This window comes from Sus scrofa, chromosome 8 (assembly GCF_000003025.6).
Source record: "Sus scrofa isolate TJ Tabasco breed Duroc chromosome 8, Sscrofa11.1, whole genome shotgun sequence".
Lineage (NCBI taxonomy): Eukaryota > Metazoa > Chordata > Mammalia > Artiodactyla > Suidae > Sus > Sus scrofa.
Window position 1 is genome coordinate 76,093,487 of NC_010450.4, and position 60,948 is coordinate 76,154,434.

Below are 60,948 nucleotides of genomic sequence, written 5' to 3' on the forward strand. Positions count from 1 at the left end.
TAAAACAGTATCCAGATCGTTCATGCTGGTATCAGACTGAGGATAACTGAGCTCCAATGATGATCACTCAGGATAGAGCTGAGTGTGGCCAGTTTCATCCTTTGCTCCTTTGGTCCATCACAGAGCAAGACCATCTAAAACTAACCAACCAACCAGTAAAAACCCTGACTCAGGATGCTTCATTTGGGCATGGTGAAGGGACCATTTTTTTCAGGGACCATAGGAATCATTCTAACCCCATTGCCCACTTTAGGGTGGAGGAACCCAAGGCCCAGAGAGGGCCCCTAAATTGCCCCAACTGCCCAGCACTTTAGTGCAAGAGGAAGACTCGATGCAAGTTCTGGCCCCTGGCTGGCCCCTTGAGCCCCACTCTCTGTCCGGTTCTGTTTTTCAATTGCTCAACCCAGCCTCCCTAGAGTGTTTGTTGAAAGGGCTTGGCTGTGTTTGTCTTAGCACACGGGCGCCCGGGCTGAAGTCAGGCACTGGCGTTAACTGGCCTTTCCTGTGCAGAGTTCACGGTGAAAACCTGCTATAGGGAACTGAGAGGCTCACATGGTGCTTTATCTTTGTTGTTTACTGTTTTTTTTCTCTTTCCAGGACAACTGCCTCTAAGCTCAGATGAGCTCATCGGCTCACCTGGGCAGGTAAGAGGAGAACCTGGACAGGGCTCTGGGAGTGGATCCCGTTTGGAGGAAATGCTGTCACTGCGGTGCTGAGGGCGGCAGGAGCCGGCCTTTACAGAAAGATGGAGGCGCCTTCTTTCCCACAGCCCATTCAGCACCAGCCCTGCCCCTGGCGTGGCCTGGAGCCCCCACACAAGGGAGGGTACAATGTGTTGATGTCAACAGACATGCTGGAACCCACAGACCCACAAAACTGCTGACAGGCAAATTGAACAGGCTATTAAGGTGGGAGGTGGGTGGAGATTTTTGACAAACCTTTCCTGGGAGATGGGAATGAAGAATGTGTTGGAGTTCCCATTGTGGCGCAGTGGTTAATGAACCTGACTAGTATCCATGAGGTTGCGGGTTCGATCCCTGGCCTCACTCAGTGGGTTAAGGATCCGGCGTGGCCGTGAGCTGTGGTGTAGGCTGCAGATGTGGCTCAGATCTGGCATTGCTGTGGCTGTGGTGTAGGCCAGTAGCTGTAGCTCCGATTTGCCCCCTAGCCTGGGAACCCCCACATGCCACGAGTGCAGCCCTAAAAAGACAAAAGACAAAAACAAAAACCAAAAAACTGTTTCCGGAGCCCCTCCAAGGAACAGCTTTCAAGATGGTCTTACTTCACTGGTGCCCCCCAGTCCTGTGTGGCCCGGCTTTTTATGGTTAAAGCACAATATACATACACGGGGGAAACAGCATATATCATAATAATGAATGTTCAGGGAGCTCCCGCCGTGGTGCAGTGGGTTAAGAATTCAGCTGCAGTGCTGAGGTCATTGTGGAGGCACAGTTTCGATCCTCTGCCCAGCACAAGCTTAAAGGATCTAGCATTGCTGCAGCTGTGGCTTAGGTTCTAGATGCCACTCAGATTCCATTCCTGGCCTGGGAACTTCCATACCACGGGTACAGACTTAGAAAAAAGAAAAAAAAAAAAAAAGAATGAATGTTCACAAAGTCCACATACTCATTTAATCAACACCCTGATCAAATTATAGAACATTAGTAGACTGAAGAAGTCTCATGTGTTTCTTTCAGGTCCCTGCCTGCCCTTTAGGGGGTCATCACTGGCTGACTTCTGACCGCATCTCCCTTTTAACTCCGTCAGCATCAGAGTCAGAGTGTCGGCAGACAAGAAACCCTGTGCTAGTCAATTAGAGCCTGTTTTTTCTTTTCTTTTTAGGGCCACACCTGCCGCATGTGGAGGTTCCCAGGCTAAGGAGTTGAATTGGAGCTACAGCCGTTGGCCTACACCACAGCTCACAGCAATGCCAGATCCTTAACCCACTGAGCGAGGCCAGGGATTAAACCCACATCCTCATGGATACTAGTTGGGTTATTAATCTTCTGAGACACAACAGGAACTCCCATTAAAATCTCTTTAAAATACTAATGTGTAGGAGTTCTCATCATGGCTTAGTGGTTATGGAACCCGACTAGTATCCATGTGGGTGCGGGTTCAATCCCTGGCCTTGCTCAGAGGGCTAAGGATCTGGCCTTGCCATAAGCTGTGGTGCAGGTCGAAGACTTGGCTCAGATCCTGAGTTGCTGTGGCTGTGGTGTAGGCTGGCAGCCACAGCTCTGATTCAACCGCTAGCCTGAGAACTTTCCTATGCCACGGGTTCAGCCCTAAAAAGACAAAAGACAAAAAACCAAAAAATAGTAGTGTGTTTGCCACCATGTTATCTAGTGAGATAGGCAGGTGACAGGCTATGTTCCTATTCCAGGGGCTGCTGAAGGGCCCAGAGAGCTAAGGGACCCCCTCATCTTAGAGTTCTGCAGGCACTCAGCAGAAACTCAGCCACTAGGCCAGGGCTCCAGGCTGGCTCCCGGCTTGCCCTGAGCCATCTGACATCTGTGGGCACCATGTCATGGGCGGCAGCTCTTTACTGAGCCAACTGGGTCCTGGTGGGAGGACACAGGATGTAGGTGCCTGCAATGAGTAACCAGCGCTTTCCCCCAAGAGGCCTCAATGGTGACAACCCTCAGGGCCTTAAAGATGTATTGGGTTTCAGGAAAGAGCCAGGCGCTCTAGCCCCACGTGGGAACCATGGTCTGGTGTGCTCAAATCATGCTTTGCATTTTTCTTTTAGCAGTTTCTTTGGAGCCAGATGACAAGCCAGTGGCCTTTCATCTCGGGCTTGTATCACGTATGTGATGAAAGATGGTTGTAAGCCTGTGGGACTACCTACCATTTGTGTCACTCGAGTGCCCGTCAGAAAACAGAGCCCTGGCCAACTGTCACCAAGTAAACAGGAAACATTCCTGGAAAAGACTTCCCTAATAACCCTGGCTACCATTTTTGAGCACCTTCTATGCACGAGAATATATCTCCCATTTGAATGATGGCCCCCAAAGTGGGCATGATTTTTCTATTTGATGAAAGAGAAGCTGAGCCTCGGACTGTGACGTCCCCAAGGAAACCCAGGTAGCAGAGCTGGGGTTGGAGACAGCTCTGTCCATTTCTATGGCCCACGCCCCGACTCGTCCTCGGAAAGATCCGCCAAACAAGCAGCAGGTGGGCTCTTGGAGGAGATGGGTAGGGTGATGGGTACGAGGTGGGCAGATGGAGCAGAAGGCCTGGGCGATGGTGTGGCCCCAACATCCCTCGGACTCTCACCGAGAACCAGCCCATTGGAATCACAGGCTGTCAGCCCTGATGGGGTCTGGGCGGACGCAGCTCCCCCCCTTCCATGGGGAATGAGGAAACAGACATTTAGAGAGGACATGGGACTCACCAGGGCCACCTGGGCAGGGCCAGGACATCTCAGGAATTCCAGGCCTCTGCTCGTTCCCCAGAATCAAGTGACCTCCTTTGTCTGCCTCACCTTCCTCGAAGCCAGGGTGGAAGGTTTAAAGGGGCGCAGGACACCCCCCAAGGTGGGCAGGGCAGCAGGTGGTCCCATGGCAGAGTCAGGAAGAAGGAGGGTGCTGGGCCGCGGAGACTGAGCCCCTGTTCCTCCTGGGCTCTTGTTGGGCTTCGTTGACTTTGAGGGAGATTCCGGGCACAGTGCATCCCCCTGGCCTTTCCCTGAACCAACACTGAGCCCGCTGATGTCAAGGGTACCTGCCCTGCACAAACACTCTGGGCAGCTGTTTCCCCAGAGAAATGACAGCAGAGGGGAGGGAATCCCCTGAGGACTTTGGCCTTGACGATGAGATCATGGGTCTTGGAAGTAAATGCATTTTATAGATCCAATAAATTGGACACAACCCGCCTAGTGAGGCACTGGTAGGTGTCTTGGCACCCTGCCTTGCTTACTCGGGAAAGAAGGAGAAGTAGAAGCAAAGCTGGGTTCAGCAAAAACGAACCTGACTAGTCTCCATGAGGATTAGAGTCCAATCCCTTGCCTCCCTCAGTGGGTTAAGGGTCCAGCGTTGCTGTGAGCTGTGGTGTAGGCCACAGATGTGGCTCGGATCTGTCGTGGCTGCGGCTGTGGCTGTGGCTGTGGCTGGCAAGCGGTAGTTCCAATTTGACCCACAGCCTGGGAATCTCCATAGGCCGTGGGTGTGGCCCTAAAAAGACAAAAAAAAAAAAAAAAATACAGCTGGGTTCAATGACCTGCCTAAGCTCACTCAGCCAGATAGGGGCGGAGTCCAGGTGCTGACCAGGTGCACTGGGTCACCAGGCTGCCGTGGATCCTAGCGGCCCTGCTGACTGATGCCCATGTGTCTCTAGGTCTCCTCTTGAGCCAGGCCCCATCTCTGGGCCCCCGAGAAGCCAAGAGGTGTGGGCTCTGACCTACAAGTGATGATGGCAAACATTTACCTTTCTTAACATATTACATCACTGAACCCTCCCACCTGCTCTGAAGTGACATGGGGCTATGATTTCTAAGCAGAGATGTTAGTCAATTTGCCCACAGTCGCACAGCTAATAAAACGGCAGAGCAGGCACCCAAGCATGTCCATCTCCCCGGCCTTCTCAGAAACAGGCCGGCACCAGAGTTCCCGTCATGGCTCAGCCTGAACGAATCTGACTGGTAACCATGAAGATGTGGGTTCGATCCCTGGCCTCGCTCAGTGGGTTAAGGGTCCAGCATTGCCATGAGCTGTGGTGTAGGTCGCAGACCCGGCTTGGATCTGGCATTGCTGTGGCTCTGGCGTAGGCTGGCAGCTACAGCTCCGATTCAACCCCTAGCCTGGGAACCTCCATATGCTGCAGGTGCGGCACTGAAAAGACAGAAAAAGAAAAAGAAATAGGCCAGCACCCTGTGCAGATCAGGGACTCGGGGTCACAGAAGTTCCCTGGTGGCCTAGCAGTTAAGGATTTAGAGTTGCCCCTGCTGTGGTGTGAGTTCAATCCCTGGCCCTGGAACTTCCACATGCTGCAGGAGTGGCCAAAAAAAGGGGGTGGGGGGATGCAGAGTCATATTTGAAATGTCTGGTGGCTGCTTCTTTCTGCTCTCAGTGTCTGAAGGTGTGGCTTAGCAGTGCCCAGCTGCATCCCAACAGGCCTGGGGGTTTGGAGGTGGAGCCGAGGTTCACGTTGCTCTCAGGGTGAAGCACAGACCTCATGCCTGGGGTGCCCAGCACTGCCTTTACCTTTGTTCTTGTCTTCTCTGACCTCTCAGGGTCCTCTTCCTCCAGACGCCCTTTGCTCCCAGCCCCGGGCCTTCAGCCAAGAACCCCACGGCTCCACCTTTATCTGTGCTGGCCAAGCCCAGACAGAGGCTGAGACCTGCCAGTGAGGGAGGGGTCCTGGACAGTGGTCTTCGATCACGTGCTCCCCTAGCGCACAGTCCCTGAATCGTCCCCTCACCCGTCATTGCGGCAGCCCCCATGGGCATCCTGAGCTGGATCCCGGGTCCAGGAGGGCTCCACAGATGAAGATTATCCAGCTCAACACACATACACCCCTAGTTCAGGAGTCAAACACAACCACTGCTCTACAAGGCAGATGGGGATCAGTGTTGTAACCGCAAGTGCTCTCAGAGTTTGGGGGATGGGGGACAGGAAAAAGAGATTTCCAAAGCAAGGGAACAGAGGAGCAAAGAAGCGTTTGATCTGCCCTTGGAGATGGCTGGGCTTCTGAGGAGCCCCGGCCTGGGCCCCCCATTTTAGAATCCCTGCAAGGCTTGGGGCTTTCCAGCATCACAAGCTCTCCTTCAGCTCCCACTGAGAATCTGTCCTAAGGTGACTGTCCTTGCATTCCTGCCCCACCGACAAATCTAAGAGGATAGAGCAGGTGCTGCACATAACAACAGAGGGCCCTATGCCCAAGAGCCCCCCATGAGTGCTTCTTGGCACAATGACAAGGATGACTGTCATGAAGCCTCTTCTTGTGACATGTTAGGCTTCAGATGGGCCTCCACGAGGTGACCCCTGAGAGCAAAGAGTGGCCTTCAGGGGCTACTGGGTCAACTTAGCAACTAAGTCTGGGGCAGCAATGTCTCAGGCTTGAAGTGACTTGGGGTGGGGGTGGGTGCTCCCACCCAGGGAGGGGGGACATACAACTTTTGCCTGGACTCCTCTCACCCCTAAAGATTTATTTACATTTTGTTTTAGAACAACAATAAAATTAATCTCACCATGGAGTTCCTGTTGTGGCTCAGTGGGTTAAGAACCTGACATAGTGTCTGTGAGGATGTGGGTTGATCCCTGGCCTCACTCAGTGGGTTAAGGATCTGGCCTTGCTGCAAGCTGCAGCATAGGTCACAGCTGTGGCTCGGATCTGGCGTTGCTATGGTTGTGGCATAGGCCAGCAGGTGTGGCTGTGATTCGACCCCTAGCCTGGGAACTTCCTTACCCTAAAAAGAAACAAAAAAAGATTTAATCCCACCACCCAGTTCTTACTGTCCTTTCTTCGGTCTACACAGACTTGGCGGCCTCATTTTCAAGCATGGTGCCCAGACCCTCGGCTGTTCTGCCATTCCTTCCATCGAGCCCCAGCTCATCACACCCCCTGCAGAAAGCTGTCCCAGAGCTGCGCACAGCATCCGCATGGGGACTGACCAGCTGGACCTCATGCTGGGAGTCATCCTCCCACGAACGTGGCCACAGATGGTGCCTCGAGTAGCAGTGCTGGCTCACGCGCTCCCCTTCCACCTCACTCGGAAAGATTCCTCCACCAAAGAGTGGGAATAACAAAGCTCCTCCGCCTCTGGGTCGCAGGGACAGTGGGTGCATGGCAGGCAACCACCTGCAGAGCCCTAAGCTTCTCGTGAGAAGAGCGCTCGCCAGAGTCCAACCCATTATGAGCTGGCTGAGAAAAGCAGGGGCTGAGGAAGGGCTGAGGGCAGCGGGCTCCTTATCCAGGTGCTTATCTGGTGACTCTTATTTCTCTTACAGTGGCGTCCAACCCCTATGGGGGCGGGGAGGCTGTTCTGCCTTCTCTCAGCTGCTCAAGAAGCCAGCCCTGCAGGTAGCCCCCCACTTCCCTCTCCGCCCTGGGGATGAATCAGCTGATGGGAACCGGGGTGCCTTGGGAAAGAGGAAAACACGGCTGACCAGCGAGGCTGCCAGCTTCACTCAGCCCCAGCTGAATGGGGGCACTGTTCTTTCTGCTGGGGCAACTTCCAAGGCCTCCCCTTCATATCATTTTAATCCAGGTATAGCTCGGCTCCTCTACTGTCCTGCCCAGACTGGCAAAATGGTTTTCCCTGGAAGCGGCCAGACCGTCCAGACCTCAGCAACTTCCCGGATCTGATGAGGAGCTATTTACAGCGCAGAGTGGTGGAAGGGAAATTATTCCATGCTGACAGCTTTGGAAAAAACCAGAGCCCAGTCCTCCTTCCACGGAGGGCTTCTGCACCCTAAAACAGGACAGGGGTCGGGGACGGGTGGAGGTCCTTGGCTGAAGGCCTGGCGCCTGGCCCACGCTGAGTCAGCACCCTGGAGAGCTGCCCCACCCCTGCCTCACCGGTGAGGTCAGCGCAGATGCGCCCGCCTGGCCCCAGCTCAGCAGCGGGAGAAGGACCAGGCAAAGCTCCCACGAACAGAGTTGAAGTGACTCTGGTGAAGCCTGTGGAACACTCCAGAAGCCAAGAGGCCCAGGGAGCAGACAGAATCCCACTGTGAGCATTCAGATGGGTGCGGCATTGCTCAGCACTTACCAGCAACTTTCTTCGCTGAAGCTGAATTATAATCTTCCTGAAGTTCGGCCATCACAAGACTCAAGTTAAGGGTCACTTCGTATCTTCCCCTGGAGCCAATGTTCCCAAAGCTCCAGTGCTGCGCCACTGGCCACTGGGAACTCCAGACTGGAAGGAGTGGCCAAGCCTACCAGGGGAGTAGCTTCTGTTGCAAGATCTAATTAGACCACCTCGCCAGGCTCCTAGGGGCAGCTCTCCTCCCAACCCAGTGCTGAGCTCAGTCAGGCCCTCTGCGTTGCCTGCCCAGGGGAAAAAGCACCCCTCTGGCCCATCTGATGCTCGGAGAGCGGGCAGCCGGGAGAACATCACGTTAGCCCACATCAGAGCCTACCTGGCCTCTGGCCCCTCTTCAGCCCACTGGTTCTCAGCAGCAGGGTGAAAAATGAATCGCTGAAGCGTTGTTTAAGGCAAATCTTGGGACCCCCACCTGAAGGATTCTGACTTGGTGTAGGTCTGGGCTGGGACCAGGAATCCCCACCAGTCTGGCAGTTCCATCATATCCTGGACCACCCTGCCTGTGGGCAGTGGGTACCACTGATGCTCTGACACTGTCAGGGGTCAGGGAACCCCATGAAGAGCAGCATCTGCCACCAACAGCTGGCTCTCACTGGAGGAGCCCACTGCCCCTGTTGCTTACTGCCTTTGACTGGCCTCCCTTCCCCCTCCCCCCTTCCCACTGGTTATCAGGAGGCGAAGGGAGTATGTTTGAATCCAGACTCGAACACAGAGGACACACACCTTTGTGATGTGCTAGGAAGGACAGACAAAATGTAGTCTCCCCCAGAGAAATGGCCCACACTGGCTGGAGTTGGCCCAGAAGGTAGGAGCTCCTGTGTTCCCTCCAGGGTGGAGAGGCTCTCTCTCCTCTAGCGGTGGACAGTGAACGTGACAGCTGCCTCAGTGGTGGTGCCTCAACCTCTAGTTGATGCCACCAAGTAGGGGAGGAATGGGGTCCTCCAGCAGGTTCCTCATGCCCTGGCGTTTTCCTCTACAAGGGAGGTTCTCTCTCTCTCTTTTTTTTTCTTTTGTCTTTTTAGGGCCACACCTGAGGCATATGGAGGTTCCCAGGCTCGGGGTCCAATTGGAGCTGTAGCTACCAGCCTGCACCACAGCCACAGCAATGTGGGATCTGAGCCACATCTGCTACACCACAGCTCACGGCAACACCGGATCCTTAACCCACTGAGTGAGGCCAGGGATTGAACCCTCATCCTCATGGATACTAGTTGGGTTCATTAACCACTGAGCCACAACGGGAACTCCAGGGAGGTTCTCTTCTGTAGGAACATTGGTGTCACAGTCCATCTACAGATGGGTTCCAGTGCTTTCTAACGGGCTGTCCTGGAAACATACCTACAGTGTAGGACATGGCTGCCCTGGCAGTGTGCACTCTGAACTTCTCAAATCCAACCACGAGCTAACTTGGGGAGAAATATCTGCTTGTGAGGTAGGGGGGCCTCTATTCAGCCCTTGAATGTTTTTGACGAGGCTAAGGACAAAGCCCAGGCCCTGACCCAGAGGCCTGGCACAGATGTGCCTACGAGGACCTCAAGCAGCGCCCCCATTGACAGGCTGAGACGCCGTCATTCCACAGGCAGACAGTCGGGTGGGCCCTCACTCAAGGGCCTGTCAATAAAGAGACTGTGAGTGCTGCTTGGGGCCATGGCCCTCTCTTGCCATGGGGTCCACTTGTGCTACCAACCAAGCAGGAAGCCAAGCCTCACTGTAGGGCTCTGACCTAGGGAGACAGAAAAGCCACTTTCTCCAACCACAAGAATGTTATCTTTGCCTTCGATGAGGCCATCCAGGGAGCCACAGGGCATTTTACTGGGATGCATTTGCGGAGGGGAAACCCCCTCCCTGCCCCCAACCCCCATGGAGAGGGAAGAGGATGCTCTGGGTTAAGTTTTCAAGTCTGCCCCAGATTCACGCCACTCTAGGCACCCATGCTTTTAGGTGCTGAGCAGGGTGACTCTATAGGACCCAGGGGGACCCATTTTGTTTGTGCTCACAGCCCAAATCATTTTTGTGTCTTTTGTCTTTTCAGGGCCGCACCTATGGCATATGGAGATTCCCAGGCTAGGGGTCCAATCTGATCTGTAGCTGTCAGCCTACACCACAGCCACAGCCACACCAGATCCGAGCTGCATCTTCAACCTACACCACCGCTCACGGCAACGCCGGATCCTTAACACACTGAATGAGGCCAGGGATCTAACCCTCGTCCTCATGGATACTAGTTGAGTTCGTTAACCACTGAAAAATGACAGGAACTCCCCCAAATCATTTTTAGAAGTACTTAGTGAATGACCAGCTGCATTGTCTCTTATTCAAATTTGGTTTAGATGTTTAATGTGTATATGTGTTTGGGGATACACACTGGAAAAAAAATTCGTTTTTTATTTTTATTTTTTTGGCAGGACTGTAGCATGAAAGAAAAAGCTAATGAAGAATTAAGAGTAAAGTTTAAGGCGTTCCCTGATGGCCTAGTGGTTAAGGACTTGGCGTTCTCACTGCTGTGGATTGGGTTGGATCCCTGGGCAGGCAACTTCCGCCTGCCTGGGCGTGCCCCTCCCCCCCAAAAAAGAATAAAGTTTCAATAGAAAATTCTGTGCAATTGCAAGATGTCATTGCCAGGTGGGAGGTGATAGAGGAAGGACACTGCACCCTTAGTGACAGAAGTTGGTGAATTTGTGCACCTCGGAAGCCTGAGTTAATTGTTTTACCAAACAATTGCAGAGCCTCTCACCATAATACGGACAGATATGTGGACTCTTGAAGGAACAGCTGGGAAACTGTGGCTCCTTTAAAACCAATGTGAATCTTCAGGAGAAAGATTAGAATGCAGGTTCTTTGTGAAAACCTAAAATAAAAGGGTGCAAATAAAACTACCTGGAATATATAACCCCGAGCACCTCAGTGTCCCAAACTCTTACAGCCCAGGCAAAGCCAGGCCACCAATGTCCCTGGGGCAGCAACTCACGGTGGGGACGATGACATTATGTACTCTCTCATCCTTGGTGCCTGACCCCGGATCTTCCGCTAAGCCACCATCAGATCTATTGAGAGAGAAGCGAGAGGACTAAAGCTGGATAGGAAACCCCAAGGTACGAGGCTCATCTTACACACAATCTGCCTGTCTTTTCAACCCAACACCGTGTCTCAAATAAAAGTTCACCTCCCTCCCTCTCGCTCATTCCTGAGGCAGCCACAGAAGTGAGCTGCGATTTCCCAGCAGCATCCTGAGCCAAAACACGTGAGAACACACGGGAGCAGATCCAGACTTGCAGCCCCATAAAGATCACACAAAGCTTGGCCCACAACACAGAATAACGTGAATGTGTTCGAGGTGCTGAACATTCCAGGGATGGCCTGCATGTCAGGTGTACGCCCGCATCCCCACAGATCTGGCACTAGGCCCGCTCCCTAGGCCCTCAGTTAAATTGCAGGTTCTGTGCTACCAAGACCCACATTGATGGCCCTAATTTTAGCTCTTGAGCCTTTTATTTAATTTAATTTAATTTTATTTTATTTGCCACGCCTGCGGCATGCAGAAGGCAGAAGTCCCCAAGTCAGGGATTGAACCCGAGCCACAGCAGTTACATCATGAGATCCTTAACCACTAGGCCACTAGGCAACCCCTCTTGAGCCTTTTGAAGACAGGACTGCTCCATCCCAACCTCCTGTGCAGGAAATGACATACTCTTCCACCAAGGTCACACATCAATGGAAGCAAGCTGAGAATAAAACACGAATCCCATAAACAAGAACTTTACTAAACTACACGTTACATAAAAGAACATATAAATGGACCTTTAAATACATTCAGTTCATCTTAAATTTATATAGAAACTTATTTACACTTCTGCATTATATACTTAAATTATTTTTCCAAGCTTACTACCAATAAAAGGTAATAGAATGATTCACCTGCTCACACAGATGCATACAAGTTGTCCACAGGGCTAGCAAAACTCATGACACTCAGCTTATTAGATTTCAAAGCAACCACCCATTCCAAGGGTGCTTTCTTCTGAGCAGAGCTTTATGTGAGATCTCTGCTGGAGAGATATTGGGCGATAGTTCTGGAAGCTGATCCCGGGGCAGAGATGGGTCCTTGGGTGATAATGACTTGGACTCTCGGAGTAGAAGGACCTTTGAAGACCATCATGGAGGCCACGCCCTCACTTCTGCAAACTGGAAACGGGATTAAGGAGACGAGTGACCGGCCAAAGCCACACAGCATCAGTGATGGAACAGGGACTCAGACCCTGGTTTCTAGGGTTTCGCCAAGGAGTCCAGACCCTGGAACACCCACAAATCCACAAACTTGGGACCTCTTTCACAGGCCCTCTGTTTTGAACATCGCTGCCTGTTAGATACATGATTTTTTAAGGCTTTTTGAGATGGCAAAAGATGGCTCAGGATCCTCATAACTAACCATCTCTGCGGAGCCCTGGATCTCCAGGGTGATTTTTACAAGAGGTTTTGTGGTCAGGTGCCTTATTTCTTCAACCTTAGCATTTACCCTTTCAATGCGGCTGACTTAGGGAAGCTCAGAATTTCCAATTAATTTGGACGGAAGGCAAAATTCTGCAGGACGGAGACCAGGACATCGACCATATGGATTCAAGACAATTACACTGCATTTGCCGAACTCCATCTCCCACTGTCAGATCTAAGACAAAGTTGCACTACTAAGTAAATCAAAAGTGAAAAAACTGGGGGAAGTTTTTTAAATAATAAAAAAGTTTCAAGAACGTTCTCCATTTCCCAATTAGTCAGAGGGAAACAGTGAAATTGGCACTGGGTAGAAATAATACATTAACAGTTTTTCCCTTTCTTTTGAAAGAAGCCCAACTTTTTTTTTTTTTTTTGCAAAAATTTCCTGATAATATAAAATCATAAAGCAATTTCATTTTGGAAGGTCTGTTTTTAAAAATATGATCTGGTTCTTCTCAGGAATGAAAATCACTGTATCAAAGAACAGACATCAACATTAAAAAGAATCACTGAAAGAGGGGGAAAAAAAAAAAGCAAAGATACTGAATTTTTAGGCTCCAGGTCATATTACAAAGAAGACTGGGAGACTGAAGGTTTCTTCTTCCCTGTAACTCCAGTGAACACAAGTCATAGCAGCCTTCACTCAGCTTCACAACAGATACTCAAATAAGAAAACACAGAGGGGCAAGCTGTATTCTGCCCAACAGCCCCTGATGCCTATCCATCAAAATACAGCACTTCTACATTCTGGAAGCTCCAGCATTCTCCCAGGGGCTGCCACTCATCTGCAGGGGAGGCTGGCCCCATTGTCCACGGTGCCAGCCCTCACACAGGGAGCATCCAGTTTCCGGCCACCAGTCTCACTTTCCCTCCTGTTCACAGGCAAACCCTCACCAAACAGCAGGGTAAGGTGAGCAAGGCAGAAAATCTTCAAGAAGACCATGTCAGCCACAGCACACTGACTTGCAGAAGGCCAGTTGCCAGCAATGGACGGCGGGAGCAGGTGGAACCCTGAGGCCAGGGAACACTGGCTGATAAAAATATCTTCATCCTTTTACCCCTGGGAAGCGTTTCACTCCGCGAAAGGAACCAACGAAAAACAACATTCAATTTTTATATTAAAAAAGTCAGATATATAAAAACTGGCCAAAAGTTTTCTTTCACTCGTTACATAGGAAGGTCGCCTTCCTCTCTGAATCGTTTGTGGGTCTCTGCGGTCTGCCTGGAGGTCGGGGTCCACCTCCGCGGCCCATCACCGCGGGGAACCTCTGTCCAGCAGGAGTCAGTGCGGGTCTCCAGACCCCAGGGCTGCACCTTCGGTCATGGGGGATTTGCGGGGGCAGCACTGGCAGGTGGCCCCAGGGATGACTGACTGCATGTGACTTCCGCAAGAGTCCGTCCTCTCCATCGGAACCCCAGGCAGGAGGCGGGAGAGCAGGGCGGCCGCCAATCACTTCCGTAAGGGATGGAGCCCCTTCCCCAGGGCCGGCCGGCTGGCGTCCTTCAGCCGGACGGAGGCCCTTTCCCCGGCCCCGCGGCCTTTGGGCGAGGCCTCGCTGCCGGCCCTTGGGCCCTCGGGCAACTCGGGCCCCTTCCGGGGGCCGCGGGCGCTGCTGGCCCGCCTCAGGGCGCCTCCGTCCTTCGGGGCCGCCTCCTCCGGGCCGCCCTTCGCCCTGAGCTGCCGCTGCGATACGGTGCGGGTGAGGCCGGGGGGTCGGGCCACGGCGGGGGAGTCGGTCCTCAGGCACCGGGACGAGGAGGCGACCGTGTTGCGGGCAAAGCTGGGGACCGGGGCGGGGCCGCGGGGCGCGCTGGGGGCAGCCGGGGCCCGGGGTGCCTCCTCGGGGCTCTCGGGGCCCTGGGAGCTGGAGCGGCACATCTTGTCCTCGTCGGGCTTCGGCCGCGGGACGTTGCGGAGCGGCTTGGCGCTGGGCTTCCGGAAGGAGGTCCTGGCGGGCGCGGGGGACTCCCTCCCTGGCCGGGCCGCAGCGGGGGCCGGGCCGCCGGGGGCCTCGCGGGGGGCGCGCTTCCCCGAGACTGGTGCGCGGCCGGCCCGCGCGATGGGCACGACCTTGCGCAGGCTCTCGTTCTCTGAGCCCGTCAGCGTCCGCACTGGCCGGACCGCCCCCGCCACCCGCCGGGCCGCCCCGGTCCCCGCCGGCGCCTCTTTGACGGAGCTCCTCTTCGGGGACATCACCTCCTTCTCCCGGGCCGGCCTGTCCCTAGGAGGGTCCGCCTGGCAGCCCGGCTCGCTCTTCCTCGAGACCGAGACCGGACGGGGAGCGGGAACCTCTCCTGGCGAGCTGCAGGCCGGCAGAGAGGAGACCTGGCTGTCCCCAGCCCCCGAGGACACGGAGCCCTCCCTGTCGCCCCCATCGCCCGGGCACCCCCCTTCCGGTCTGGAGTCGGTTCCTTCGGAGCAGTCCAGGGTCAGCGAGCAGTCGGTGGTGTCCGAGAACAGCCCTGCATCTTTGCTCTCAGGGTCGCTGCTGCCCACTGATCCCGCAGCTGCACTGCCTGCCTCATCCCGGGCGGCCCCGCCACCCTCCAGGGCTGGGAGGGGAGCATCCCCTGCGCTTCTGTCCACGGGCGTCAGGCGGTCGTTTGGGGCGCGGGGGGCCTGCGGGCTCTCACCCACCACAGACATCAGCTCCATTGGGCTGAAGTCGTTCATGGTCAGCCGGGCCGGCTCCTCAGGGCCCTTGGGAGCCTGGAGGTCGAACTGGGCCAGCCCGGTCACCAGCTCATGCTCCTTAATCCCTAGGGCCAAGGGCGAGAGTGGAGGGGACCGCACAGGACCCAGGCCCAGGGGCTCACTGTTCCTCTTTCGCAGGATGCTGACCCCACTGCGCCTGACTCGGGGTAAGGCCGTCGCAGGTTCCTCCAGCCGGGGGGCCAGGAGCTGGCTCTGCCAAGTTGAGGGTGGGTCAGTGGCTTCCTCCTGGTCCTTTGAGGCTGGAAGTCTGTGTGCCTGGCTGGAGTCCTGGTCCCTCTGTTCTCCAGACTCCATCCAGGCTCTGCTGGGGGGCGCCTGCCGGGGACAGCTCCTGGGCAAGCTGTTGAACTTGAGCTCCTCGGGGTTGCCAGTGGAGCTCTCCAGGAAGGTCAGCAGCTCCCTGTCAGCAGAAGCGCCCAGGGAGAGGCGGGAGCGCCGGGTGTTGGGGGGCCGGTGGGAGGGGCTGATGGGCCTGGAGTGGAGAAAAGGGTCCTCTGCGCCCCTCTTGGTCAACAACTCCACGTCATTCTCACTGCTGCTCCGGCTGAAGCCAAGCTCCCCAGCCGCCCAGGAGCGCCGCTTCTGTTCCTGCTCCTTCAGCCGCTGCAGCTGCTTCAGCTCCTGCACCTCGCGATCATGGTTGTCCTGGAGGAGGGTGTGGAGAGAGGCCAGAAAATGCGTGAGACACGTGGGCCCCAAGTGCAATCCCAGACTGGCAACTCTAAGACCCACCCATTCCCCACCCCCAGATAGGTGCCTGGAAGAAAGAACAGGCGGTGAGCTTCACTGAGAGAGAAGGCGGCATGTGTTTGCATGTGCACATGTGCCGGAGGGCTGGAGGTTTTGGTTGTCCCAGAGCCGTGTGGGCATGACTGATGATGGCGCACCAACCATCTGCTGAGGGTTGTCACCAGATCCCTGGGCCCAGCTCCCAGCTTTCCAGTCAGGGCACTGTGCCCTCACCTGCAAAGGGACTCCGCACCTGCCCATGACCTCAGCTCTGAGGAAAGCCGACTTGATTTCTAAACAGGGCGAGACAGAAAGGGCTTCCAGGAATGTGCTGTTCAGGCAACGGCAGAGAGAAAAGTACTACAAGTGTTAAAAAGGGAGCTGGTGGGAGTTCCCTGGTGGCCTAGTGATTAAGGACCTGACGTTGTCACTGATGTGGCTCAGGTTGATCGCTGCCTGGGATCATCTGCATGCTGGGGGTGTGGCCAAAAAACAAAGAAAAGAGGCAGCCAGGAGTTCCCGTCGTGGCGCAGTGGTTAACGAATCCGACTAGGAACCATGAGGTTGCGGGTTCGGTCCCTGCCCCTTGCTCAGTGGGTTAACGATCCGGCGTTGCCGTGAGCTGTGGTGTAGGTTGCAGATGCGGCTCGGATCCCGCGTTGCTGTGGCTCTGGCGTAGGCCGGTGGCTACAGGTCCGATTCAACCCCTAGCCTGGGAACCTCCATATGCCGCGGGAGCGGCCCAAGAAATAGCAACAACAACAACAACAACAACAACAAAAAGACAAAAGACAAAAAAAAAAAAAGAGGCAGCCAGAGTCCGTGTTGCCTGGATCCATCTACAAACACACACACACACACACACACACGCACACGCACACGCACACGCTCACACACACTCACACTCATGTGCCCCACATTTTACTTAACAATGACTTGGGAGTTCCCGTCGTGGCGCAGTGGTTAACGAATCCGACTAGGAAACATGAGGTTGCGGGTTCAATCCCTGCCCTTGCTCAGTTGGTTAACGATCCGGCATTGCCGTGAGCTGTGGTGTAGGTCGCAGATGCGGCTCGGATCCCGAGTTGCTGTGGCTCTGGCGTAGGCTGGCAGCTACAGCTCCGATTAGACCCCTAGCCTGGACACCTCCATATGCTGTGGGAGGGGCCCCAGAAATGGCAAAAAGACAAAAAAAATAAAAATAAAAATAAAAAACCAATGACTTGGATGCATACATTACACTAAGAGATGCCTTTCCAATCTCTGCTTTCTAAATCCTGCCTGGGAAAGAAACAACAGACGGGCCACTGAGGCTTTGTCTCTTGTGCCCCACCCCCTTCCCACAATGAGAGCAGAGGATGTACTATACAAATCCTACCTTTCACCCCATTCCAAGGACCCAGCAGCCCTCTCCCAGCAAAACCAAACTGGAACAAATGCACACACCAAAGTAAGCACCCCTTACGGCTTGCACCTTAAATATACCTGCGACACGTAAATGTGTGGCTCTCACAACCCCAATCTCTTATCATTCAAGCCTTTTACTTGAACATTGATTTTCTCAAATGATGCACTTTCCCTTCCACGTTTTTATGAGGCTCAGGCTGTGTTGGGGGCCGTGGGCCCCCTCGTGCAGCCTTGGCCTCAGCCTTCCGGAGGACCCTGGGTCTTCTCCCTTCCAGGCTGCCTGCAGCGGGCATGGGGCCAGCTCCTGGCTCTCAGGACCTGCAGGATTCTGGCTGGGAGGGAAAGCCCCAGAAAGAGCCAATTTGCTGCTACTGCTACCAGCAACCCCACCCCCACCCTCACTGACCTCACTGCTTGGACAAGGGCAAGGAAACGTGGCCACAGGCTTCTCTTGGCTGGACAGAGAAGGGGAGGCGTGGGAACTGGAGTTACTCTGGGCTACTCACTTAAGGCTGGAGAGACCCACCCCTCGAGGAAATTCAGCTATGGACAAATCTGTACTTGAAATACAGGGAAGGAGATGGCACACCAGGATTTGGTTCCTTATTAGCACCTGAGATGAAGGGATGTTGTTTTTGTGTTTAACTGACAAAGAGTTGTATCTGCAAAGCCAAGCAACCCAAAGAGTCTTCTGGCTTCTGCAGGAACTCAGAGATTACTGGCTTGGAGGCTGTGGTGGCTGCATTCAGACAGCAGCAGGTCCTCTCACTACCTGGGCATTTCAGAGCCCACTCTGGCCAAGGACAGTATGGGTCCCAAGGTGCCACAACCCCTGGCAATGGTTACAGTGCTCGAAACAGGTGAACAAAGCCCTCGACATCCTATCACGATACAGGTCTCCCTGAAGGAGGAGAGTGTCTCCTGGGAGCGGGATGCTTAAAGAGTCATCTCAATATCATGACCTGCCATCAAATAAACTTGACTAACAAAATGCTTTTAGGGTATCAGAGCAAGTGCTGGAACCCACAGCGAAGTAGCAGAGGCTACACCAACCTGATGATATGGAAATGCTCAGGGCTGAGATGGCAGGGCCGCTTTCCTGGAACCCCCTAGGTATAGGCTTGCCATGCGGCCCCAGCCAGCCTTTCCTGCCACCACCTTTGTGCCACAGCAGAGGGCTGGGTAGGAAGAGGAAAAAGAAGAATCCCAACAACTCAGAAAACAGAGGTGCCTCCAGCCGTACCTTCACTGCTTTGTTGAATTTGATGCAGAAGTCTCTGAATATCTGAAGGCACTCATCCAGTTTGACAGTGTCTTTGTCCTCACAGAAAAAATCAATGAGGGTGTGGGCCTCGGCCAGGAGCTCTTGTTTCCAGCGCTCCAGCTCCGACAGCTCTTCCACGGCAAACTGCAGAGAAGGAGACAAATGGCACACACAGGGTGAGAGGCCAGCCGAGCCGTGAATGCAGCTCCATCTCCGGTCTCACTGCAAATCTGGTCCCCCAGAGCCAAAAGGAGAATAATTCACCCCCAAACCTTGGGACAGCCAGGAGAAGACCTTGTGAAGCCCGAGGGGTTTTAAACTGAGAATACTATCAACCAGATGTCTCCCTGTTGTGTCCCTGGAAACGTGGCACTGGTGTGCAGTTGGCCTCTTGAAGGAAAGGCCAGTCTGATCTGTTCTGACTTCTTACACTGGCCAAGAGTCTACTTCCCGTCCCAGCAGCCACTGGTACTGACGAGTGGTCTTATGCAGAGGTCTGCCCCATTTAGAGGGGTTTCAACTTAACCTCAAATGAGCACTATCAGGGTCAGTGTCACCCCCACAGGCCGCAAGCCCTCAGGCCCAGACAAACGTCCAGCCAGGAGGTTCTATCTGCAGTCCATGCCTGCGCCCCCCACCTCAACACTGTCCAGTAGATTTGGGGTGGACCTGCCATTATTTTATTAAAACTCCCCAGGAGATTCTGACGGGGTTTGGAATCACTGCCCTAAACAAATGCATCCTCCCAACCCCTTCAGCTTTCTCCTAATTCTTCTAGGACAAAGTCACCAAAGCCCCAATAGACTCGAATACTGCCCCAACACGATGAGGAAGAAGCCTCAGCCCTTTTTCATACCAGGGCTCCCAGGGCCAAGGGGACATGCATCTGTCCCCGAAGGCCACTCAGTGACACTTCATGTTGGACTGAAGTAAGGAAGCAGCAGGTGGGCGAAGCCAGAGTGCCACGGAGACAGCCTTCGGGTAACAAAGTTTCTACGTAGGGAGGGCTGTCTGGAATACATTCCTTTAGGAAAGCACACTCGTATGTTGTTTCAAAGGCTTATAGTTGAGAAAGTTCTTTTGCGGTGAGGGGGACGGGCCCCGGAAATGGTGATGGTGTGGGCTGCCCATGCCAGACAGCTGGAATCAGCCTGGAGCACAGAACCCAGAGAGAAATCCAGAGAAGGCACAGCCCATCCCACCTGCTCGCCCCTACAAAGCCCTCTGCTTACACCAAACACTCGGGAGGTCGTAGGAAACCAAAACTATTTAGGACACCAAATACCAGAGAAAGTCAGCACCGGGGTCAGTAGCCCAAGGCGGTGCATGTGCTCAGGCTGTGTTTTTCTTTACGGAGAGAAGAGTATTAATGAAAGGGTAAATCTCTGCCTGTCACTCTTGCACTGGGGAAGGGTGAATTCCAGCCAAGAACAGCTCCACTGCAGAGAAACAGGACTGGGGCCAGAACCTTCCCTCGCGCTTCCCCCACCTCGGGGGGTCTCAGCCAGATCCTGGGTGGGTGTGAAGGGTGCCCAAAGGCCCTGGAGTCCCCTTAGGGCCCCGGAGGCAGGATGTTCTGAATAGGGCCTGAGGAACCACCGGGCTGGAGTTACCTGCCAAGGGTAGTTTCTGAGCCCTTCCCTCCTGATTAGGGCCCCAGAAGAAAAAGCCCAAAGCTGCAGGGACAAAGTGTGACTGATAAATGAGCAGCTGTGGCAGTCGATTCAACTGTCCATCTCAAACTTGTCTGTTATGGACCAAAGTTCCAAACCAATTTACTTGGTACTTCACGCCCAAAGGGTCAAAACAGGGAAACAGAGCTGTACGACTGTGTTCCTATCTTGTTTCTGCTCAAAAACCTTTAAGGGTTCCCCACAGCTTAGAGCGTGGAAGTTTTCAGACTGGCATTCAGAGCCTGTGTGGCCTGTACTGAACCTATCTTTAAAAAATGGTATCTCGGAGTTTCTGTTGTGGCGCAGCGGAAACAAATCCGACTAGGAACCATGAAGTTGTGGGTTCGATCCCTGGCCTCGCTCAGTGGGTTAAGGATCCGGCATTGCCGTGAGCTGTGGTGTAGGTCACAGACTCGGCTCGAATCCTGCGTTGCTGTGGCTCTGATTAGACCCCTAGCCTGGGAACTTCCATGTGCCGCAGTGTGTGGCCCTAAAAAGGACAAAAAGACAAAAAGAAAACCAAAAAAAAAAAAAAAAAAAAGGTATCTCCCCTATTTAAAAAGAAAGTCAATTTTAAAAACAGGAAAAAAAAATCTCTGTGTAGAATATTTTACTTAGATAAAAATGACTCTACCAGGAGTTCCTGTCGTGGCTCAGTGGTTAACGAATCCGACTAGGAACCTTGAGGCCGTGGGTTCGATCCCTGGCCTTGCTCAGTGGGTTGAGGATCCGGTGTTGCCGTAAGCTGTAGGTTGCAGACATGGCTCGGATCCTGAGTTGCTGTGGCTCTGGCGTAGGCCAGTGGCCGAAGCTCCAATTCGACCCCTAGCCTGGGAACCTCCATATGCTGTGGGAGCAGCCCAAGAAATGGCAAAAAGACAAAAAAAAAGGCTGCTTCTGAACAGCAGTCTGGGGGTACAGCCACAACAGAGCTGCTCCGCCTTACAAGCCTTTCTGTACTCCTATTTAGTGTAAGACATTAACGTTTAATATAAGAACTGAGATGTGATCCAGAAATTCCACTCCTACGCCTATATCCAGACAAAACTCTAATTCAAAAGGATGCATGCACCCCTATCTATGTTCATGCAGCATATTCACAATAGCCAAGACATGGAAACAACCTAAATGTCCATGGACAGAGGAATGGATAAAGAAGGTGTGGTACAGAGGTACAATAGAATACTACTCAGCCATGTAAAAGAACAAAATAATGCCATTTGTGGCAACATGGATGCAACTAGAGATTATCATACTAAATGAACTTAGAAAGAGAAAGACAAATACGATATCACTTATATGTGGACTCTAAAATATGACATAAAAGAACATATCTACCAAACAGACTCATGGACAAAAACAGACCTGTGGTCACCAAAGGGGAGGGATTTGGGGGAGGGTTGCGGAAGGGGTAGGGGGTTGGGGTTAGCAGATGTAAACTATTATACATGGGGGGAGGGGATGAGCAACATGGTCCTACTGCAGAGCACAGAGAATCCTATTCAATATCCTATATGAACTACGATAGAAAAGAGAATATTTTTAAAAGTGTATGTGGATATAAATGTGTGTGTGTCAATGAATCACTTTGCAGTAAAGCAGAAATTAACACAACATTATAAATCAACTACACTTCAATAAAAACTAAAAAAAAAAAAAAAGAAGAATAACAGGGAAATGAGACCTCTGGAATCCTCCTCTCCATGTGTGATGGACACTCTCCTTGCATTTCTGGATGTGGTTCATTTGCCTGAAAGCACTTAGTTACTGCTGAGGATTTTCCTAGCTACTGGGAGGTGTTTCTGTGGTGGTGTTTGCTTTGTTGTTTCACTTGGAGAAAACAAAAAAAATCTGTGCACTTTTAAGGGGAAATGAGAGTTTAGGTATATTTGAAAGAAAATACAGAACATGGGCTTAATAATAAAAACAAACTCCCAGCAGAGCCAAACAAAATGGAATGTTTGCTGATGGGAGCTGCAGCTCACAGCATTCGATGCAGCTTCCTTACAGGGCTGTGAGAGGAGGCTGGGGTGGGCCACCCTCCGGAGCACAGGCCCCTTCCCACCACCCAGGGCAGCCCCGCCTCACATTCCCCCTCCAAGTCCTGCAGCACAAGTCCTGGAGTGCTGACACCGAAGGGAGCGCACCACCACACTCAAGACTTCGAGAGGGAAAGAGGCCATTTTTTTTTAAACTAAGGAAAATAGAAGAGGTACGTCAGACTATGTGATGAGTGAGTCACAGTGAGCTGTTGCAAACACATCCACTCTGTCCGGTTTTGTGGATGTTATTTGGAACAGCTCCCGCCACACCCTTTGGGGGTGAGGCCCTCTGGGTGTCAAGCGGCACCAGCTCCCGGTGTGTCCTGCTCTCACTACAGAACATGCGAAACGGAGCTTGTCTTGTCCACAAAAACAAGTCAAGGGACAAGAGCCTGGGTGTTCAGGTGTCCTTAATGATTTCTGGGGAACGTTTCCTTTCAGTGTCCAGAAGTGTGACTGGGAGAGAGGAGCTCTTGAGCCAGGTGTTAGAACCCAACCCTGAGTTGCCAGCCATAAGCTGCCAGGGAGAGTCCCATAGGCGATCCCAGCTCGCTACCGGGCCGTGCCATCATGCAGGCTGCTCGGTCATCGGCAGGCTTGGTCCCTAACAGGAGCCTCAGGTTTAGACCATATTCAATATCCTCTGTCAAAAACACCAGTCCAGCAAAGAAGGGGCCCCGAGATACAAAGGTCCTCTTCCTGACTTGGGGGAACAAATACAAATGGGAACCTGCTTCCATAACCACACCCCTGCCAACCCAACCGGCCTCAGCGGGACTGCTGAGCTCAGAGGGACAGACTGTTTTTTGTTTTTTTTTTTTTTTGCCACACCCTCGGCATATGGAGGTTCCCAGGCTAGGGGTCAAATCGGAGCTGCAGCTGTCGGTCTACACCACAGCCACAGCAACTCGGGATCCAAGCCACGTCTGTGATCTACACCACAGCTCAAAGCAAGGCCAGATCCTTAACCCGCTGATCAAGGATCAGGGATCGAACCCATGTCCTCATGGACACTAATCAGGTTTGTTACCACGGAGCCACAAAGGGAACTCCTCAGAGGGACTGACTTGAATCTCACACCAACCTGGAGGAAATCTTCCATCTGCTGACAAAGCTCTCCGTCTCGCTGAATGTTCTCTTTCAGAGACCTCGTCCTGACGAAGAGCGAGTGCAGCTCTGCCTCCGTGTTGTCCAGCGACAATCTGGAAGAAAAGGAAGGGAGAATGGGCAGCGGGCACAGGGAGGCCGTGTGTCATGCAGGCACATCCAACAAGACCCTGGAAACAGAAGGGGGGCTACTGTGATTTCCACCCTCTGCGTTGAATTTCCTCCTGTTTTTTTTAAGAGGCGATTCCTTCCTAAAGACACACACACACACGGGTGCAGAGACAGCAGGCTGTAATTTTGTTCTTGCTGGCGAGATAACTGAAAGTGTGAGACGTGTAAAGCTTTTCATAACCAGGTCTGAACACTTTCATTAGAATCCAGCACGATTCAGATGTTTACACTTTACTCCGACCATGAAATGCAAACACAAAAGCTCTAACCCATGAAAAGCAAGGTGGTGCAGGCTGACAACCCTGACAATGGGAAGACCCTACACAGAATCCACCTCGCTCACCACAGACAGGCAGAGTCAGCACTCTGTGTGTTAGAGAGAACTGTCACCCAGCTAACAGGATCACTGAGACACTGGCCAGCGACAGAGCTCTGGTTCACGTGTTTATGCTTGTGGTTCACAGCTGTCCCCACTGGACAGAGCCCCTCAGATAACAAGTGACGATGGGAGCCAGGCTGATAGGTGAGGTGCAGTGCTGAAGCCAGCTCACGGAGGCAGCCGGGGCTTATCTCTCTCCAGATCCACAGCCAGTAATGACATGTGGGGAGCTTAGATCAGCCCTGACAGCAGTATTTACACCATGGCAATCAGCAGTTGCTACAAATCAACACTTTTTTTTTTTCCCCCAGAAAAGCTGGTTAGTGAACACTTCCCACTGATGCATGGACGTGTGTTGTAAATTTAAAAACACAGAACTCAAAACAGGCATGTATACGCAGATTAGAGCCACATTAAAACACACAGCTCAATCAGGATCAGAAGCAAATGACATTGATGTAAAGAGAGCTTTATGTATGGTTGATGCCTTCTCTGCAAAAGTTGAGTGACTAATTTAAAACGAAATCCTTTCACAGCCCTTGGCATGGTTCCAGCTTCTTTTAAGGCAATAGAAAATAAATGTACCATGTTAGATTCTAAAGGAATCAGTGAGGTATGGCCCTGGGTGTTTGACTGATATATACCAACTCCCAAGGTTACAGGCTGTGTTCTTTGAGCTCTATTTTTTTTGGGTGTGGAGGTATTTGAAGTTCTTAATTCATATATATATATATATTTGTTTACAGTGATGATATTCATTAGAATAGACTGCAATAGAGTTTTTTAGATTAAAAACAAAGATTAATTTTTCAAAACCTCCAAATTCCAAAGGTGCACATACACACCTCTGTAACCAAATGAAAGGCTGAAAGTTCAACAGGACAAAACTTCTTAAAGTTCAAACCTGAATCCAGAAGTTGCAAAATATTCATCAGTTTTCACAAGAAGGTAGTTAAAAACCAAACCAGAACAAACAAAAAAACCCCCTTGTTCTCCCAGTTCTCCTCCTTGCTTACCTGGCAGCCTCCTGAACATGATGCAATTTTTCAGAAAAGTTTAGAAGAACAGCGTCTTTCTTTTGGGCTTCCTAGAACAAAAACAGAATTTCTCTCGCTATAAGAGGATAAAAGTGGAATTTCATCCCCTATATGGATACATTTTTCTCAGGGCTTAAAAGCACCGTAAAACCACTATTGCCATTTGTAGGCTTGATCCAGTCAAAGCCACTCATGGGGACATGAACCCTTATTCTGATGTCTTTAGCAAGATTTACCAGAACTTTCCTCCTCTCAAGAAACATTTAACTTCCCAGAGCAACTGATCCTGACGTGAAATACGATTCACGGGCATGAAAACTCGCTTCGAGGAGGTGACAGCTTAGGAGGGCCCATTGTTCCTAAGAGAATCCAATACAGCCTACTTAAATACCACCCATACCTATGAGTTCGCCTTGACATGACCGAGATACCTTCAGCTGCTAAACCAGTTTGCAAACTGAGTTTAATCGGAAGGTGCACAAGCCATGCAGGTGTCTGGATTCTTGGCCTGTTCAGAGGATACAAGGAAGGCAGGTATGCAGGGAGCAGAGACCCACTTAGGAAACTCCCCAAGTGGGCAGGGACCGGGTTCCACAGAGCACCTCGACATGCAGACCGAAAAGGCAGCTCAGGAGATACTATCGGCCTTGAGGGATGAGGGACACATTTTCTGGTTTCAATGTCCTGAAGAAGGACTCTTACATTACTACTGAGTTCAAGGTGCCCTCTGTCTGCTAAAGAACGTGGCAATAATAGTGTGCATCATTACTTACGGGGCACTTACTATGTTGGGAACACTGAGCTAATAATAAGCACGTTCTGGAATTATCTCCCTCTGCCCTGTCAGTTACCTGGTTTTGAGGTCTCCCTACCCTCCACCATTAGACGAAGGAATGCAGGATCTGAAGGCTCAAGTAACCTGTCTGAGGAAGTACAGCTAATAAAGGACGTCAAAAATCTCCCTGTCCTGCCCCGTCCTGAGACTCACGCCAGAAAAAAGCCAGCAACACAGCTTCCTTCCCATGTTAAGCTGTGCCCATGTGATGGCTGTCCAAACGACAGGAGATCCGATGAAGGAAAAACAAATTAGCACGATTTGCTCTTGGAAAGAATTTAACAGCAAAGAGAGAACTGTCTTTGGCTGATCTTTGACTTTGTAACCAGCTGTGCTGATGTCACATGGGCCCAGTCAAAAATGGAAGCGATGGGGTTCCTTGGTGGCCCCTTTGGGTTAAGGATCCGATATTGTCACTGCTGTGGCGCGGGGTCAATCCCTGGCTCAGGAACTTCCACATGGCACGGGCACAGGCAAAAAAAAAAAAAAAGAAAGAAAGAAAAAAAGCAGTGGCGGGCCGGGTTCAGACCCCACAACCTGTATGACAGGCAAAGCCCCCAACCCACAATCTATAAGCGGGAAAAAAAAAAATGGAAGTGGATCCTCTCATGGCTCTGACTCCCTCACTCTATACACACAACAGTCCACAGTCTAGTCAATTCAGCCTCAAAAGTGTTTGGATATGCAGGCCTCTACTCTCCATCCCCGTGGCCGTTACCCTGATTCTCATCTCTCACCAGACAACGAGCGCCAACTTCCATGAAGAAGTCCCCCTATCTCTCGTGCTCCCTCCACTCTAACCCAGCCCCCAGACTGCCTCATTTTCCTAGAAACAGAAACCTACCTGGTCATGCTGTCTGCAAACGTCCACTGGCTCCCCACTGCTAAAGCATGAATTCCAAATTCCCCAGCTTTCAGATTTGAATCCTTCACAACCTGGCTTCACCAACCACTCTGCCTCACTCCCCGACCCTCCACCTCCCTCCAGGCCTGGAGCCTCAGGTACAGCTCAACGCAGGAATCTGCATATGGAACCTTCCTGGCCCCTGGCTCTGTTTCCTGAGTCTGATGGATACCACCTTACACCTCCGAAAAACTTGACTGCCTCTGCGGGATCCCTGTGCCTTCTCTCCCTGCATCAATCACCTCCACATACCTGTGCAACAAAGTGCAGAAGATTCATCCCAGGTTTGTTTGCTTTTGTGTCTGCCAATTTGAGCAAAGAAGACAGTTTAAATCCTACTGCATTGCCAGCATACCCTCCCTAAAGAAGACAAATCAAAAGAAAAAAAATACATATATATATATATATATACACCTTTAGACAGACAAATCAAATTGGAAATAACATCTCCAAGTTTTGGGAACTTTACTTACTGCATTCATGATATTCCCTGCCTGCAGCACCAAGTGCAATATCGAATGAAGCTCCTCACATGACATCAGCTCTGTCAGAAAGAACACACCACGGTAACTTAGAGAAGCCTGCAGCTTAAACACACACAAGACAGCTACCACATCCAAGTTCAAGTGTGTCTGCAACAAGTTCTGACCCTGAACTGTATAAACCCAGTGTACCACTGGCTACTGGTGTTTAATTGAGAATCAGATATGTACGACACTTGGGGATCACAAAATACTTCGATAATGAACATTTTCAAGTAGCAGAAAATACAAAAAGCCTCATGAAAAGCAGCACATTGTGTTTCAGGACTAATCTCCGCTCTCCCCAGTTATGTCTCCATTTTTTCCTTAATATCCTTTGAGACTACATTTGTGGACTATGAAAATGAATAGTGAGCAACATTTTGTTTAGTCGATGGGTTACAAGGAGATAAATAATTAGGCTGGGATGACGTGTAAATAACTCCAAAGCTCCAAAGCCTTAGAAGCAGGTACCCAGAGCATCTTGCCAATTTATTCAAAATGCTACATTTCATTTGGTTTGGCTTAAAGGTTTAAAAAAGAACTTATCATTGTAATATATTGGTAAAGTAGTTCTTTAAACATAAAATCTTTGGTACACACACCTACACAAAGAAATAGTAAAAAATACTAATATACTTGAGAAGCTAAGAGGGAATTTTAATTATTAAAATTATAGTGTATATGGGTAATAAAATCTCACCTACGATATTTTAAAGTTAATATTCTCCATCAAGTCTGGTATTACTTTCAAAAAATTAGACTTGGATCACTGCCTAGCCTGTTATCTAAGAGGGTCAGGTTTTGAAGGGTACCCAGATAAGAAACGTTTCTGCTGTGCCCCAAAACGTGCATTGCTCAGTATGAAAACATATTCTTCCATCTCTATTTGAACAGGAGAAACAATCCTTTCAAAGTTACTGCTTTAGCCTTGGTATAGGAAGAAATTTTAAAAGGCCTCTCTACTGAAAGAAAAAAAACTTGTTCTTAATTCTTAGTTTCTTCTCTAAAATGAAAATATAATGAGCTGAAAAGAAAAAGTTAATCTCAATACAAATCTTAATACAAATCAGAGCAATTAAACAGGAAAATCAAATAGGAATACATATTCTACCACAAAAAATCCAGAAAGTGACCAGCAGGAAATCAGGGCAATGATTCCAGCTGAAAAATGTGAGGGTCAGGGAGCTTCAGAGAGACACCTCCTCGGAGACAGAAGGAGGCCAATGTGCTGGGTGACATTTCCAGTGCCATGAATGCCAGAAAGCGAGCTCCCAGCCCCAGGCAATGAGACGTTAGGGCAACCTGAGGTGTCTGTCCACGGGGGCAAACATTTAGCAAGCTGTTCAAAGAAACAGAAATGGTCTACCTGCCCATCTCCAGTGTAACCAGCCCCCCCAGATGTTTGAAGGGGAAGCAGGTGGAAGAAGACACCGCTGGAGCAGAAATATCAGAAACCTTGGCAGAGGAGCCACACAGGACGTGCCGCGAGGAGTGTGCACGGAAGGGGGTGTGCTTCCCGAGAAGCAGGGTCTTGGCCATTAGCAAAGACCAGAGCCTGGGAGGGGACATGCAGCTGGTGCTGGGGCCCAGGCTGTGAGCATGTGTCCTCATGTGTGTGCACACACACGCACAACTACACACATATCGCACACAACTGCGCACACACAAAACACACGCACCACTCACAAGACGCCATCACCACACACACACAAGCACACACACACACCACACACACCCATAATCATACATCACTGTACCCACATCACATACACACCAAAATCATACACACACCACTATACCCACACCACACTATACACCATACACACACAGAGAAAGCTAATTTAGGAAAGGAACAAGAGCAGCTGCAGCCAGGTTTACTCCTAAGCTTGAGATGAAAGAAAGCTTATTTTATGGGTGGATAATATGCTAATTAATTGATTGACTGGTCCATTAATTAATTAACTAGAGGAGGGGAAGTACATAGAAATAAACCTTCAATGACTCCCATAACACCTCGCTTCCCTTTATAGATTTGTATCAGAAATGGAATGTTGCCTATCTAATTTTTCAATTGAATAGGTTTCTAAAAAATAAACTGCTACCAAAATTAATAAAAACAAATTACACAAAGCATCATGTATTTAACTCACCTTTTGTAGCAGTTCTTAGAATTGTCATATCTGTGTATAAAGAGGAACAAGAAGGCAAAAATTCCTTCTTCAGCACCATGGCTTCAATCCGCAGTGAATAGCTGAAAAATAGAAAGTAGAACTGTAGAATTTGACATTGTTGATCTAAAAACCTTGGTCCGCAAAGAACAATGATGGGCGATCCTTACTTTGGCACCTGAATTAGGCAGTGCAGAAAGGAGTCTGCCAGAGACAGCTTGGCCACGTCTCCACTGAACGCTTTTAGTTTCTTTATCTAAAAGACAAATGGAAAAGGCGGTCAAGCAAAAAAGGACAGATGATTAAAATGCAACATTTTTTTAAATTTCATCTTAACCCTCCTACACTGTTGGTGGGAATGTAAATCGGTACAACCACTATGGAGAACAGTATGAAGGTTCCTTAAAAAACTAAAAATAGAACTACCACATGATCCAGCAATCCCACTCCTGGGCATCCAGCCAGACAAAAGTCTAATTCAAAAGGATACATGAACCCCTACAAACTATGTTCATAGCTGCATTATTCACAACAGCCAACCCAAATATCCATCAATAGAGGAATGGATAAAGAAGATGTGTACACACACACACACACACACACACACACACACAATGGAATACTACTCAGCCATAAAAAGGAACAAAAGAATGCCATTTGCAGCACCATGGATGGACCTAGAAATTATCATACTAAGTGAAATCAGAGAAAGACAAATATCATATGGTATCACTTATATGTAGAATCTAATTTTTAAAAATGATGCGAGTGAACATATTTACAAAACAGAAACAGACTCACAGATTTTGAAAAGAAACCTTCAGCTACCAAAGAGGAAATGTGGTGGGGGGAGAAATAAATTAGGAGTTTAACATTTACACACGACTATATATAAAATAAATAACCAACAAGGACCTACTGCATAGCACAGGGACCTCTACTCAACATTCTGTAATAGCCTATATGGGAAAAGGATCTGAAAAAGAGTGAATATATGTGTGTATGTAACTGAATCACTTTGCTATACACCTGAAACACAACATTATAAATCAACTGTACTCCAATAAAATTAAATACAAATTAAAAAAGAAATTTCTTCTTAGGATTTCTTTAGGAAAATAAGGATTTCAGGGCTAAATTCAAATTAATAAAAAGGTAGACCAAAGATAGAAAAGGAAATCATCACATCTACTTATTTAAAAGAAAAAAAAAAAAACAAGCAAATCAGGGAGAGGACAGTCGTGTCACCTATGCGGGTATAAACAGAGAACTGGAGCTACTAGAATCCTCAGGGAGGTTACTAAAGGGCGATGGAAGAAGGATAAGTCCGAAAGGATGAAAATATTCTGTGCAATGTTCTCTCTCTTTCTCTCATGGCTACACCTGTGGCACATGGAAGTTCCAGGGCCAGGAATCAAACTCGAGCTGCAGCTGTGACCTATGCTGCAGCTGCGGCAATGCAGGAGCCTTAACCTGCTGCGCCACAACAGGAAGGCCAATAAAAATGTTCTCTTATAACTGGGAAGGGAGCTAACTGTTTGGAATAAGAAAAGAGATGGGATAGTCATTAGACGAGAGTCTGAGTCATAAATGAAAAGATCTTATTATTTTGTGTGTTTTGGATATAAGATCCTCAGACTGGGGCAGGGAGGGAGTCCAACAGAGATCCTTTTAAGGTCAAGGCCCCCTTCACACACACCAGCTTCATAGGAAGGGAGGGTCCTATGTGGAGATACGTGCACATTAGTTCTCCAGAGGGGAGATAAAAAGGAAAACGGCTTCAACAACTGAAAGATCCATGTCAAGATATCCCCCGTGAAAAAAAAGGTAATAAAACAGTGTGTACACTAGGATCCCACTTCTGTAAATTAAGAAAAGACGTGTCTACTACACTCTGATGCTCCACACACATACTGCAAACGCAGGAACAAGACAACCTAGGTGTGTACGCCAGGTGATGGGATCATTGTCATTGCCATTTATTTCTGCTGCCTTTTTTTTTTTTTTTTTTTTTGTCTTTTTAGGGTCCCACCCCAGGCATATGGAAGTTCCCAGGCTAGGGGTCATATCAGAGCTGCCTCTGTGACCTACACCACAGCCACAGCAACGCCAGATCCTTAACTTACTGAGTGAGGCCAGGGATTGAACCTGAGTCCTCATGGATACCAGTTGGATTTGCTATCACTGAGCCACAAAGGGAACTCCCTCCGCTGCTGGTTTTTATTTCCTAAAATGCCCACAATGAACATTTACTATTTTTGTAAAGGGTTAACCTAAACTAAAAGTTATTAAACACACAAGTATTCCTTTAACTGTAGCCAAAAAAAAAAAAAAAGCATTCCTATATAGGAATGCAGCCAAACAGCTCGCAAATAGGGATGGAAGCAAAGAGAAAAGCTCTCAAACTGCATCAGAGTGGAAGGCATGGCTTCCTCACATAGAAATCTGGATCAACCCAATGGTAAAAACATGTTGTAATAGAGAGTCTTCAAACAAAAACACTTCATGGTCAGTAGTTCCTTGAGACTGCTAGAGTTTGTAATAACCTACAAGGGGAAAGGAATCTAAAAAACCATATATATATATATATATATGTATATATATATATATATATATACACACACACACACACACTACACAAATATTCCATATTTGTATATAATTATACAAATAATTGTATAAAACATTATATATGTATATATTAAATATCATACATATATGTAGATATATATAAACGAAATACCCACTGTACACCTGAAACTAACACAACATTGTAAATCAACTATACTTCAAATTAAAAAAAAAAAAAGACTGTGAGAGTAAAGCTGACAGTCTACCTAAGCATTTATCACTTTCTGTTGTTGGGGGGGGTTGTTTGTTGTTGTTTTGGGGTTGTTGTTTTTTTTTTGTTGGAGCCTGAAGCATTTGGGACTTCCTGGGCCAGGGATTGAACCTGCATCACAGGAGTGATAATGCTGAACCCTTAGCCATTAGGCCACCAGGGAACTCTCACTTTGTTATTTTCTTAAACTTTCTCTCTTCTATCCCCCAGGTTATTTTATGTGCCTGGAAAAATAACATAATTTTTAAACCTCTTGAAAAATAGGAATTAACAGTTCAAAAACACAGAAGAGGGTGTACCTGCAAAGATACACAAACGAAAATATCTGCAACAATTAAAAATGGAACAGCACAGGTGCACAGCCTGGTATTAAGTCCAAGCCTTGGAGCTCCCACCATGGTGCATGGGTTAAGAACCCCACTGCAGTGGCTTAGGTGGACACAGAGGTGCAGGTCTGATCCCCTGGCCAGTGCAGTGGGTTAAAGGGTCTGGCGTTGCAGCAAGAAAAAAAAGGTCTGGATCTTAAGACTACATACACCCCACCCCTCACAGGCAGAAAATAGCCATTTATAGAATAGCACTATATCCCCTACCTTTAGGGCCTTGAAGTGAATGTCCCATTGTTAGCTTTACTAAATTTAAGGGCAGATGGAACTTCTGGATCAGCTAAACCCAGACTCGCGTCTGGTTTCTGAGCTCAGAAAGCCACAGGGTGAATTCTGCTCCCTTCTGAACTGGAGTCTGACGATTCACCATATATGGGCAGGGGCAGAGGGGCTGGCGTTTTATAAGACCACATATGTCGCATGGGCCAAGCTTCTGAGAAGCACTGCACAGTTTCTTGCCTGAAGCATGAGAACAGGTCAGGCTAAGGACACTTGGTAGAGATTTCTATTAAACATGTGCTGAACTGTCACGAACAGTGATTAATCGTCTTCACGTCTATAATGAGGGAAAAATGTTTATGGAGTTCAAGAGAATGGTGATACTAAAGATAGCATTTGATTTACACGCTCTGTGTATAGTTCTTAATTCTATTTCAAAATGAGATTTATGTTCATTAAGAGGGATTACAGTGCCTTCACAGTGAGAGAGGTAGAAAAGAGAGGTGGACAAACCCTGTAATTATTAGGCATTTTCATCATCATCAAAAAGCATTTATCAAACGTTGTTAGGCATCGTTTTCTTGGCTGAGCCAAGGGACTCTCATTATGAACTGGCTGAGCCTGGTTTCTGTCCTAACAGCCAACAGCGTACTTCCTGAGACTCATGCTTTCCAAGGGCCAGGCCTCCTTCATCCCATCTAATTCCACTCACATGGCCTTGGGACGACAGGGCTTCCCAGCAGCAAACCCGCCCAACCCGAGACCATGGGCTGCCTCCTCTCCCAGGCACAGAGGGAACAACCAAGGTAAGAATGAGGTGGTAAAAATGTCAGAGGAGGTAACTCAACCAGCTTCTGGAGAACAGGAATTCCACCTCCAGCCCTGTAGCCCCGAAGCTGAGCCAGAGGTAGGGTACCAGCGCCAACGGAGGGCAGGGCTCCCTTCTCAAGCCCCCTCTCAGGGCCCTGGACAGGGAGAACACTTTGACTTCTGGCTCTACCTTCTCCCTCTACAAGATTTTATTTTATTTCTTTTTTCTTTTATGGCTGCACTCGCGGCATATGGAGGTTCCCAGGCTAGGGGTCGAATCGAAGCTGTAGCCACTGGTCTACACCACAGCCACAGCAATGGCATTTCCAAGCAGCGTCTGTGACTTTCGCTGAAGCTTGTGGCAACACTGGATCCCTAACCCAGCCACAACGGGAACTCCTCCCTCCACAAGTGTTAATCACGAGCTGGAGGCAAGACCAACAAACATGCCAGATCAAAGCTTTGTGGTGAAGGGCAGAGAACTCCTGAAAACAAGTTAACCTGGGGTTAGCCTGTCAGCAGAGAATGCAGGGGAGACAGGGCCGTTTCCGTTCCTCATGGCCGTTGATGGCATTATTCTGAGTGACATGTGCTCACACTGGTGCTTGGTAAGAACAGAGGTGATGCAAGGCTGGGAGCCCAGCTCAGTGCCAGGCGGGGTTTGGGGACCCTTTGCCCTTCGTTCCTGGAGGGAGATGGTGGAGAGCAGCCGAAGGAACAGCTCTGGGGTCAGACGACCCAGGGTTCTTGGCCACCGCCCTCGACGGCCAAGGTCACGCGGCACTAAACCAGCAGCATCTAAGCTGTGTGGGCCGCAGCTTCTCCCCTGCTGAATGAGGAATATCTTGTAATGTCACTGGAGGGTTAAATGGGAAGAAAAATATAGAAGATAACCACGGTGATGACCTGTTGACTTTGTGTGCCGGGCACTGGCCAAGCACTCCATCGCCTCTGGCCCCATCCAGTGCCTGGAACATGGGGCATTCAATGACCGCTCAGACCCTCCCCGCGCTGCAAATGAGCACAGGATGGTAACTCACAGGCTTAGGAACGGGCAGTTATATGGTGATGTGTTTATTAGCATATTTCTGCCACATCCCTAAACCTCTCTCGCTTGGCCCTGCCTCTTCCTTAGCTTTTTCTCCATCCTCCACCTTCCACCCAGGACGCCAGGGTCGGCCCTGGGTCTGGGTGGGACCAGAGGCCACCTAGCAGTCACTGCAGAGCCAGGGCATCCCTGCGGTGGCCTGGGTCAGGAGGTGGTGCCTGGCACACCTCCCCTGCGGGGGCTTAGGGAGGGGCCCCCAGCAGCCCTGGAGATGGGCAGGGTGTTCCTGCCCAAGGAAGCTCCCAGTGCAGTGGGAGGGTGTGGCGAGCCGAGGCCCGGAGTCAGTACTGTAAACAAGCTGCAGTGTGACGGAGCCTGGCAGATGTTCAGATGAGGATGACCTGCCACAGAAGGGTGATGGCTGGGTCCAGGGTCTGGGAAGGCAGGGCAGGGTCCCCGGCCAAGGCTGCAACCTCAGCAGGATGGGGCGAGGGGGGGATGCAGTCAGCAAACTGCCTGGGGTGGGGGTGGGGTGCCTCCAGCTCTCAGGGCAGCAGTGGGGTGGGTTTTAGTCATCACACAACTGAAAAAACAGGGTTCTTTACAACAGGAGAGGTTCGACAGCTACGTGCTTCTCTGAAAGCTCCCTGGTTTTCCTGGCCTTCGCACTCTCTAATCACTTCTGACTTTTCAGAAATGAAGATCTTAAGGAAACCATAATTAACCTCCACCCTCTTCATGGCATGAAGTCGGCAGCCTCCCTCGTGCTTAACCTGAATTTCGTGGGAAATTTAGAGCCTCCGTGAGGACTGGCTGCAGAGCCGTCCTAAGGAGGAGGCACGAAAAATGCCCATGCAGGAAGATTTCCAGAGCAACTAAGTCTTTTTTTAAACTCAGTTCATTCAACAGCATCCATCCTACTAAAAGATTCTGAGAACACGCTGAAATGAACACAATACTACAAATCAATGATACTTTAATTTTTAAAAAAAGATTATGGGATGCCCATTCTTTAAGGAGTGTTCAAGAAAAAAACAAACACACAAAAGATTAAGGAGTGCTCACTCTATAGCATCCAGGGTAAATTTAGATCTAATATACCTTTCCCTGAACTCTTTAAGACCCTTTCCTAACATTAATAAATGCCATTAGTTAATCTTGGCTTTGGTAAGTTATCATTAATTTGCAAACAGAAAACCTGACGTGCAGAGAACAGCTCAGGTTACCTAGGATATCCAGTTATTCACTGAGGCTCTCAGTTTGGCACTGCAAGTTTATCACCGACAGAGAAGAAAAAGCACAAATATGTTATTATATTACTAAATATAAATTGTGTCTGGGAAGACAAGTGGGATCAGAGATGGAGGAATCAGCAGTATGTGTAAAAGGGTAACTTACACTTTTTACCCTATAAGACTCTTGGTTTACACGCATATGTAGTCATGTAATTTCTTTTTCTTTCTTTCTTTTTTTTTTTTTTTTTTTTTTGTCTTTTTAGAGCTGTACCCAGAGCATAAGGGTTTTCCCAGGCTAGGGGTCAAATTGCAGCCACAGCTGCCAGCTGCAGCCACAGCCACACTGGATCTGAGCCACGTCTGCGACCTACACCACAGCCCACAGCAACACTGGATCTTTAACCCACTGAGTGAGGTCAGGGATCAAACCCGCATTCTCGTGGATACTAGTCGGATTCGTTTCTGCTGCTTCACGATGGGAACTTCCTATTCACATAATTTCTTACTGAGTTTTTGCAAGGATCACTTCTTCAGAAATAAAAGACAATGTCACAATGCTGGAAGTTTTTACAAAACTGTTTTCCTTTTTTTTTTATCCTATCAGGGTAACCATTCAAAAATTCTGTTAATTCAGTCCAAACAAAAAAAAAATTAATTACTGTATATATACTGTGGCACTATATTGCTATCATAGCAGTCTCCACCTTTTAGTCAATATCTAGACAACAGTTATTAACAATTTACCTACCTCTCCAGTTTTTAGAGCATCTTTATTCAAAAGCGGTTTATTCCTTTTGTTAAAAAAAAAAAAAAAGGTGTATGTATTATGAAACAACCCTGGGTACACCCTAGCCAAAGAACGTCCTTAGATGACGGAAAAGAGAACTGGGAAAGAGAACTAACATTTATGGTGCCAAGTACCATGTGAGATGCATAACTCGGGTTTAATTATCTCTGCAATCCCAATGATGTAAGCATCATTAGCCTCATTTTGCAGGTGAGGAAACTAAAGTTCATAGGACTTAAGAAACTGGCCCAACTTTCTCAATTAAGGGAAGAACCCCAATTTATTTTTGATTATTACTATGAACATATATATATTTTTTGACCCATGGCAAGCAGAAGTTCCCTGGACAAAGAACAAACCTGAGCCACAGCAGTGATCTGAGCCACAGCAGTGACAATGCCAGGAGTCCTTAACCACTAGGCCACCAGGAACTCCAAGAGCTCCAATTTAAACGCAGGTTCTCTAACTCCATATCCCATATCCTTTCACCTGGGTAACTTTTTACTGTTACAAGAGAGACAACAGTAACACTGGCTCTGGGTAGGCGAGTGCCCTTCCCCAGTGAGTTCTGACATTCCTAAAAATATTAAGCTCATATTATCACTCCTAACATCTAAAACTCACGCCCCACATTCCTTACCTCCTCTGACTCTGGCAGAAGCTTAAGAAATTCTCGCAATGTCTCCGATCCATAATGCTCACTCTTTCCCTGATGAATATCTTCCACAATGGATGGAGGAGACCTTGAAAAGACAAGTGTCAGATTCCATCTCACGTTGGCTGGAGTGCCAAAGAAACGCAAGCCGGTGGAAATGAAAACAAATCACCTCCACCCTCCTTTCCATCCTGCGCCCCAGGATGGGCAGCAATCCTAGCTGCCCCTCGGCTGGGTTAAGCAGGGAGCCCTGCTCCACCAGTGGGCCCTTCCCCCAACAAACCATCCTCTGGTGTCTCTGAGAGACCACAAAGCAACAACAGATCTGCAGACCCTCCCAAAGCCAGAGTTCTCTCCTCTCAGAACATGTGAACTGAACCACTGCTTGACTCACCCTCCACCCTCCCCTGACCAGCTAACACCACAGATGCCCTTAGAAATTCCCTGACCTGTCAGGCTTGAATGGATTGCCCCAAAGCAACTCTCTCTGAACCCCAAGACACCAGATTATGTTTTGTTTTTTGTTGTTGTTGCCTTTCAGGGCCACAACCATGGCATATGGAAGTTCTCAGACTAGGGATCCAATCGGAACTGCAGCTGCCGACCACAGCCACAGCTGCAGCAAGACAGGATCTGAGCCACATCCGTAAATTACACCACAGCTCATGGCAACGCTGGATCCTTAACCCAGTGATCAAGGCCAGGGATCGAACCCACATCCTCATGGATACTAGTTGGATTTGTTTCCACTGAACCACAAGGGGAACTCCCAGATTATGTTTTTATGAAGGAAAATAGCAGAAAGGGACACACACTTGGAGAGGCATCAAGTGCTGTGTCTACAAACAGTCTGAAGGTTTGAAGAACGAACTTTCCCTCGTTAGAATCTGTGTTTCAGCTCATACCCACAGACCGAGGCTGACAGCAGGGACATGACTAAAGTTTCAAAGGTGTGCAAAAATCTTACTTCTTAAATTGCTTAAGAAATATCCCAATGTTCATGCTCCGTTTTGCATCCAAGATAGTAATCTGGAAGAAAAAAGAGAGAGAGAGAGACATGTAAGATCACTAAAGTACAAACAACAAGAGTTGGAGGAAGGAAGAGAATTAAAACCTATGAAAATACAACACCAATTTTAACGTAGAAGAGAATTTAAGAGATCTGTAAGAGAATTTAATGTATAAGAAAATTTAAATTCCCAATTTTAAATTTGGTGACTGACACAACTAATACAGCTTCATGAAGATAAAATATTTTCGTCTCTCCAAACTTTCTGTAATGACATACTTCTTGAATGGTAATAATTACATGTCTGTCTTAATATTGTATAATTTTAAATAAGCTATGTTAAAATTTTCTAAATTTTGCATTTCCTCTTAGAACAGTATAGCCCACATTTAAAAGCCCCGATTTGGGAATAGACATCTTAGCATATCGAGAATCACATGAGCTTTGAACTCTGAAGATCTGCAGAGTGAGTCCCAACCTTGATTTAAGGATGTAAAAGGACCATCACTGCTATTTTCAGGAATGTAATAAAATTCTTACTATTTTTCTAAAGGAAAAATTTATTCTCACTGAAAAAGAATACATAAGCCCAATAGCCCCTTCAGGAGGAGATAAGAAAGTGTCCTACACTTTACTTATTCAGAAATTACATAGAAAACTCTTGTGTTCTGTTTCACCAAGTCTAAGATGCTTATGTTTTTGGCATGTGAACATGTTCTGGAATCAGGATATGTCTTACAACTTATGGATCTTTTTTTTTTTTTTTTTTTTTTTTTTTTTTGTCTTTTTAGGGCCGCACCCACACTATATGGAGGTTCCCAGTCTAGGGGTCGAATCAGAGCTGTAGCTGCCGGCCTACAGCAGAGCCACAGCAACGCCAGATCCGAGCTGCGTCTGTGACCTACACCACAGCTCATGGCAACGCCGGATCCTTAACCCACTGAGCGAGGCCAGGGATCGAACCTGCAATCTCATGGTTCTTAGTCAGATTCGTTTCTGCTGTGCCACAATGGGAACTTCTATGGATCATTTTTTATTTAAGAAATATGGGAGTTCCCGTCGTGGCGCAGTGGTTAACGAATCCGACTAGGAACCATGAGGTTGCGGGTTCGGTCCCTGCCCTTGCGCAGTGGGTTAACGATCCGGCGTTGCCGTGAGCTGTGGTGTAGGTTGCAGACGCGGCTCGGATCCCACGTTGCTGTGGCTCTGGCGTAGGCCGGTGGCTACAGCTCCGATTCAACCCCTAGCCTGGGAACCTCCATATGCCGCGGGAGCGGCCCAAGAAATAGCAACAACAACAACAACAACAAAAAAAAAAAAAAAAAAAAAAAAAAGGAAATATGGTGGCTATTCCAATGCACCATCCAAACCCAGGTTTTTTGTTTGTTTGTTTGTTTTGCCACACCCACAGCATATGGAAGCTCCCCAGGACAGGGCCTGAATCTGAGCTGTAGCTTCAACCTACACCACAGCAGTGCCACCAGATCCTTAACCCACTGCACTGGGCTGGGATCGAACCCTTACCTCCAGAGTGACTGAACCCCTGCAGTCGAATTCTTAACCTACTGTACCACAGTGGGAACTCCCAAACCCATATTTTGGCTGTAGTGGATTTAAGCAGTTCAAAATTATGGTGGTCTCCTCTTACCTACAGTTTCACATTTCACATTTTCAGTTACCCTCGGTTAACCAAAAATATTATATGGAAAATTCCAGAAACAAACAATTCATGAGTTTTAAATTCTGCACTGTTCTGAGCAGAGTGATGAAATCTCACATCTCGAGCTGTGAGTCATTCCTCAGCCCAGCACGTCCCGCCCATTATCATTCAGTAGCCACCTTGGTTACTGAGTTATTGTCATGGTGTCACAGTGCTGGTGCTCAAGTGACCTGGCTTTTACTTGGTAATGGCCCCAAAGCACAAGAGCAGTGATGCTGGTGACACGGATATGCCAACTGTGAAAGTGAAACTTCTCGATAAGGAAAAAAATCAAGTGCTGAGGTTGCTGAGACTGACGGTAAGCACGAATCGTCTACCCAGGAAACTGTGAAGACAGGAAAGACTCATGTGCCAGTTGTGCTGCTGCACCTCAAACTGCACAAACTAGAGCCACGGTGAGTGACAAGGGCTCCGTTAGGACGGAAAAGGCAGTACATTTGTACCATACGCTATTTTTCGAGAAAGACCGCGGCCACATAAACTTTTTTTTTTTTTTTTGCTTTTTCGGGCTGCACCCGTGGCATATGAAGGTTCCCAGGCTGTGGGTCGAATCGGAGCTACAGCTGCCAGCCACAGCCACAGCCACAGCAGCACAGGATCCCAGCTATATCTGCGACCTACACCACAGCTCAAGGCAACGCCAGATCCTTAACCCACTGAGCAAGGCCAGGGATGGAACTCACAACCTTGTGGATACTAGTCAGATTCATTTCTGCTGCACCACAATGGGAACTCCTAACTTTAATTATTATTGAATGAAATAAAAATTAGTATTCTAAAGCAAATCCAGGAAAATTTAAACATGAAAATTTTTCTCTGCCCTTTGGCTTCCTCTCTCCCCTCTGCGGTGCACGGTGTATCGCATTACGCATCAACCAAACCTCCCCATCGGCAGAAATACTTGCAGACCATAAAGAGCAATATTCTCCTGGCATCAGCAAGATAACTTCTTACGAGATAACCTGCCTTCTTAATCTTGTAAGAGGCCACCAGGACCTATGACCCACTACTGGCTTTGTACGGGTAGATCCAGATGGTGTAAACTGTCAATGATATGTCATTTAGGGTACACAAAAATTTATAGAACTGTGCTTTGACCTCCAATGGGCGGAACAGTTCTCAGAACTTTCCGAGGGGCTGTTCCTGGGTTATAATCCTCAATTTGGCTCAAATAAAATATTCCATTTCTTTCTTAGGTCGACTAATTTTTGTTCATTGATAAACTATCATTGTTCTATTTTTTTATTCCATAGCGTTGTTCATCTCTTACTGTGCCTAGCTGATAAATTAAGCTTTATCAGAGTTATGTATGCATCAAAAAAAAAAACACACAGTACAGATCTTCCTTGACTTCTAAACCCAATGTAAACTGAAAATATCAAAAATGCATTTAGTGCATCTAACCTCCCTATCACAGCATAGCCCAGCCTGCTTTAAATGTGTTCAGAACCTTTGCATCAGCTTGCAGGTGGGCAAATTCATCTCACACAAAGCCCGTTTTATTCTAAAGTGTTGAACATCATGGAGTTCTCTTGTGGTGCAGTGGGTTAAGGATCTGGTGTTGTCACTGCAGCGGCTTGGGTCACTGCTGTGGCACGGGTTCGATCCCTGGCCTAGGAACTTCCACATGCCACAGGCACAGCCAAAAAAATAAAAAAAAAAAAGAACATCTCATGTAGGTTCTTGAATACTGTACTGAAAGTGGAAAACAGAAAGTCAATGTGTCCCTTGTTTATTCGTGATCATGTGGCTGACTAGCGGCTGCTGTCCAGCATCAGAAGAGGGGACTGTACCGCAAACAGTTAGCTGGGAAAAGCTCAAAACTCAAACTCCTGGTGGTCGAGTGGTTAGGATTCAGCACTTTCACTGCTGCCGCCTGGGTTCAACCCCTGGTCAGGAACTGAGATCCCACATCGAGCCACTGCACGCCAAGGCCAGAAGACAAAAAAAAAAAAAAAAAAAAAAAAAAAGCCAAAACCAAACCAAAACCTCTCAACATCCCAAGTACAGATTATACTGAATATCTATTGCTTTCACACCATCGTCAAGTTGAAAAATCTTAAACAGAGCCATCACAGACAGGGGACTATCCATGATTTCAGGCATCCACTGGCAATCTTGGAACAGATCCCCAGCAGATAAGGAAGAACTACTCTAATAATTTGAAAGAGTCTTATCAGATCAGACATTAGACAGAATTTTTGTTCGGGTGGGGGTAGGTGTTGTGAAACGCAGAGCCATGTCTTTGGAAGTAAACATCCAGAATAACAGAGGAAAGATAACTTATAAGTCTGCAAATTTCCGCACTTGTTTTTTGCAAAAGGGAGCCTAGCTAAAATAGGAATGTGGCTATAATGCTCTTCCTTTCCAAATGTGGGTGGTTCATGGTGAACAAAAAAGCATCAGGTTTCAGATTAAATTCCTGATCTCTGGGCCTGTTTCTAAGGTTATAAGAAGCAGCAAGACTGTTAACCAAAGTTAATGGGACTTCCCGGCTACAAGGTTAAACTTTTACAAGAGTATGGCTGCCTTCCTTTGAAGACGAATCTTAAACAATCATGTTATTTACTATCCTAGGGCTTTATTTCATGTTAACACAATCACCTGCCAGCCATAAAATAAACTCCCTAGCTAAAAGGGCAGGTTCCTTACTAGAATCCTAACTAACCCTGATGACAGGCCAAGTTCAGTGTGAAGGGAGGAGAGGAGAAGGGGGCGAAAGAAAGAGGGAGAATAAAACGTCTTCAACTTAACATCCTTCAAGAGGAATGCTCAGACCAAAAAGAAGACTCTAAAGTTAAGACAGCAAACTCTAGGCTTATTATAATTCACAAATTAAAAAGCCACAAACAAGAGCATGCGCACTAATCTGGCTACATACATATCTGAAGCGCTTTCTCTGTACTCCTACTAAAAATGGGGAAAAAACTTCTTTTACATTTCTTTCATTAAATTACCACCTCCTGCTATATTTAACCCTGATGACAGCACCCTCCCCACCCCCATATCCCAAGGCCCACCCTCATCCACTTCACCCCTCAACCCCCTGGAACTCTTGGGTACTCAGATCCACAGCTACTGTTGCTGGAAAAGTGATGGAGAAATTACTCTTATTGTTCCTGTTTGACAGATAAGGAATCTGAGCTTCGGAGGTATCATTTTATACCTTCCCCAAAGCAATATTGAACTGGAATGCTCCTAGGTTGGTCTGATTCCCGTTCACTCTAGTTCCTTTCAACATCGCTGAGGATACAGGATACAGGAGGAGCCACCATTCCCCACCAGTCCAGTTTTCACGATAGGATGTTTCTCCAGGATCGGGGGCTGATCTGGAGAGAGCCATCCACAGAGTCCACTGGTGACCCAGAGCTGTCTCTATGGGATGAAGGACAAGACCCAGGTTGTCACCAGCTATGACGGGTGCCAGGAGCTGAGCTCTGGGCCGCCAGGGGCAGAACTTCAGGCTCAGCACAGATGGAGGACACGCCTAGGGCAGCAGCGGTCTGCACCCCCTGAAGCAAGGCTGCAGAGGAGGATCACTGATTTAAAAGAACCCAGCAATATTCCCAAGGGAAAACCTGGGCTGGCCATCGTCCCTGGGCACCTCAAGGAGAAAACAAAACCCAGCGCCTCCTGCAAACCACAGGAAAATGAGACAGCTGATAATGCGGCAGGGGCAATGCCCATGTCACCTGGCATCCTCAGCTCTGCCCGCCACAGGCAGGTGCCCTCACCTAGTGCATCATACTCAGCCTTCTAAAGCTGTCGTCCTTTTAATGAGGGTTATCACTACACATGTAAATTAGCTTATCTTTCTCCCCAAAGGCTTGTGGTCTCTGTCTCCAGCCGGCGGGCAGCTCAGAAACCCGAGCTCTAGGGCTGGTGCTGCTTTGAGTCACCGGCAGGCGAGCACTCCTGTATTTGTCCTGCCTGGGCTGAAACAAATGGCCCCAAGGACAGGGGTGAGCGGACCCGGCCCCCTCCCTCCCCGCCACTTCAATCAATCCCTATCTACTTTGCTGGATACCACAGGCCTGCCGAGGCAGGTACGCCCGGCGTGTACAGAGCTCGTGACTTTCCCATTAAAGGCCCATGAAGGCTTACGCCATCCCTGGCCCGCAGGGGAGTGGAAATCTCAGGCAAAGCACTCAGCTGGTCCCATCCCATCCTGAGGATGCTCCACCAGCCATAGGGACAGGGGGCCGGGCTCAAACAGCAGGGCTCGGTGCTCAGGGAAGTGAATGGCCACACACACACAGCTCTTTGTTAAACCTCCAAATGAGCCCTCTACCTTCTTCTACAAATCCTGTACTTTTCATCCACTATCCATGCACTACAAAATCTGCCTGCCCTATTCATTAAAGGAAGGAATTTCTTTTAAAAAAAGATTTTTTTTTTTCTTTTAGGGCCGCACCTGGGGCATATAGAAGTTCCCAGGCGAGGGGTGGAATCGGAGCTGCAGCTGCCAGCCTACACCACAGCCACAGCAATGCCAGATCCGAGCCGTGGCTGTGACCCGTGACATAGCTTGTGGCAACACTGGATTCTTAACCCACCGAGCGGCAATGGGAAACTCCAAAAGGAGAATTTCTATTTTTTAAAAAGGAAGAATTTATTTTGAAAAGGGAATGGGAAAAAAAAGGTTTTCTTTTTTGAAGTTACAGTAAAATACACATACGAGATACCACCTTCATTTTTCAGTATACAGTTCAGGGACGTTCAGTCATTCACACTGCTGTCTAACCATGGCCACCACCATCCATCTCCAGAACCCTTCATCTTGCAAAACTATCACTCTGTCCCCATGAAACACTAACTCCCCATCGCCCTTGCCCACCCCAGCAGCCTCCTTTCCTACTTTCTGTCTTGGTGAGTCTGACTACTCTGGGGACTTCGTGTAGGTGAAATCACGCAGTACGTGTCCTTTGGTGACTGATTGATTTCACTTAGCCTAAGGTCCTCAAGGTAAAAGAAGAGATGTTTAAACTACCTTTGTTCCAATTTGTCAAAAGAAGTTTCCTTACCTAAATAACACTAAGTAATAGTTATTTCAATCCTATGTCAAATCCGAAAAGCAAAATTTAAAGTCTTCCTGTATCCTATAATACAGATGAACTTGTCAAGTTTTGATGCTTTTTCATTCCTTTTAATTTGTGGTTGGCTGTCCATTGGGAAATGTCCCTCTCCCACCCCAAAGGGAAAAAAATCAAAGCCCTACTGAAGCTTTTTTTTTTTTTTTTTTCCTTTCAAATATATTTCCAATTCTCTACCTAGTTCCATAGTTTTGGACTAAGCATGTCTCAAAATTCTAGAACATTCTGGGACCGCAACACCAGTTGACAAAGAATGGCCGACACCTGAATCGCCATGTGGGAGAATAACATCGCTTTTCATAAATTTAGAAAAACCAATCTTCTTGCCATCTTTCCTTCCTCTCTCTTTCCCGTCCTGTCTTGTTCTAATAAGTGATTTTAATCATTTCTTTTGTGGTATAATGAATTAAATTCATTGTCATATTACTGCAGATACCATCGTGAGTGGCCTCAAGTGTTTCAACATTTGTGTTTTTTTTCAGTTTTCTCTTTTTTTTTTCATTTTTTCATTTCATTGACAAAATTGTAAGATATTTGAGGTACATGTCATGGTGGTTTGACATCTGTACACATTGCTTACATGTATATATTCCCTCACCTAATCAACATATTTATCTTTTTTCCTTTTTTTTTTTTTTTTTTTTTTGGTGAGAACAGTAAAGTTCCACTCTCTTAGCAAATTTCAATGATAGAATGCAGTGTTATCCATTTCCTCCCCCACCCCCCACCCCTGGCCGCCCCGAGGCATATGGAAGTTCCCAGGCCACGGATCAGATGCAAGCCAGAGCTGCAGCAACACCAGATCTTCAACCCACTGGACCAGGCATTATCAACTACAGTCTCCAGGTTTCACATTCCCTCCTCAGACCTCCTCCATCTTTTTTTTTTTTTTTTTTTTTTGTCTTTTTGCCATTTCTTGGACTGCACCCGCAGCATATGGAGGTTCCCAGGCTAGAGGTCGAATCAGAGCTGTAGCCGCCGTCCTACACCACAGCCACAGCAACTCAGGATCTGGGCGGCGTCTGCAACCTACACCACAGCTCACAGCAACACCAGATCCTTAACCCACTGAGCAAGGCCAGGGATCGAACCCACAACCTCATGGTTCCTAGTCAGATTCATTAACCACTGTGCCACAAGGGGAACTCCACAGACCTCCTCTCCATCTTATTTTGACCTATCATACTGATGCCTTCCCTCCCTCGGTTCGGTTCTGTCAGCTCAGTTGTCTTTACTCTCTTTGGAAGACACCAATATGAGGATCACCCCCCACTTAGGAGCATTTCGGCTTCTATAGGAACCAAGCACATCCCCAACCAACCAGCTGGAGGAGCTGAGGAGCAGCGGGAACAGATGGACAGGGGACTTCTTGAGGGTGAGATCAGTGAATTCCGAAAAGAAGGTGGGGTTTGAGTTGAATCTCTTTATTATTATCCCCAGTCATAGTCTTTGTTATTTTCAAGTACTTTATTATAATTATTATTGTAACCTCTGTAGCCTCTTCCAGTCAATTTTTAGTTAACAAAGACTCAAGGATAGTATTTCAAAACCTTTGCTCCCTTACTCCATGTTCTAATGTACTTAAAATAGTAAGCTTACCTAAAATGGTGAGTTCTTCCTAAATTCAGCCATTCCCAAACCCAGCTCTTTCCTATTTCCCAGTAACTTCTTCCCTCAGAGGGTAATGGGACTTATTTGTAATGCTTTATAAGCCCTTTAAAGTTGGAACCAACCGCATAATGACAGGCCATTTCTGCAGGAGGTTATTACATTTCAAGGGGACATAATCTGATCCTTGGCACGTTTGAGACTCCAGAATTACGAGCTGTGCAGCAACAGACTGGAAAGCCACATTCAGGCTCAAGATGGGTTCCTTGGCTGAACGGTCCACAGTTTTAACCCTGAACTCCACTTACTACAGAGTAAATTGTAAGATCTACTTTCGGTCCGTGATAGACTATCACTCTGCTGTGCTGTAACTTCTTCAGAAGAAAATCTAGGTGTTCCCACTGCGTGCGGCACAGTCAGTTAAGAATCTAACTGCAGTGGCTCAGGTTGCTGCAGAGGCACGGGTTCGAACCCTGGCCCAGTGAGATGGGTTACTGATCCGGTGTTGTCACAGATGTGTCAGGCCGCACCTGTGGCTTAGATTCAATCCCTGGCCTGGGAACTTCCATAAGCTTTGGGTGCAGCCATAAAAAGTTTAAAATTGTTAAACTTTTTTTTAAAAAAAGAAGAAAATAGCCTGTATTATTTCCTTCCACCAAAAAATAAAGTATATACAGTATTTCTGGTCATGCTGGAGATAGATAGCATGAAAAATGGAAACTAACTCTGGATAACCTGCTGTTATTCAATGATATTATCTAATATGCACTCAAATCCATCTACCTACACTACTTATCCTACCTGAGTGCTGAAGAGTTGAAGAGTCAGATTATCATATGATACACAGTCACGGTGATTTAATTTCTCTTTCTAGACTCTCTGGCAAGGACCTAGGTGTGCTAAAACTAAAGATGTCTGCACACCCATATTCACGGCAGCATCATTCATATTCACAGCCCAAGTGTCCACCAACCGATGACGGGATAAAGCAAGTGTGTTATACATTCCACGGAATATTACTGAGCCTTAAAATTCTGACACCTGATACCACATGGATGAACTTTGAAGACACTGTGCTGAGTGAAACAGTCCAGTCACAAAAAGACAGCTACTGTGTGAGGTCCCTAGAGGCGTCAGATTCACAGAAATGGGAAGTAGAAGGGTAGCTGCCAGGGGTTGGAGGGAGGGGGGAAGGGGAATTAGTATTTAATGGGGACAGAGGTTCAGTTTTACAAGATGCAAAGACATCTGTAGATGGATGGTGACAGTGGTTGTACAACAATGTGGATGTTTCTAGGACGCTGAATTGCTCGCTTAAAAATGGTTAAGGGTGGAGTTCCCATTGTGGCTCAGCGGAAATGAATCCGACTAGCATCCATGAGGACGCAGGCTTGATCCCTGGCCTCACTCAGTGGGTTAAGGATCTGGTGCTGCTGTGAGCTGTAGTGTAGGTCACAGACGTGAGTTGCTGTGGCTGTGGTGTAGGCTGGCAGCTACAGCTCTGATTCGACCCCTAGCCTGGGAACTTCCATATGCCACAAGTACAGCCCCAAAAAGCAGAGAAAGAAAGAAAGAGAGAGAGAGAGAGAGAAAGAGAGAAAGAAAGAAAGAAAGAAAGAAAGAAAGAAAGAAAGAAAGAAAGAAAGAAAGAAAAGGAAGGAAGGAAGGAAGAGCGGGCTCTGAATAAAGGAAAGAGCAGGGAAAGCCATGTTCAGCACATTAGGGCTCTGAGAAGGCCTTGAAAGACTTCCTCTCAAATCATGTCACCACCTACACCTAATTCCAATCCTAGGAGTCTTTGATTTTATAATAAATTGACTATTGGCCTTTTCAAGAGGGGGCTGTACTGCCAACTCCAAGGGCCCCCAAGTGAATTCCTGAGCCAGACAGAAAAGAGCTCAAGAATTCAATAATGCAGAGAGCAGCTCCTTCACTCCAGAGCCCTGCCCACCCTCTTATCTAGTCAGCTCCATCTTTGACCTAATTTTCTCTGCTCCTTTGCAACAGATTAAAAAATGATGCATTTCCATTGCCCATTGTGGTTGTTGGGGGGAGAGTAGCATTCTTTTCTTTTAACCTCTGCTTTCCTAATTGTCTCTTTGAGCAAGAAGAGGTTCCTTAATTTACTTTCAGTACAGATTCTAAACAGAGAGTACTTACAAATGCAACTTTTGACACAGGCTCTATAATGTATAGAAAATGTATAGAAACTGTAATATAGAGAGAAACTGTAGCTCTAAGGCCATGATTTCATTTAACTTCTTATAATTTGCTAGCTAGATTTTTTTTTTTTCTGCATCCACAGCATATGAAAGGTCCTGACTAGGGATCGAACCTGCGCCACAGCAGTGACTCGAGATATAGCAGTGATGATGCTGGATCCTTAACTGCTAGGCCATCAGGGAGCTCTCACCAGCTTTACATATTCCCCAAAGTAACACTGTTAGTGTTCACTGGAAACGTGCTTCCTAGAAAATCTGTCTGAAAATAGCTTTATGCTTTGGCTCTCTGGAATCTCCGTTCCAACAACGGCCAAAATTTAAGTCAGAGATCCGAGGAATGAAGACCACCTCGAAACACTTGTGGAAAGAAAACTGGAGGGAAAAATAAGATAAAAGTCTAAGGATGTCCATCATTTAATGATGTAATTTAATAAAAGGCACTGTGTCTCAGAAAGCTCCAGTTAATCTCAGATACCTGCGTTCGGGAGCTCAGTTTTCGATTCCAGTCAAGAGGAACAGTACCGAACTTCAGCAGAACTGCTCCGCCAGGGGAAACGGCAGCAGATGTGCGAGAGGCAGGGCAGTGCTGGGAGGCCACCGAGCGAGGCCCCACATAGCATGTTCTCCGCATGAGGTCATGATCCTCCGGGACGTCTGGGAGGATACAGCTCGCACGCACCCTCCACTTTTTTGCTACTCAGCTCAAGTGCATCATCTAAGGCCCCTTCTATCCATTCCCGGGCACAGTCACTTGCATTATCTCATTTCTCAGTGATGTGGGCAGGTTTTGAAACAAGCACGACACCCCCAAACACAAAACAGCGCCGTGTGGGGAGGGTTAGCCCTCGGAGGTCCATGCTTACCTCTTCTCTGGCCTCCCTGAAGGACGAATTTAAAGGGCCCCCTCTCCTAGAAGGGGAGGACTTGGCACTCTCTTCTTGCTGCCCAAACAGCTCCTCGATGGTCTTTGTGTCAATTTGGTAGTGATGCTGCTGCCTGGCTGCCAAGGTCCAGATGTTGGTTTTGCCCCGAACTTGCTCCTCGGGAATGGTTTTCCAAAAAAAGCTTCTCATCCGCTTTTTCTTACCAAGGTGGCTGTAGCCGTTCAGGTGAGAAGGTGGCGGTAGTCCTGGGGGGGAGGGGGACCGGAGGCCCCCCAGGCAGAGGCGGGGGAGGGGGAGGGGGAGGAGCAGGAGGAAACCCTGCCCCTGAGTATGGACATGGTGGAGGAGGAGGGGGTGGAGGAGGAGAGGGTGGTGGCGGCGTTTGCCCGATCATGAATCCAGCGGCCGGGGCGATATTCCCATTTCCTTTATCGCTGACCGAGGAGACACAATTCATAACGTGCATAGTACTGTTGCCGTCTAAGGAGATAATTTCTTGACCTTGGGGAAGCAGGCACAGACATCAAACTTGGGTCATACTTGTCCGCCCGCTAGTCGGCCACCAGAGGACAGGCAACTGTGTGGTGTGTCATCTTCCAAACCTACAAAGATAAAACTTTAAAATCAGAGCAGGAAAACACTGCCATGCTCCCCATTCCCCTTCCCAGGCTAGTGCTCGTCCTCCTGGAGTAGGTGGATATTAAAATCACTGAGGAGCACCACATCCAAAAGAGAATTTAACAGGGCTAATGCTTTTCTAAAGGCGAACCAAGTCTTACTACCTAGGGAGGTTGCCAATGCAGCAGCGATAAATCCAACTTGGAGACCTTCCACTCATCAATAAAACACATATTTATTGAGAATGCACAATGGGTTCAGCAAGTATTGCTCGCTTTATGAATAAGCAGCTTGTTCATTAAGTGGCTTGTTTTCTTTGGGCAACGGATCCCCAAGCCCTGGTGAAATTACCCAAATGGCTGAGGTCTTAGTGACTCTGCCTTTCTCCAGTAGAGACATGTCCCCTGCCAACTGGAGGGGTCAAAGGACCTCCTCCACCCTGCACAGAAGAGGCAGGGCACTTGGGGATGATAAAATCACGGCCAAGCTCACTTCCCTGGAGTCACGGCCACCATATTGCCTCCACACTGGGTGATGCCGCTTCCGCGCAAATAGAGAAAAGAATGCCAGACATGAAGGTGAAAGGTTCCAGCTCTAAGTCAAGAAAAGTCACTGCACCCCACTAGACTTGGGCCTTCTCATCGGTAAAATGAGGAGGTTGGGACTGACCTCCACTATGGCTTCAGATACGATCGGAAGCCATCTGGAAACCACTAGATCTTCTCCCTGCCCCTTCTGCTTCTTTGGTGACACAATTAGCAGAGAAAGCACATGCCAGGCGAGCCACACCTGCCACATGTCTCCTCTTTATCCACGTGGCCACTGACTTATTTCGGTGGCTTGTTGAAATTTAAATGTTTGTTTTTGGTTTGGGTTTCTGTGAACCTGATGTGAAAAGAGGGGTCAAAACATCGAACATTTATTCAGATATGAGGACAGGGAAGTGGGGATGTAGAAAGCAGGGCTCCCACGCCGACTCTGTGGGAGTGTGAAAAGGGGGCTGTTTGGTCCAGGTCTTGAGGTGTCACATAGGGCAGCTTTTTAGACTGGACTTCTGAGGGTAATGATCCTACTGCAGCATTATTGTTCAAAGCTCACTCACACTTACACACGTTCATCAAACGATACAGGATTCTACAGGAGTAAATGGTCCCATATCACTAATTTAAATATTGCAAGATGCTTTATTCAGGATCAGACATAAGAGGCAGGGTTGCCTTGGGAGTCAGAGTGGAGACGCCAAAAACAGACTGCTTTCCCTCAGATTCCAGTCCTGCTACTTCTTTAGAAGTGAGGTGAGGTAGGTTAATTAACCTACGTTTCACATCCTCGTCTATAACATAAGGCTACACCATTCCATTGGTCTGTATAAGAATAAATGCACTCAGGGAGCTCCCTGGTGGTCTAGTGGCTAGGACTGGGTGCTTTCCCTGCTGTGGCCCAGGTTTGATCCCTGGTCTGGGAACTGGGAGCAGATCCCACAGGAAGCTGCTGCAAGCTGGGGCCAAAAATAAGTTAAAATTAAAATTAAAAATTAAAAAAAAAAAGAATGAGCTTGTACACGTACACCTTTACGAAGATGCCTGGTATCTAGCTGGCTGTTATTAACATCTGGTGTCATATATGCACATACGATTTCGCTTTGTTTACACAGGTGCTACGTTAGCTTTAAGGTATGTCGTGGGCTTGCAGGTAAAATGCTAAGTTACCCTTGGCAACCAGAAACATACCTTTAATATTTCCAGTCTGTTTTCTAGGTTACTGGTTTGTGAGCTTTGTCCTTTTACACTACTCATCAGTGATTATATCTCTACAAGAACATTTTAATGAAGCATTTAAATATTTAAGCTCTGAAAATTATATAAGGGTAGAAAACAGCATTTCCAGCTATTAACTGGATTTTTTTTTCCAGCATTTTAACCACTTACATCAGTGACATGAAGTATATTCACAGTGTTGTGTGGCCATTACCATGGGATAATTTTTTAGAAAATAAAACCAAAAATATTTATCCAAGCTAACTGATAGCTCACCTGAGATGCAACTAGCTTTTAAACGGAGTTTTCATAATTATCATTAGGGGCATAACTACGCTGTTTTCAGAGTTGGCATCCCTAAAGCAAATGACTCACTGTCAATTACAGTTTATAGTTATATTTGAACTCTTCTCAAGACCGTACAGGTATTCTTGGCTGTTTATCCTTACATATTTTAAAATGTGTCTGTACATAAAATATCTCATGTATAGAAGAATTGCTAATCCTCCAATTCACCTTCAATTCTAAATATGCTGACTTGTTTATAGATTATCCCTGTTAAGAACAATGATAAGCTAAAAAAAAAAGTCTTCATCCTAGAAAGCAATCATTCATTCAGTGCTGTGTAAGTATATGCACAGCTGTGCCGTTGAACCTCACATAGCAAATGCAGAGATACTAAGAAAGAGCAAGAAAGACTATGCCCTATGCCCTCAGAGGTCAGGCAACAACACTGTCTTCTAATACCAGGGGGTATGAGTCCTTTTGCGTATAGTCTGTTTCGCAGAGGAAGTACTAGATTAAAGCTTGTCAGAGTAAAAAGTGACACGCATTAGCTATGCCTCAGCAGGATTCTAACCACTGCCCCATCTTGAGAAAGAATGTTATTTTAGAAAGTTAAAGGAACAAAGGAAAATTTACAACATTGTTCCTGGTATGTTGTCTGGCTAATTTTTTCCCAGGGTAACAGACAAGGATCCTAGGCCCCCAACAGCTTCTCATGAATAAGTTCTTCAGCAATGATTAGCTAAGATGCTAATGCTTTTTACTACAAGCCTCAATAGGGCTTTGATAGGGCCTCCCCCTTGGGCCAGGATTTCCAATGACAAAGAGATGGCAGGAAAAAGAGAGCGCGGACAGACATTCTAACCCTTTCCACAGTCTCGCGAGATGTTAAAACCGAGGCTACACAAGGGGCATTTGATTTACTATGGCACTGTCCGTAGTAAAGACGCAAACGCACACTGCCAAGTATGCCAAGAACACAGGCGCTGCTGCAGCCGCAAAGACACAGCAGGCAGTTGCATGCAGGACAACGGAATTAGCCTTAGGCTCTATCTGGAAAACGTCAAGTGCCTCATCAATCTCCCCCAGGGCAAACAGGGACAGGCTAGGATTTAACATCTCACCTACTGGTTGGGGACCTCAGCGGGAGGGAGGCCTGCTGCTAAGGCTGACAAATGCCCAGCCCAGAGTAAATTGTAGAGCTGTCACCTAAGTCTCTAAAGGTGAGAACTTCCCTTCAAGTCCGCTAATCATGACGCATCAGGGGTGAGTCTGAGTGAAGGACCCTCCCCGGGAGGCTGTGACCTTGTACCTAGGCTTTAGCTGATCAGCAAGCAAATAATCTTAGAATGAGAATGTTTATAAGGGTCTTCAAAGCAGCCCTCGGCCCGCCCTAAACTCTCTTGCCTAAACATCCAGTGTTACTTTACTCCGATGTCAGAAACATCGCTGGAGCTCTATCCTCTTGAAGGGAGTGGGTGGGAGAGAAGAAAGCCCCAAGTATGCTTTACTTCACAGTGTATCAGGTAGGAAAACGCCAGAGATTTCTGGAAAGAGGGGTAGTGGGGCCTTGTTGCTCAGCTGGTCAACAATACTCAAAAGTAAACACCAAGGAAAACCCGCTAGGGAAAAAACCTCTCCCCTGTGACATGTGTCACAGGTGAGGTGGGAGCAGGAAAGGCTGGTCCACACCCATCTCATGACAAACGGGGGCACAGCGAGCCGGGTGTGGAGGGATGAGGCAGAGAAATAGGAGGTCCTGTTTTACTTGGCGGGGAGTGGGGGGAGTGGGGAAAGTACTGGGAAACCCAATCTATGGAATTTTTTGCTCTCCACCAACTCATCAGGAGCAGGCTCCTCCCTACCACCATCTATCAAAATCTTTCTTGATTATGAAACGCAGAATGTCAACCACACAGTCGAACCAGAGCTGGCACTATCCCACTCCTCACCCTGGCACTCCTGCCAGCGGTGAAAGAACCCAAGACGGTTTCCAGGCCGCGCGTTTAACCTGCCGCACAACGTAAACAGTCCACAGACGCCCCGGAGGCAGCGCAACACCCTGAGGGCAGAGAAAGAACGCCTGGTTGTGAATGTGCATTTTCAGTTTCTCTCAAGGTCCCCAAACCAAGAAGAAGAAAAAAAAAAAGCAAACGGAGCTCCAAGAGATGCTCTAGAGAGAGGGAAGGGAGCGCGCGACTCAGTCCAGGAGGACAGCTGTGGTTCAGGAGAGGGGGTCACGGAGGGCCGAACACTAGGGGCAGTTTCTGGGCAAATGTATGTTTGACTCTTGGGTCCCGCAGGCATTCGGCGCGGGGGACGCCGCGGGCACACTGTCTTTCACAAAGTCTGGGCGCTCAGCGCCTTCCTTGGTTTTTGCTCTGGAGAGCTGTCCACCGCGTCCTTTCGCTCCCAACCCCCCGTCCCGCCCCAGCCACTCACCAAAGCGCCACCGGCTCGGCCGCACCAAAGGCTGGTAAGGCGCCACGGCCGCCCGAGTCCCCGGGGAGTTCTCGGCCGCGGGCGGCAGCAGCAGAGGGACGCGGGTGGCTGTCCCCGGCGGCTCCAGCGCGTCCTTATCTGGGCGGCGGCCGGAGGGGTGAGGGAGCGGGTGCGGGTGCGCGGCGCAGATAAACGCCCACACGCGCCGCGCAGGCTCCGCGGCGGGGCAAGGCCGCCGCCCGCCGCGGGGACACGCGGGCCACAGGGCGGACGCCCGGGCACCGCCGGACCCTCCGTCTCCCGGGAGCGCTGAACGCGCGCAGGTTCGCCTGCAGAAGCGACGGGAGAGGCCGCACCAGCTCGCCCCTCCCCGGCCCCCGCGGGGTCGCCTGCCCCGCCCCTTGCTCCCCCGCCTCTCCCCGCCCATCCCTGGGGCCCCGCCCCCTCCTCGGGGGCCTCGGTGCCAGGCTTCCCCAAGCGGACGGAGGGGGCTCACGAGGGAAGGTGTCGCTGGGCTTGAAACCAAAGGGGGGTGGTCTCCCGGTTTGCGGGCTCCGCCCCCTCCTCGAGACTCCGCCACGACACCAACCCACGTCTGGGGTCAGGGTCCCCGGAGCCTCCCGGCCGCAGTGCGGATCAGCCAAAGACAGCCGGGAGGAGCCGGCGAGAAAAACTCAGAGGGGAGACTCCTGGTGTTTGGTCGGAGGATTAAACCGAGAGCCTGCTGTCCCCAGCAGGGCGCCGAGGCAGCTGGAGGTGACCCGCCCTCCCAACCCGCTGCCTGACTAAACTTCCACAAGCGAGGGGAGCAACTTCTAACCTGAACTCGGCACGGCCAGAGTGAATGTGCCAGAGCGAGCGCCTCCTTGTCCTCTGTCCGCATCACCTGGACGCGGTCCTGACCAGCCCAGCACCCACTGTCAGGAGGGGCAAGTCGCGGCTTCCCGCTCTCTGGGGACCCCGGTGCCCCGCCCCCAGTTGCGCGCTCCTGGACGCAGTCTGGCAGCTAAATCTAACTCAGATTTAACCCAGAGGCGCTCTCTGTATGTGGGTCCATACAGAAGCGTCTTCGTCTCAAGGGGCCGATCACTGTCCTCTGCGGCCGGGGGAGTGCAGCTGCCAAAGCCAGGGGAGCTCAAACATCCCCAGCCCACCCGGTGAGGCTCTAAGGCAGCCGCAGCTCCCCACCCTGGCCGATCTCTGCCCCGGCCCTCCCGAGCCTAGAAATCTCTGATCCCTGGGACCCCCGAGCAGCGATCGCCCTGCCTGGGCCTCAGGACTCACTCACCCGCGGCGGGCGCTCCCCGCGCTCTCCTCGCCCCCAACCGCCCGCGGTTTCCCCGCGCTGCCGCCGCCTCCTCTCGGGTCGCAGCAGCTCGGGCTGCCCGGGACTGCGAGGGGGCAGGGCGGCGCGGGGCGGGGCGCAGCCGCTGCCTCAGGTAACAATGCTGCAGACCAGGCTGCTAACAGCGCCAGCTGCAAAGGGCAGCACGCCCTTTCCTGCTCGGCCCTTCCTCCCTCCCTCCTTCGAGCGCCCACGTCGGCGCTGCGGCGCTTACCTCCACCTGCGCGGGGCCCCGAGAGCCTGGAAGCCGCCACCCGGCACGCGGCCGCCCGCACCCGAAGGCTTGCGCGGCGCAGGACAGTCGGCCACCGAAGAAAGTGGGGGCGGCGGGGGACAGAGATGTACAGACTGTGAAGAAAAGGCAGGCGTCCTCGTGGAACCAGCCAGGGGAGGCGCCAAGCTGGATCTGAACCCGCAAGTGCCTCCACAAAGGAGCCTCTGCGGCAGCCGCCCCGCCACCCTCCCCTGCGCACACGCGCGCACACACGCACACTCATGCACGTTCAAACCCCGCGCGCGCACACAGATGCGCGCCAGGCCACCTGCCCAACGCACTTGTTTCTCCCTGGAGCAAGAGGCAGCTCCTGGGTGACCTGTCCCAGCCCGCATGGCCGAGTCCCAGCCTGGCCAAGGCTTCCCAAAGGTCAGTTCCTCCCTGGGACCTGCCATTCTGAAAATTTGTTACTTTTTGTTTTTAATCTTCTTAATGGTGATGGTAGCAGAAACTTTTGTCATATTTAAGCAAAAGAAGAGAAAAAGAGAAGAAAAGAAAAAGTGCACTTCAGGTGATCGAGTGAGCAGACGCGGTCTAGGGAAAGCTCCTCACAGAAGGAAACGGGGCGGGGAGGGGGGGCGGTTTAATCGTATCTTTTTTCAAAGTGACTTATGACGCCAGGCAGTGAGAAAGGAGGAATCAAAGAAAGCCTAACCCTGGCGAACTGGCTCATCAGAGATCTGCTGCAGGGATGGGGAGGCGCCCTCTGCGGGGATGAAGTCATCGTTACCTTTGGCTCTGTGATCCCAGATAGCAGACCAGGACGTTTCCACCTTCTGGTGCCTGATGACTTCCGCCTCTGCACCCTGGTCCACAGTCCCGGAACTCCCAGGGTAGAAATCGCCACCTCCCCATGGATACAGAGAGAGAAGCCATTCGGGCAAAAAATCGAAAACAACCCCAAATCCTAAATCCTGCCCACCTATGGCCCATTTTTTACCCTTTGGCCAGGCTTACATGCACCATCAAGAGAAGTAGATCCAACTAAGACCACAGAAAAAATCTTTTTTAAAAAAGGGTGGGGGTCTCCAGCGTTGTCACTGAAAGAGCCTGGGTTGCTGCTGTGGCACAGGTTCCATCCCTGGCCAGAGACTTCCAAATGCTGCTGCTTGAGAGAAACAGAGAGAGAGAGAGAGAGAGAGAGAGAGAGAGAGAGAGAGAGAGAGAGAGAAAGGAGAATTTTAAGGAATGGAAAGTGTAATAAAAGAGAAAACCCCAGAGTTTCCATCGTGGCTCAGCAGTGACAATCCCGACTAGGATCCATGAGATCAAAGGTTCGATTCCTGGCCTCCATCAGTGGGTTAAGGATCCATCATTGCTGTGAGCTATGATGTAGGTCACAGAGGAAGCTCAGGCCCTGAGTTGCTGTGGCTGTGGTGTAGGCTGGCAGCGGCAGCTCCGACTGGACCTCTAGCCTGGGAACTTCTATATACTGTGGGTTCAGCCCTAAAAAAAAAAAAAGGCGGGGAGGGGAGAGAAAACCCCGTGCTTGGGGAGTTAATTATAACCCCAAAGGAATACTGACAACACAGGTAAGGGTCATAATACTGGGCTCCTCTCCTTTTCTGTCAGCCTCATTGGATGAGGAGTCTACAGCCACTGCGCAGGCTTCCCGCTCGCTAGTCAAGCCCCGCCTCCAACCTGGGCTTCCCCACGCTGAGTGTGTCCTCTAGGATCAGTCACTTTTTTTTTTTTTTTTTTTTTTGTCTTTTGTTGTTGCTATCTCTTGGGCCGCTCCCGCGGCATATGGAGGTTCCCAGGCTAGGGGTTGAATCGGAGCTGTAGCCACCGGCCTACGCCAGAGCCACAGCAACGCGGGATCCGAGCCGCGTCTGCAACCTACACCACAGCTCACGGCAACGCCGGATCATTAACCCACTGAGCAAGGGCAGGGACCGAACCCGCGACCTCATGGTTCCTAGTCGGATTCGTTAACCACTGCGCCACGACGGGAACTCCAGTCACTTTTTTGAGGGATCAAGCCTGGTGACCCGTCCTCAGCCCCTCAGCCCTTCGATGTCCCAACAGCATCCTGACCTTCAGACCTTCTCTCTGCCCACGCTTCTTGTCCTTTGAGGACAGTAACCGGCTTCCCCCGGCCTCATTTCCCATCATCCGACGGGTTCTGCTGTCAACGCGGAGGGGCCCAGATTTTGTGGGGTCTGACGCTTGTGTAACTCATGAGGGAGCCTTTCAGAGAAAAATAATCAAAACATGCCAGCACCACACCAGCTCTGTGTCCTTGGAAGAGTCCAAGGAAAGGGAGAGGCATGAAAGCTTGAGCTCCAAGGTAAATCCGCTCTGATGTCATATGCCAGGGATTCTTGAATCTATTTTATCCCTGAAAAAGCTCAAGTCCAAATTCATTGTCTAAAAGTTAATTCCTCTGTCTCTCAAACTGGTACTCTTCCTGCCTGCACCCTTTCCATCGGTCCCATTCTTTTTTTTTTTTTTTTTGCCTCTTTTCTTTCTTTCTTTCTTTTTGGCTGCACGCACAGTATGTGAAAGTTCCTGGGCCGGGATCAAAACTGTGCCACAGCAGTGACCAGAGCCACAGCAGTAACTATGCTGGATCCTTAACCTGTTGAGCCACCAGGGGACTCTTCTTTTAAATTGCTTTTATCCAAGCATTTGCCAAATGTGCTGCTTGAGGCTTATGGATATTCCCAGGCTAGGTGTCCAATTGGCCTACACCACAGCCACAGTAACTTGGGATCCGAGCCACATCTACACGGCAACTCATGGCAATGCCAGATTCTTAACCCACTGAGCAAGGCCAGGGATCGAACCTGCGTCCCCTTGGATACTAGACGGATTTGTTTCCACTGCACCACAACGAGAACTCCTTCCATCTGCATTTTATATCCTCTGCCACTACACCAGCCCCAATTAGAGGAAGGGGGAACTGATGTTTATTTGCTGTTGGCAGCATTTTGGGTGTCACGCTTGATTCTGACAGCCATCCTGGGAGTCCTACCTTCTATATTTTCTGGCTTAGACAAGTTAAACTGGCTTTCTGCATCCACTGCCTCGGCATTCTTTCTGCCTCATTTTTCCCCCTGACTATGCTTTCAGGTCAGTGGTTTGAAAAGTCTGATTTCATCATTACCTGCCTGTTGAAAACCTTCTCTAGGTTCACGGGGAAGAGGTGGCTGTCCTCAGTCTGACACTCCGGCAGCATCCTGCTCCATCTCACACAGTTCGAAGCTTCTCATATCACACAGGCATCATTGTGTGCAGACCCTGAAGGTGACAGGCTTATTTGGACTCGCATTTTCTCTGGTGTGCATATTGGGTGGCCCAAAAGTTCTTGAATAGAACAGAGCACAAAACTCCAGTAGAGTTCACATCCCAGTGGGTTGGATCTGAGGCTGCAAATCTACAGGACTGTTTATTCTTCATTTATCAATTGTTAGCCACACTTTCACCTCACCTAAGCTGGTACTCGGGAGTTAGGATCAGCCATTCACCTGTATCCTAGAAATGTGCCAGCAGCTGTGTCTGGGAGGAAGGCTGGAGAGATGCCAGAGGCCAAGCCATCCCCAGGCAGCGCAGGCCCTGGAGTTTGTGGCTTGGAGGCAGCTGCTGGTCCTTCTTGGGCTCTTGAGCTATGGGCAGTGTGGCCAGCCCACCAGGCCTCTCAGGGTGCTGGCAACAGCTTCAAGTGTCAACCCAGGTGCCAAGTGCCCAGCCCTTCAGAAGAATTCTGTTGCAGTGTGCTCTTCCCTCTCCCCAGGCCGTCCCTTCCAGATTGTTCCATTACCTTTGCCCAATTCATTTTCTTTCTCCTAGCTTTACCTCCTCAGCTTGAAGAAGCTCTCAGTTTCTCCTGCATCAGGCATTTGAATCTGTCTTTAGGAGCCACTAAACAAAACTTTTTTTTTTTTTTTTAGGGTGCACATTTGGGGCACATGGAAGTTCCCAGGCTAGGGGTCGAGTTGGAGCTGCAGCTGCCAGGCTACACCACAGCCACAGCAATGCGGGATCCGAGCCGGATCTATGACCCACACCACAGCTCACAGCAACACTGGATCCTTAACCCACTGAGTGAGGCCAGGGATTGAACCCATATCCTCAATTAGAGGAAGGATACTAGCTGGGGTCTTAACCTACTGTGCCACAATGGGAACGCCCTAAGCAAAACTTTCAAACCAAACTGAGCAAATGTCAGGATCCATTCTTTCTTTTCTTTTAAAAATTTTTTTAAATATTTATTTGTTTATTTTTGTCTTTTCTAGGGCTGCACCTGCGGCATATGGACATTCCCAGGCTAGGGGTCGAATCGGAGCTGTAGCTGCTGGCCTACGCTGGAGCCACAGCAACGCCAGATCCGAGCCGAGTCTGTGACCTACACCACAGCTCACAGCAATGCCAGATCCTTAACCCACTGAGCAAGGCCAAGGATCAAACCCACAACCTCATGTTTCCTGGTCAGATTTGTTAACCACTGAGCCACCACGGGAACTCCATCTTTTTTCAAAATTTAAGTAGAATTGA

The 60,948-nt window shown here is 49.1% G+C and overlaps 1 protein-coding gene across 1 annotated transcript; it reads right to left on the reverse strand.

Annotated features, from left to right (window-relative positions):
• FHDC1 (FH2 domain containing 1) lies at nucleotides 10,145-55,204 on the reverse strand. Its single transcript, XM_021101499.1, is given in 13 exon segments — nucleotides 10,145-15,617; nucleotides 18,352-18,516; nucleotides 23,172-23,289; nucleotides 24,761-24,831; nucleotides 26,773-26,880; nucleotides 26,994-27,064; nucleotides 29,195-29,295; nucleotides 29,383-29,468; nucleotides 37,180-37,282; nucleotides 38,162-38,223; nucleotides 49,710-49,989; nucleotides 49,991-50,332; nucleotides 54,833-55,204. Coding segments are annotated over 12 exon segments (3,282 nt in total). The 5' UTR covers nucleotides 50,197-50,332; nucleotides 54,833-55,204; the 3' UTR covers nucleotides 10,145-13,706.